The 70,460-nt window shown below is 43.0% G+C and overlaps 6 protein-coding genes and 1 pseudogene across 8 annotated transcripts; 1 reads left to right on the top strand and 6 right to left on the bottom strand.

Annotated features, from left to right (window-relative positions):
* Nucleotides 1-2,236: 2,236 nt before the first annotated feature.
* On the bottom strand, nt 2,237-7,451 carry LOC117857736 (zinc finger CCCH domain-containing protein 7). Of its 3 annotated transcripts, none has more exons than XM_034740568.2 (8): nt 6,182-7,451; nt 5,742-5,804; nt 5,513-5,635; nt 5,186-5,236; nt 4,606-4,746; nt 3,751-4,499; nt 3,138-3,282; nt 2,237-2,964 (listed from the first exon to the last, which is right to left on the bottom strand). In XM_034740568.2, the coding sequence occupies exons 1-6, from the start codon at nt 7,292-7,294 to the stop codon at nt 3,939-3,941; spliced, it is 2,052 nt and encodes a 683-aa protein (XP_034596459.1). In that variant the 5' UTR covers nt 7,295-7,451; the 3' UTR covers nt 2,237-2,964; nt 3,138-3,282; nt 3,751-3,938. The 3 variants fall into 3 exon arrangements, with proteins under 3 accessions (XP_034596459.1, XP_034596460.1, XP_034596458.1); XM_034740569.2 differs by having other exon boundaries at nt 3,862-4,499; XM_034740567.2 differs by having other exon boundaries at nt 3,915-4,499.
* A 792-nt stretch (nt 7,452-8,243) lies between these two features.
* On the bottom strand, nt 8,244-11,342 carry LOC117855550 (heat stress transcription factor A-6a). The gene is made up of 2 exons (XM_034737931.2): nt 10,671-11,342; nt 8,244-9,282 (listed from the first exon to the last, which is right to left on the bottom strand). The coding sequence occupies exons 1-2, from the start codon at nt 11,256-11,258 to the stop codon at nt 8,542-8,544; spliced, it is 1,329 nt and encodes a 442-aa protein (XP_034593822.2). The 5' UTR covers nt 11,259-11,342; the 3' UTR covers nt 8,244-8,541.
* Nucleotides 11,343-35,581: 24,239 nt separating this feature from the next.
* LOC117854702 (uncharacterized) lies at nt 35,582-38,200 on the bottom strand. Its single transcript, XM_034736927.2, has 4 exons — nt 38,066-38,200; nt 37,759-37,984; nt 36,263-36,648; nt 35,582-36,166 (listed from the first exon to the last, which is right to left on the bottom strand). Exons 1-4 carry the CDS (start codon nt 38,198-38,200, stop codon nt 35,609-35,611), a joined length of 1,305 nt encoding a protein of 434 aa, XP_034592818.2. The 3' UTR covers nt 35,582-35,608.
* Nucleotides 38,201-40,583: 2,383 nt separating this feature from the next.
* Nucleotides 40,584-44,702, bottom strand: LOC117858771 (uncharacterized). The gene is made up of 3 exons (XM_034741898.2): nt 44,350-44,702; nt 41,170-41,266; nt 40,584-40,918 (listed from the first exon to the last, which is right to left on the bottom strand). The coding sequence occupies exons 1-3, from the start codon at nt 44,600-44,602 to the stop codon at nt 40,846-40,848; spliced, it is 423 nt and encodes a 140-aa protein (XP_034597789.1). The 5' UTR covers nt 44,603-44,702; the 3' UTR covers nt 40,584-40,845.
* Nucleotides 44,703-46,276: 1,574 nt separating this feature from the next.
* Nucleotides 46,277-51,333, top strand: LOC117857094 (uncharacterized). The gene is made up of 5 exons (XM_034739587.2): nt 46,277-46,449; nt 47,075-47,248; nt 47,821-47,961; nt 50,338-50,481; nt 50,607-51,333. The coding sequence occupies exons 2-5, from the start codon at nt 47,098-47,100 to the stop codon at nt 50,960-50,962; spliced, it is 792 nt and encodes a 263-aa protein (XP_034595478.1). The 5' UTR covers nt 46,277-46,449; nt 47,075-47,097; the 3' UTR covers nt 50,963-51,333.
* Nucleotides 51,334-51,663: 330 nt separating this feature from the next.
* Nucleotides 51,664-55,067, bottom strand: LOC117857093 (mitochondrial carrier protein CoAc1). Its single transcript, XM_034739586.2, has 7 exons — nt 53,976-55,067; nt 53,791-53,876; nt 53,501-53,711; nt 53,160-53,289; nt 52,512-52,696; nt 52,284-52,415; nt 51,664-52,052 (listed from the first exon to the last, which is right to left on the bottom strand). Exons 1-7 carry the CDS (start codon nt 54,147-54,149, stop codon nt 51,945-51,947), a joined length of 1,026 nt encoding a protein of 341 aa, XP_034595477.1. The 5' UTR covers nt 54,150-55,067; the 3' UTR covers nt 51,664-51,944.
* An 8,299-nt stretch (nt 55,068-63,366) lies between these two features.
* LOC117856361 (uncharacterized) lies at nt 63,367-65,756 on the bottom strand (annotated as a pseudogene).
* Between the last annotated feature and the right edge of the window lie 4,704 nt (nt 65,757-70,460).

Raw genomic sequence — 70,460 nt, 5'->3', positions numbered from 1 at the left:
GATGTGACACGTGCTAAAAATAAGCAAAGGGAACCAAACACCCCTCAGGCAACAGGAGCCATGAAAGCTGGAATACAAATCTGATCGACAGCACAAGCACACGCTCCCCTGGGCGAAAGAATTGCACATTTTGTCATCATCCAAGCAAAACACAAAACTGCTGAGATACAAAAATAGTTTGTTACCTATCTCGTACGATTGGACAGAAAGATATCATGTGCCAAAACATGAGGAAAAAAAGGATAGGCATATACAACACCTTGGTGAGCAGAAGCACGAGTGTTTGCGCAGATTGTGAGATGAAGTATGGATGAGCATGAGGACAAGGCACAATCCAGGGTTCAAGGATCATGTTAGTCGCCTCCATCGACATCGTGTTCTGGAGATTCTTGGGTGATAAGCCTCCGTTCGTGCAGGAGCAGGAGGCCGACAGGTCTTCACCAAATACAGGATCAGGAAAGGGATGCACAGCACAGCACGAGCTAGATGGCACTGAAAAGGCCCAAGATCTGGAGGTCTCAAGCCCCATAATTAGCCGCCCAATTCTTCCTGCTCCTTACCTATAAGCCGCGACCGCGATGGCGATTAACCAGCTGCTGATCGTTGCTCTAACACTAACCTGAGCCCACATGTCCACATGAACAATCGGGACCCTGATTCAGGCATGCAATTAAGTAGGTAAAAAAAGGAAGATATCAAGCCTTTTGATTCTAGGAGTTTAAATATTTAGTTGAGTATCAACTGTGCTTACTACTGCTGCTGTCTGACAAGGCTGGGAAAGAGACGTTAAGTCATGAACAAACCTCATTCTCTAGCAACGGCCACTACAGATCCGATCTCAGCAGTCAAAGCACAAACAGCTAAGGAACAGTGAAGCACACAATACATACAATAGCCATCCTATTAGGGATTCAACTGCAGCAGAGGCGTCCCAGAGGCTTGTTCAAGCTGAATCCGAATTTAGAGGGTGCCTGGTCTTCAGACATTAGCTGAACGAATGCAGAAGTTTTCCCTGTTAGCCAGCTGAGGAGTTGTGTTTGTCAGCCTGAATGACGCCGGCGAAGGATGCCAGAAAAGACGAGGAACAAAACGGCGTCCAACAGCAAGTCCAGATTGAGGAGTGTGAACGGGATGCGCGGTCAGGCTAAGGTTATCGGGAAAGGGGAATGTAAGCATGGCATTCTGCTCACTTTGCGGCTATGGAACAAACGCAGCCGAGCCCTTGTTTACTTCACTCCCAACTCCCAATTTTGACATAGAACTAAATGTAGACGAAATCAAAAAACTAATTGCATAGTTTTATTGTACTTTGCGAGACGAATCTTTTGAGCCTAATTAGTCAATATTTAGACAATAATTCACAAATACAAACGAAACGCTACAGTATCGCATTTATGGCAAAATGCCAAATTTGCAACCCCCAACTTAGGAAGTAAACAAGGACCGAGTCCAATAGGAGGCAGCCAGAGCATCCACCTACTGGTTCAATCAACTTTTGACTGGAATGAGGAAAAAAACACAGAAAAGGATCGACCCTGCATCAACTGTTCAATATGTTGGCTGCGCAAGATTAAGAGCCCGTTCGGTTCTCTAGTCCGAACTAAATTCCTGTCACATCGAATATTCGAAGACTAATTAGAAAGATCAAACATGAGCTAATTATAAAACTAATTACACAGATGGAGGCTAATTCACAAGACGAATCTATTAAACCTAATTAATTCATCATTAGCACATGTTTACTGTGGCATCACATTGTCAAATCATAGACTAATTAGGTTTAATAGATTCATTTCGCAAATTAGCCTCCATCTGTCCAATTGGTTTTGTAATTAGTCTATATTTAATACTCTTAATTAGTATCTAAACATTCGATGGGACAAGAATCTTAGTCCAGTCCGGACTAAAGAACCAAACGGAGCCTAAACAAGCAACCGTCAAATATGATGAGATTTTGAAGAAGGCAGCTAGGTTTTTTCGTTTTCAAGATCTTGTAGAGGAACACCTTGTAGCTACATATGGAAATATTTTGTTCTGGAGCTCGGCGCAGGTGTGCCGGAGGTGACAAAATGGCCCCTTGGCCGACTTGTATACGAGTAATCTTTGCCAAATGAAAAAGGGAAAGCGACAGAGTAGCTGCTCAGTCTGCTCTCACTCTCAGATGCGAGGATTTCACGAGTCGCCCAGACCATAATGCCGGGTCAGTTGCTTTCAGGGGTGCAGTAATACTTTGCCATCAAGGGAACGAACCACGGCTTACCTCAGCTCAGATTCTTCGTAACAAATCAAGTGACAATTACTAGTACATTTTAACCACTCCTTCCACGCACACGAGGCAGCAGCGACGCTGCGAAACAGCATGCGAGATGCAGATTGGCTGCTGATGGCAACTTGTTCCAAGAGAGATGACACCATCATATGATCCATGGAACAGACCTGACTGTTCCGGTGAGATATAGCATCATAGTCACCTGGTCATGTGACAGTGCCCAGCAGGACGGCACAACTCACATGCCTGCTTGCATGGCAAGCTGCAGTGATGAATCAGCATGTGAGTCCTCTCAGTGACCATGAATCAATTGATGCAACATCAGCAGAGATTTCGACAGCAGGTAGCCACGGGACACTCCCAAACCGGATTTGAGACTAAGCAACAGCCACAGTCCAGCTCATACCTGGGCCCTCCAGCATCTGACGTGGCATACCACAGTCTCCAGCTAGTTCACAAGTAATTCTGAACACAGAGAGATAGGATCAGAGATCCTGGGAGTACCGTGTGCATGCAAGTCCAGACCATGCACTGCACCAGGCTAATATTGGTCGCCACAAAAGGACCCATAAGTCTGCCACAGATGTGCCCGGAATCATGATGATGATCCAAGACTAAATGGCAGCCCTGCTAGGTGCCTGCCATTCTCATGTGGCAACCGAGGTAAAGCTCTTGCATGGTGGAATCTGGGCTTCCTGGCATGAAAAAAGTTGACAAGATCACTTTTCTTTCCTCAAACTCTTTCTAAGGGCAAGGCAGAAGCTTGATAGCAAAGCAGCAGGAGAAAATTGGCCCACGCACAGTATGTTCTCATGGGGAAGAATCTTTCAATCGACAACTCAAACAGAAAGAAATGTACGAAACCCACCTGACAGGAGAGGTGCCTCACAAAACAGTCCTCGTTAGGAATCAAATAATGACACCTCAAGCCCCATTGCGCTATCTCGTGAATTGGAATTCAACTTCTCCATGACATCTAAACAAATGAATCACGCCAGGTTTCTGTGCCAAACCTGCAGATAAATTCACCATTAAACCAATATTCACAAGGAATCAACTACAAAGTCCTATTGTCGTTCATGGGATAGCCACCATGAATAAAAAAAACATTTGATCAGAAGAGTTATGCACGAGTCAATATAATATATATCAACCAAAATGAAGGCAAGAACATGGAGATAGTTGATTCATGAATCAATATTATGTTCAAATTCATATAAATTGCATGATGGGCAAAGTATAAAGTCCACGTCTTAACTGAGGAATGACTTGGAAAGTGCAGTTCACTACAATTGAAGTCAAAGTTAATTCAGGCAAGTACCAACTCAAGGAGGCTCATCAACCAGTAACCACATCCACTGTGAGAAACTATGTGCTCCATATAACTAGCACCAGCGCCTGGGGCACGCCTACCTCAATAGCCCCTTTCGTGAACTAATTTTCGTACTAGAATGAAATGTATCTGTGTAGAATAAACTTACAATGTGCAGTTGTGATAAGGAAAATGGAGGCACAGTATCAGAAGAGTCGCATAATCATGGGCATGAACTCAATCCATGTAAACTAAAACCGGAAAATTTGTATCGACTTACTATATAACACAAACATGTGTAAAATAGAGGTATCAAAAGGCAGAATAGCGCACACTGAGAATTCAGGCTATTTTCCGCTAACTGCCAGCACCAAACAAGAACTCCTGCAAAATCCTAGAGGCCTCTGAGACTTCAGGCTGAGTATGTACTGATGTTGCAGTAGAACTAATAGGTAAAGTAGCTTTTTTTGGGTCTGAAAATGGATGCACAGTTGCTTCGTTTGATGAATTCTTCTCATCAAGCAGTGATTCCTGGCCATTTTGCTTGGCGATCTTTTGCCTTTCTGCTTCATGTTCTCTAAGGTACTGATGTTGAGTGGCATTTGCATTCCTAGGCTTCTCAATAGACAAAGCACCCAGGCGGAGGCTGCTCAAATTTGATCCACTTTTATCAATCGGAAGAAACTGTACACCCTTTGGAATACGATTAGACACATTTTGAGAATTGATCGAGAAGCCAGCCAGATTTTTTAGGATGGAACACTGTTGTTTGGTAGGAGCAGATGTCACAGGTTCACCATTGTGAACTGTTGAGGTTTTCTGGCTGCTTGTATGCTCTCTGAGGTTTGTTTTCTCATATGCCAGTGAAGCATCAGATGGCTTTGCATCTTGTGTGGGAGTACCTTCTGTAGTTTGCATCTGATAAAGAATGAAATTTGTATATAAATATTTAATGGCAGTAAAAATATCCCAGGCGATACTTAAATAAGTAAAATGGCAGAAAAACATTAGGTCAATTACGTACCACATGAGAGAATTTGCATCTATCACCTCTGATGCACATGCCATTGTTCTTATAGTTATGGCATTCATACTTTGACAACTCATGATCATATGGACAATCATCTCCTTTCAAACAAGAACCACACGCAAAATGCTTGCAGGGCTGCAAGAATGAAAAAGGTGTAAGAAAAACATGACATGCATCAAAACCAAGAGTAGTTAGATGCATTTTGATGTATCATGCGAGCTCAGAGAACTCATAATTTTGTGTAAAACCTTAATTGTAAGCATCAGTAGGGACATTCTGTTTTTACTATCTTGCTCAAGTTTGAAATGGAGCCTTGCTGAAATATAGAGTATGCGTAAGTATGAACGAAATGTGCTCATGTTTTTCTTTTCCTTTTTTAAGTGGGTGGAATTGGTATCCTATTCCTACATCCTACATATAGGACCGTAACTCAGTACGGATTGAGGGATGGCTTTGGAGAATAGGTTTAGCTTGAAGGAGAAACCCCCATACAAAACTCACTACACATATAACAGTATAATTGTAGTGCACAAGAAACACTACAACCAAATGATATATTTGATAACATAAATACCTTAGATTTTGTTGAAGGTGTAAAATCATGGGAGAACTTGCACTTATTTCCCTGCAAAAGAGAAAAAGAAAATCAGATTCTCTAACTATCGACAAAAAATTATCCACTGAGCATGAAATAGAAATTTATACACATCAAACAACTTAGGTTTATTTCTTTCTCATTTGATATGACTCAACCACTAGCAATCTATGACTACAAAGGAATCAACCATAGATGAACTTTCAGCCTAAAGGAAGGCAGAAAATGTAAAAAGTGAAGCAGCACTAGATGAAAAACACAATATGCTCTAAGTGAAATAAGTTAGGTTGGTTAGATAAAACTTACCTGTTGGCACTTCCCATGGTCATAGAAGTGGCAAGGTTTTTTTGGCTTCATAACATGTTGAATTTTTGGTCTATTGACTCCATCAGCTATCCGTTGCTGTGCTCGCTTCTTTCTTTTATTTTCCTGCACATCAATTGTCAATAACATTAGAAAACAAATTTTACACTTTACAAGACACAGTTCATACAATAGCGATTGGAATTCAAATGGTGCCAAAACCATAACATACTGTCTTTTTAGCCTTCCTCTCTTCTGTCATAGAGCGTTTTCTTTTCTTCCCAGGGTTGGGAGCCTGTAATAGATTTGAAGAGCAGATGTTGAAAATCAGTATATCCAGCCAAAAAAAAAATCAGCAGAGAAGAACGTAATGTAATCATGGCACAAAGACGGCCATGTGCAGCATGAAGTTTTGTGCTCCTATTACAGAGTGCAATGTTGTATCGTTGTAACTTGTAAGGTGTGGGATTTAAAATCAAGACATGTATGATTTGTAAAAAATAAGCTACTGAATTCAATATGGGTAAACATTGGCATCACATGAAACATTGAAAACCTCACTAGGTAAACGAACTGGAAAATACGTTATTAATTCATTACACAGAAGAAGCAACAAATAAGTAATGCTTGAAACCAATATTGGTTTATAAAAAAGAGCGATGTATTCAATACCATATTATCAGGAAGTGGAGTCCCATTCCAATCCACAATTTCATCATAACTGACAGCTGGAGCCCTGGTAACAGATATTTGTGCACCACCCCTGACACCATCATTGTTCAGTGTAAGATGACCATTTCCTATAATTTCAGGTGTTGAGTGCAAATTCCCAAACTGTGTGCCATGATCAGAAGATTTGTTCGCCCCTGAGCCTCTGCTAACAGAATCACCACCCAATTTCTCTTCAGAGTCATCATTGTCTCCGAGCTCGGAATCTCCGGATTCTTCTGAATCCAAAGCCTGAAACTCCCCCTCAATTTCTCCTTCCTCAAAACCACCATCACCATTCAGCTCATGATCTAAATTGGTCACGGGTTCTCCGTCTTCAATCCGACCTACTGATTGGTTTAAATCCTCAGATGCCTTGCTATTCTGCAGCTCGCCTCCAGAAACCACACAAGGCTGCGCTGGTACCACGCCAGCACCAACATCATCAATCAGCCCCGTGAAGTTGGTCATCATTGCATCAAGCAGTAGCTGCCCATCTTCATTACCCAATGCTCCCTCTACGGATTCGTCAACCTCAGTCATCTCCAAGCAAGCCTTCACCGACTTCAGAGCATCGTCCCCCACATCCACCAGTTCAGCTCCAATCCCCGACTCGTCGACCCCAGCTCCGGTGTTAACACAGGTGCTTTCTACAGCAACTACCTCGTTCGCATCATCATGTGAGCGTTGCGGAGCCCCAGCCTCACAAGGGTTGCCGGTAGGGTTCGCCGCGGCCGGTTGCTCCCTTGCTGGCGAGACGGTCCCGTAGAGCGGAGGGCCTCCCGCATCCGCCGCCTCCTTCTCCACATTCTTCAGAGGATCAAAATCGGCGCCTCTGGGCACCTGTAGGGAATCGCCGGAGTCCCCGCCGGTAGGGTTCGCGGCGGCGGGCTCGGCCTCGGGCAGCGCGGTGCCCTCGCGGGGAGACGGGTGGAGGTGGAGGCAGTGGGAGAAGAGGCGGGAGAGCGTGCGGTAAGAGGCGCTGTCAAGGTGCGACCGCCGCCGAGTGAGGACGGCAGCGGCGGCGAGGGGGGCAGGAGGAGGCGCCAGAGGCGATGTAGCGAGGGCGTCCTCCATGGTTAAGGGAGTAGGTGTGTCGGAAATAGGTTTTAGGGTCCGAGACGGCGGCTCGCCTCACCGGCAGAAGCTCGCCGTCGGCGGCGGCGGCGGCTCGACGAGAAGAGGGGGGAAAAAGGCATCGCGAAGGGAGGCGGAGGCGGCAACTAGCATGGGCCAGAGGTACAAGCAGTTGCCCCCCCCCCCCCCCCCCCCCCCCCCACCGAAAAAAAACGCAATTCGTCTTACTGGGCCTATTGTTAGAGTAGCCCACTAGGCCCATTTGTTGCTTTTCCAAATTTCTATGAGATCATAATCTGAAAAAAAAAGTTGTATTTTTCATCCATTATGTTTCAATAAGTGAAAATCAATCTGTTTCGGTTTAACAACGTTTTAGTATCATATGATAGCATTTTAGACCATACAATCATTTGACTAATCACTGCTAAGACATGTGACGATGAGGCTGCACGAAGAAATATAAGCTCATAAGGAAATCTTATAGACTCGAAGCCAAGCAAGGTTTGACGACTGTTTATCATGCCCCCCACTGGTAAACGCTTGCAAGGGTTAGGGAGGCATGAATAATTTTAAATAGTGTCCAAAATATTTAAGTTATTTAGAATGTATTCTTTTGTTCTTATTCGTACCACAGCTCCCAAGCCACAAGCCGTCGGTTCTGGTAGGTTGTTGCCGTCCATCTAGGCAGGTCGAGCCAAATTTTCCTACTGGGTTGTACCTGCAGTGCGCCGGTAGATGAATCGACGATTCATTCGCGCCAGTTTGACAAATCATTTGCCAGCGAAGCTAAAACGATAGCCCCTTCATAAACTTGCAAGGAAAAATCCAAATTGCATGAGCATGAGAAACCGACAGACAGCCGTTCTCGCAGTCTCGCTTGACAAAAAGGCTGAACAGATTCAGTTCCCTATAGAGTGGTTCTTTCCTCGGCGGCATTGAACAGGTAACAGAACAACAACACGATACTATACTTCATTCAACAAACAAGTTCTGAAAAGAAAAAAAGAAACTGTCACCAAACTTTTTACAAACTACTGCCTTGCAGAGCCAGAGAGCTGGCACTATATTCGAGCTAGATGTTCTCAGAGCTGACGCTATGGACAGTAAAGTGAGCGAGTCAACACTCAACAGTAGACATGCCACTTGAATTGGGCTCGTTGGCTGATGTACACACGAAATTTCAGGTGGCAGAGTCCTAATATGAACAATCCACTATCCCTCTCAAGATCAAGCTATTTTTGCATCCTCTAGTGCTCCACAAATTGCATTTGCTCCACCAGATATGGGCAGTCATCAACCCAACCACAAGGCCGTCCAGTGAACTCCTCGACTTCGAACCCAGCTGCGGCCTTGTCTTCTTGGTCCATTTCAGCGCCAGGTATCGCGTCCAGCTCGTCCCATACATCCTCCCAAATGTTGTCCATCTCCTGATAATTCCACTCGGGCATGGGCTCGTGTTTTGCGACCGCGCTACCATCACTGCTAGCAGCAGAAGCACTTGCCTCCGTCGCCAATGTAGGTTCTAAACCATTCTTCAGTGTACCGACACGCTGCTCTTCATTTTCCATCAGCCGCTTCCTTTTCGCAGTGCTATACAGCTCTTTGTTCGCGGCATAGTTGAGCAGGACCTGCTGCACGAAAGTTGGGTTGCTGAGCACCTTTGCGAAGAACGCGATGGCCTTCTGCTGATTCCTCTCGTTGTTCAGGATCCTCTCCTCCAAGGCAACGAGCTGAGATTTGCAGCTGCTGTACTGCTGCTTCAGCGTGAGGACTTCTGCCCTGAGAGCTGCACGGTCTCTCTTCAAACTCTCTACCTCACCGGAATCCTTGGGTTGCTTGAAACAAATGCTTGCTCCGTTTCTTGGATGCGCTTCCATCTGAGGCTTGGGAGCGCGCCGCCTCTTGATCTTTCTCAGCAAATGCTTTTGGCCTGCTAAGAAGGATTCGTGTGCAAACTCCCAACGATCTGGATTCACCTTCCGGAATCCCTGCACAACAGGAACAGAGTCATTAGCATTTGGACAAATGGTTACACAATCAACCTTTCTCTACCCCACATCAGCATCAGGCCACTATGGCCAGGAAGCCAAAAGTTTTATGGATAGGGATTGTAATACAATGTTTTTCAACTTTTTCTAAAATATATCTGCTATGAGCCCAAATCACCAATTACATATTGTGTGATATCTAACTGTGATTAAAAAAAACAAAAGAAAAATAAGTTAAAATGGCATTGCAATTTAGCACATAAATAAACCAAACACACAGCAATTTGTAATTAGTTGCCATAAAAACAAAGGAATTGTCATAGATCATGAAACAGAAGGCCAGATACATACTAAAAAATAATGGAGCTCCATATCATCAAAAGGACAAACAGAAAAACAAATTTCAGTTAGATCATGTTCCATCATCACCTTTCGCTTTTTAACTGCTTAAAGTCAGACAGGTCATGAGGTTCACTACTTCTGAGCAGCGGAATAGAATTTGATTACAACATGCCAACTGCTTGGACACTTGTTGTGCCCAGCAAAAAGCATATTATCATCTTTATTTTAGGGAATATATAGCATGAGTACCTTAGATCGCAACGTGAGAAACTGGACATAAGTGAAACACAGTCATAGTGGAGGAGATGAAATCTAAGCACATTTGACTTGTCACAAAAGATTAATCCCTCGTCTAGGTTCTAGGTGAACATAACTGAGTGGCATGATTAAACATGTTCTCTGTATACACAAATGCAGCTACATCACCATTGGATTTCGGTTATATATATTGCTGACCACTTCAATTTTCAGGATGACGCTGAAATCCTGCTACAGCCAACAGCCCAAATTAAGAAAAATGGATCAAAATGACAATGGGGATGGTTCTAAATCATTCAATTGTTACCTCTGAAAACTACCCATGGTTCCATTCAGAATATGCACAAACCAGAAAAGGCACCCCAGTGCACCCTCCCCCATATTGGTACTGCCACCAATTCAGACTAAAAAGAAATAGACAATGTTCAATTACCAGCGTTCCAAGATGTGCACGCACTTGCTAACACGATCCAGCCACAAAATTCAGGCAGCTTATACATGTTATGTATTCATTTCAACAAGATTTCAATCTCTTGCCTTTTCAGACTACTATGATCAACATCGATCAGACAACAACGTGTAACGGCGAAAGCAACTGGGCCGATGAATCGCTAGAAATCTTTCAAGGGAGACAAAGCATACGAGATAACCAAAACCTGTCGCCGCAAGAGCGCCCGCTCACAGCACGGAGCACAGCAACAATATAATAACTAAATCATATACCAAGCAATTCGAAGAACGAACGAGTCTCCTAAGTCGGAAATTAGGGTGGGGGGAGAGATACGTACGTAGATGTTGAGCTGCCTGATGAAGGAGGCGAAGTTGGCGTGCTTGAAGAAGCGGGGGAGGAGGCCGACGGCGAGCGCCTGCGGGTCCCACACCACGAAGCTGTTCCCCGCGCCGCCGGGCGCCCACGACACCACCGCGTCCGTGGCCGCGTCCGCCACCATCTCGTACGTCTTCGCCACGAACGGCGCCGGCATCGGCGGCTCCTCCACCGGCCGCGGCAGCACCGCCACCGACCCCGCCGCCTCCGCTTCCCCCGCCCACGGCTCCGGCTCCGGCTCCCGCTTCACCGCCGCAGCACACCGCGCCATTGCTTCGCCTCCGAGACCGAGCCCGCCACCGCTGGCGCGCGTCGTCGTGCGCTGGGAGCCGCCGCTTGGCCTGGGGGCGAGCGGGCACGAGGAGGAGGAAGAGGAGGAGGCCATCTGTCTGGCTGCGCGGCGGGGCGGTGCGGTGCGAGTGAGGTGTCGGGGTTTCAGCATTTTAAACAAGCGGCAGCGGCTAGGGGCATCTTTGTAATTGTAACTAATGGGAATAGAACAAGTTTGAAAAGAATTGGACCACTTTAAAAAGAACTTGTGGTGAAGCATTTTAAATGCCTGTTTAACATTGTTGGAGAATCGCTTATTTATATGAATTATGGATTAATTGCAACATACAAGGTCTAAATTTCATGAAACATTCGCTTGGGCATTTCCTTTCCTCCCCCGAGTGTAGTGTTTTTCAATTCAATATAAACCGTTATTCGTACACATATTTTGCGTTTGCATCTGTATTCTACCGAGCTTAAGCTTTCCCCTTTCTCCACATTATTGCATTTTGAAGAGCCTCTAAATTCTAAATTGTTGTTGCCCTTCAAATCTTAATATTCGGATAGCAGTTTTTAAATGTTTCAGGAGAAAATACCATGCAAAAACCGCAAAACTAATGAATCACAAGAAGGGAAACGCGATTAATTTCCATGATCAATTAGAGACCTCCAGTCGCGAAAAGCCAAAACACAAATATTGTGGTCATGCTTCTAGTTGGATTTATAAAAAAGGGTGAAAAAGCATGCATCGAAATGCACTTGTATGATATCATAAATTCATTGGATGTTGTAACCATATTCCAACAAATCAACAGTGGACAGGGGTCAAAGCTATGCTTTGGCACCTTGCGTTATCTAAAATGTACCAGGTGCTTTTAGCCTTAGGGAGCAGTGCATTCGATACCGATTTCTTTTTCTACTAAAATTCCCTTTCTTCCCATGAACCAGCTGAAAACTTGGGCCGTGTTCAAGGACAATGCCGACATGCCGTTTCCTACAACATCAATGAAGTAGCTGCACACGCATATTCAGCTAATATTCCCACGCAGCAGACGGAAGCCCCTGAGCACCAACGAGTTGGGACCTAACCGCAACACGTGTGAGCTCAGGGTCCTCAGCTCCAGCGCTGGGTGCCAAGTGCCAACCCTGTTGGAAAGCATGGAGCCGCATGCGTCCAAAGGCATACACGACCGATGAGGCGATGAGCGCGTCGCCTCCTTTCCTCGAGCATAGTTTAAGGTATCCCAAGGCTCCCCAGCTTCAAAGCCGTGGTTGCCAGGGGAGAGCTCAGGCGTCCACGTACACGTAGACGTAGGCTCGGGCACCACGTCGCGCAAGGTAGGAGCGTGACCCGATGAGCGGCCGCCACCGCAGCGCGCCGGGCAGGGCCAGCAAGGGCAACGCGTCCAGCCCTATCATGGTAGCATCATCACCGCATCGCAAAAGAAAAATGCTAACAGGTCCATCTACTTCACTAATCACTAGGACCAGTGGACCACTCAAACTCAACCAGGAACTGAAACAAGCCCAAGTGGCGACCACAAGCACCGGCACGGCGCGCTCAGAGCTGGTACGGCAACAAACAAATGCAGCAACAGCAGGGGTGGAAACAAACAGTTTATTTCGCGGAACAGTTGTTTCATAAGAAGAAAAATTCCATACATGGTCTGCTGATTTTTCTGGGGGCTCGCCTTCAGCAGAGGGTTGGTAATCGACTTTTGAAGCTCTAAGGTTTCATACAAAGAACAGTACAAATCTGCTGTGAAAAAAACGTCCAGAGCTGCTACGGGGGCCTCGCTACACGGAAAGTCTGTGCCTGCCTTTGGCGATTCTCCGTGCGATCACCTTGCGCCCACCCTTGGTCGACTTACTGCAGGAGCAGCGTAATAATAAGTTCTCTTTATTAGCAGAAGGGGTTCATTAGCAGCAGGATTCTCAACTGCAAATAGGAAAAGGTATGCAGCAGATTAGTAGACACGGAAGGTGGTCCAACTCATCACGGAAATAAAAGCAACAATAATTTGATCTGCTCCCAGATCGCAAGTCACCTAACACTACAACACAATTTCAGGAGCAGAAGAAACAAGGAACAGTCACAGTTTCGCACCATGTAAGTAAACAATCCAGCATAGCAAAAGGAATGCTTGTGTACTGATCAGTATCAGTCAGGCACTTTCTACCCAATTTCAGGAAATCAGTAGCAGATAACAAGGGGCAATCACCATTTGGCACCGTGTAAGTAAACAATCCAGAATAACAAAAGGGAAACGGTGCACTTGAGTATTTCTCAACCACTTTCTACCAAACTCTAGGGTTCAATTCAACATAACCATATCTCTATGAGCTGTGAGAAGTTCTAAAGCTCCACCCAGTCTCAATTTAAGGCTTCCAAATGATTCCACATACAATTGCGCACTGTACCAACCTTTGTTGTTCTACTACCGAAGTACCGATTGATATTCAAGAAACAAAAAGGCATAACGGAAAATTCAAATGGTACATATATAAGCTATGCTTGCTCCTATACACAAGAGTTATCAAACTAGAAGCACCACGTTTTCTCGATGAGCGCTGCCTTAGCCCTTTTACAAGTATCACATTCAGACACATACCTTACTATTTCTCGTTTCATCCTTATCCACCAGAATATTTGCTTTAAATCTTAGTACATCTTGTTATTCCCTGGATGAATAGAAAATCTTGATAGATGGGCTTCATCAAGGATTGTTTTTCTCAAATCCATGTCCTTGGGTACCACTATTCTATTCTTGAAATAGAGTACCCCATTCTCATCTTGGGTGAAACAAGAAACTACACCTTTGCTTACCCGATCTCGAAGAATTCTCATTCCTTTGTCTTCTTTCTAAGTTTTTACTATCTACTCCTTTAAAGTATCATGCAAAGTAATATTTTAAAGAGTACCTTGCATTACTATTTTCAAATTCAAATCTTCCAATTCTTTGCATAAGGTCTTGAGGCTTGGTTGTAATGCAGTGGCATTGAACTTTCCTACTTAGAGCATCGCCCACTACATTAGCTTTACCCGGATGGTAATGGATTTCCAACTTGTAATCTTTAATAAGTTCCAACCATCTTCTTTGCCTCATTCAAATCTGATTGAATGAAGATATACTTCAAACTCTTGTGGTCCGTACAAATATGACATTCACTTCCGAGAAGGTAATGTCGCCATATCTTTAAGGCATGAACCACGACAACAAGCTCAAGATCATGAGTAGGGTAATGCTCTTCATGTCGCTTCAATTGTCGAGAAGTATAAGCAATAACCCTTCCTTCTTGCATAAGCACACAACCTAGTTTGAAATGCTTCTCAAGGTTAGGTTGAGCTAGCACTAGGGTTGTGGTCAATAACTTCTTCAGCATTTGAAATGCTTCTTCACATTCTAGATTCCATCCAAATCTAATTCTTTCTTCAATAATTCAGTTATTGGTATGGAAATCTTGGAAAAGTTTGCAATGAACCTTCTGTAATACTTGGCCATTCCAAGAAAACTTCTCACTTCATGGACAAATGTTGGCAGTTTCCAATCCAATATATCCTCAACTTTCCCTGGCTCAACTTCAATGCCTTTTTCTAACAAAACATGTCCAAGGAAAGGTACCTTTTTTATCCAAAATTCACACTTGCTAAACTTAGCATAAAGTTGATGTTCCCGAAGCCTGTTCAGAACTATGCTGCATGTTCTTCCTCATTCTTTGAAAACACCAAAATGTCATCAATGAATACCATAACGAACTTGTCCGGCTCCGGCATGAACACTGAGTTCATGAGATACATAAAATGCGCTGGGGCATTTGTCAATCCAAAGGACATGACCAAGTACTCATATAACCTATACCTGGTAGAAAATGTTGTCATTGGAATATCTTCAGGTTTGATTTTGATTTGATGATAACCAGACCGGAGGTCAATCTTATAGAAAACTTTAGCTCTAGCCAATTGGTCAAACAACAAATCAATCCGTGGCAACGGATACTTGTTTTTGATGGTTACTGCATTTAAAGGGCTGTAATCCACACATAACCTCAAAGTGTGATATTTCTTCTTGACAAAGATTGCTGGACAACCCCAAGGTGATGTACTAGGTTGAATAAACCCTTTATCTAGCAATTCTTGAAACTGAACCTTCAATTTTGCCAACTCTTTAGGTGGCATCCGATATGGCCTTCTTGAGATAGGAGTAGTATCAGGCTCTAACTCAATAGTAAACTCTATCGCTCTGTCCGGCGGTAGACTAGGAAGTTCTTCAGGGAAAACACTTCAAACTCATTTACTACTGGGATAGATTCTAAAGTCACTGTTCTCGTTTTCTTTACCATTTGGTCAAAACATTGACAGGTAGGTAATTGGAGTTGGAAAGGATGTCCTTGCATATCCTTTAAACTAAGTGTCCGATTGTCCACATCAATCAGAACCTTATATTGTTTCATCCAATTTACCCCCAAAATGATATCTATGCCTTGGACTTCTAGAATCAAAGGAACTGCACCCACTTTCTTGCCATCTAGGTTCAGGATCACATTGCAAGCTATTTGGTTGGTGTTTTGGGTGGCTCCAGTGGCTTGAATGGTGTATTTGGTATTCAAGGTGTGCACTTCTAATTGATTTCATTTCACAAAACTTCTACTTATGAAAGTATATGAGGCACCATAATCAAATAAAACCATGGCAGGATGATCGTTGATAAAGAACATACCGGGCATAATTGGTTCGCCTTCTGGAATCTCCTCAACATTCATGTAATGAACCCATCCGGTCTTGGTGTTAAGTAACTTGTTCCTGACGAACTTTTGACCAGATCTTTAGCCTGAGGTTTGAGCCTTCACATTCATATTTCCCCAGGCTTGGGGAAACAACAAACCTAAGCAAAGTGTTCGGTCCTTCCACAATTATAAAACGGTTGCGAATTTCCAGGAGTAGGGGTGTTTTGAATCCCCGAAAACTGTGGGTTTGCTGGACGAGGAGCATTATATGGGTTTCTAGCAACCCACTGCTGCTGTGGCCGCTGCTGAAACTAGGCCTGTAGGCAGGTCGAGGAGGTCCTCGATAGACGACTCTCATCCTTTGAGGAGCGCTACCTGATGCCCCAAAAGAAATGCTCTTCCTTTTTAAGGACTCCTCCTTTTTAAGAGATTCGTCCAAAGCTCTCATCTTTTCCTTAGCAAAGGTGCATGTGGATAACTTGTCCCGCATCTTCTCATTAAGTCCTCAAAGATAGCAATCCCTCTTCTTAGACTTAGTGCTCACGTGCTTAGGAGCATACTGGGCTAGATGGTTGAATTCATTTGTATACTCCAGAACACTCTTGTTCCCCTGTCGAAGTTTCAAAAATTGCTCCAGCTTCATCCTCATAATGCCCTCTGACACAAACTGGGCACAGAATGCCATCTTGAAACCATCCCAAGTTATTATCCTCCCAGCAGGCTGCCTAGCCAAATAACTGGTCCACCATGTACCGGCAGGACCTTGGAGCTAAAGCCCTGCAAACTCATCCTTCTGAGTCTCCATGCATTATGGAATCACATGGAATTTCCACTCCATGGTCCGAAGCCATTCATTTGCTTCAATAGGATGTTCTGCTTTCAAGAAGATAGAGGGACGGGTCTCCAAAATGTTGGTATAGTTAACACCTTGCTCCGATTCCTGGCAGCCCCACTGATTTCTAGTGTTCTGAACAATCATGTTTAGAAGTCGAGCTTGCTCTGCCCCAAATTCATGAGATTGGCAATAGCATCTGCCAAAGTGGAGGCTAGTGGTGGAGCTTCATCGTGAGCTCCTGACCTAGAGGGTTGATGTCCTTTCGGAGCCGATATTCTACAAAATTTTTAACATGGTATTAACTTCCATCCAGTAATTTGATAGCATCTTACTTAAGTAGGCATACATTCCATGCATGTCAACCATAAAACATCACATCCAAACATATGCTATCCAAAAGTCCTACTTATATTACAACCCTTATTTATGTTACATCAGCAGTGGTTCAACAACCCAAAAACAACCACAAATATTTTACATCCTCTCCAGCAAGCCATATAATACAACTAGCATTGCTATCCACACAACATGGTACACCACCATGTTCTTCAGTCTTATTCCAAACCCCGTTGCACCTATACTACATATGTACAAAACATTGTCCTTTCAACCACACACATCTTCTAACCACCATAGGGATAAATACCCAACTCCGTGGTATTGATCCCTAAGTGAGCCATAGCAGCTTGCAGCGCATTCTGATCAACTGTCATAAGAACATGTCCCGATGGAACGATGGGTCCCTGGTTGACTTCATTACCAACTTCAGGAGCTGGGGGTTGGTTGATGGAATTCTCATTCTCGGATTCAACATTCTGCTCACTGGACGAAGATGATGAGGATGAAGTAGACACACTTTTCATTCCAGAACTTCCCTGGATCTCAGTAGGTTCTTCCTCCTCCTCACTATCGTTACCTTGCGCTTCCCATTGTTCCTCGGGTCCATGTCCCTCAGGATCAAATCCATCAGCATTAGCATTAGCCCAAGCAAACTGGTTTGGCTCCATATGAACTCCCCCTAGATTTTCTTCCATCTTCACATCAAAGCCATCAAGGTTCTCATAAGCATGCATGTCTATCTCCTGAGCTGCCGGTTCAGCCATACCCATATCACCACCAACAATATCCACCTCTTCTTCGGCTACTACAGGAGCTGGCGGAGGCTGCTGTATTGGTGGTGGAGGTGGTGCATTTACCCAATTATGCGCAGGCATCTGAGCTTACATTTCCTCCATGGCCAGTCGAAGAGAAAAATCCTCATCCCACTTAAATGACTTTTCAGCCTCCAGTCGGCTCACATTCACCTCTACGGCTTCCCGGTACATCACTGAAGTGTTCTTACTAATATCAATATAATCCTAGGCTTCCTTCAATTCTGCTTCATATTGTCCCAGCTTCCTCGACTGTTCCCTCATAGCCCTCTCCATACTATGCTCACGTGCAAGAGCTACCTTCTTGCTTAATTCAAGATCATGTTTAAAACCAAACTCCTTCATCCTTGAATCTTCATTTCTCTTCCTCTAATTCTGATACTCGGACTGGCATGCTTGATGAAGATTGTACATAGAGGTCATATAATCTGCTGAAACAGCCGCTACAACATTGTGCTCCACCCGGGAAGAATTTTTCAAAGCTTTTATACGCCGCTTCCATGTACCATCATCTTGATTTTTAATAGGATAATACTTCGCTGGACTGGATCCAATCTCTAGCTTGTTTTTCTCACATAAGTCAGTCAGAGCTGTCATAGCGGCCTTCTCAATAGTATCAGCAAACTCGAAGCATGTTTCCCATACTTCCTCCAGGTGCCAATCTGGATGGGATTCAACATCAAGAGTATGCACATATACTGTGCAGCAAGTCTTATAACAAGTACCCTCCTTCCAATAATACTATGGTGGATTTTTTGAAACCCAAATCTTTTAGAGTCTCCATAATAGTTGTGTAAAACCAGGTTTGTCCAGATAATACCCCTGGTCCAACCATCCTGATCTGTGTATCCTTCCTTCATCATCTGCCAAAGAAACTGGTTTAGCTCTAACAGCACTCACTAAACCCAAAATTTTTGAAAGATATGCAATGCAACTATGATGCAACGATTCCTACGCGCTTTCAGACACATAATACTCACTCGTATAAAAAGTGGTGGCATCATAGAACTCTGCCTAATAAATTGCTACCGGTACTAGCGACACGCAACAAACAGTTAGCATATGCAAAAACAGTCACACAATTAATACTACTGCCACCTATGACTCACATTTTCTACAAGTAAAATAGAGTCTCAAGTTTCAAACAGTAATATCTATTGGTTATCCCAACCTATGGATCTGATACCAGCTGTGGTGGAACCGTCCGACTTAAACTGGCTTATGTGCGCCTAATCACTATTGGAATAGCAATTATTCATAACGCACTAAAAACAGTTTAAATCCGGTAGTCCGTCGAGTGTCCCCGGGATAACCTGAATCATCCACGACTTGAATCTTAGCCATACATCAGGATCGCTTCCACGAAGGGAAAGCATCAACAAACATTACCTTTTTACATAAATACTGATGGTGCGAATTATTACGAATCGTAGATTGAAACAAACTTAAAGTGCAAGTTAAACCATTCTAAGAGTTTCAAATTAAACAAGCCTAGGAAGTAAAGTAATTAAACAACTAAGTCCAACACTAGGGAATTTATGAGACTCGTAAAATATCCTAGTTCTTTGGGCCTTCCTCTTCGGCAGACTGCTACTGCACGTTTGAAAACAACAACAGATGATCCCCTGAGTACGACCGTACTCAGCAAGACCAACCCGTCTAACCAGTATAGATAGATTAAGATAAAAATTTTAAGGAGTATGATAACCTTATAGTGTACTGGCCGACTCAACATTTTGTGAAAAGCTTACTACTTGTGGAATCTTAGTTTTATTATTTTAACCACAGTTAGTTCTTACCTAACCAGTCTAGGTGAATAAAATATTTTGTTCAATCAAGCGGAACTAAACATCATACAACAATATTGATTCAAGAAAAATATTATATTGAACTTGTTTACTTTACAATGCTTAAGCTATGATCAAGTGCATTCATAACTGAGAATTGCGGCGATCCGGACCGATTTACATCCTGCAGGAGATACCTAATCACCAACCATGCACAACTGATCGGGTTGCACACAATGACCTTTTGATTAGCCATACCCAAAGATCAAAGATATAATTACCCGAACCCAAGGACGCACCCCTACATGGGACCCCACGTCTGGCCTGATCTCCGTGTGAGTTTCAAGCTACGCCCCTACCTTTCTCCCACATGCCAAGCATGGGTAAGAACATTTTCAATCAGAGAGCCAACTAACCTACCGGGCTTGCTAGTTTCCAAAGGCAGTAAGAAACCATATAATATCACTTGATCAGTGGTTAAAACAACGAATGTTCCTTAAATAATTTAATCTCAGAAGACAGAACTACCATATCTAGCTTATCTCCACTTCTTTCAAAAATCAAAGCCATTTCCTTGATTTAAATGTATGGCAATATTATCCGTAAGTTGTTGAGCGACAAAAGTTACTCCAAGGTGAATCTAAGCATTACTAAGAATAGGATAATTACTAATTATTTTGAACAGGTGGCAAAGATATCCTACAAACAAGGTTGGATTACGCATAAAAGTAAGGTTTCAATTAACTCCTAGACTTAATGCATAAATAGGGAAATAACCAATAATTTGGACACATGAATAGGAATTTCTGAAATTAATAGGTGTAGATGCTCCGGGGCTTGCCTTGGGTCACAAAAATGTTAGTTCCTTTGAGAGATCCTTTTACAAAAGGAACAATTTAAACAACCTCCTCGAATTCCTGGGGTTCTTCAGATAATTCCACGAAATCCACTTCAGGAGCTTCAGGTTCTATGATATGATGCAAGTCACCGTTAGAATATGCAAAACCTTTTGAAACTAACTATACAACTCATCTTCATGATAAAGTTGCAAGCTAACACTAATCTATAAAAGATTAAACCTCAAATTATTTTCTTAACTAACCTAACTTAAGCCTTTTGTTTTATTTAGAAAAGCATTATAAATAATTTCTAATTTTAAAACCTAATTCCTATGGATTAATAAGCATTTGTGAATAATAAAACATTATTCAAAATTTTATACATTTTATAAAGGTTAAGTATTTATTTAAATACCTTAAATAAAGGCACTAAATAAATACTTAATTTTTATTATCTTTTCCTTGGGTTTAAGAATTTTTAATGCATAAAGGAAAATAAAACACACCGAATAAAATTGGTTTCACTAATTTTGGTCATTTCTACAATTTAAAATGAATTAAATATGAAAACAGAATTTAAATCTAATTTCTAGAACTCTAAATCAACTTTTTACCCAAAAACCCCCTGGAACTCTGTCCTCACTCACCCCCGCTCTACCCTTTCTCACAGACACGCGGGCCCAGCCCTGTGCAAAGTGTACCCGGCTCAAACCGCGGGTACACCAGCGGGCAACCGCGAGAACTCGCCGCCGGTGAGCTCTCCGGTGACGGCAACTACACAGCCTGGCTCACCTCGACTACGCACACACACTGGGGGTGTTGTTGGTCTGGTTTGGCTAGCGACGGCGATGAACAGCGACGTGGCGGCGAGCGACGACGCTAGGGTTCGTGGCGGCGCGCGGCTCAACGACGGCGACTCGACGACCACAAGCTAGCTCAGAAGCTTCACCTCAACCTAAAACACCCGGCACTCTCCCAAACTAGAGCTCCCCGCAGTCGGAGCAAGGAGCTCGACTACAGCGGCCATGGCGGTGGTGCAAGAGCTCCGGCCAACCCGACCGTGCTGCAGGCCAACAAGCGACACCTACACCATCTACGGATCATGCGTGACACGCTCTAATTCTCAGACATCGACCATAACCCCAGCAACATGGAGCTCCACAGCGGCGGCCTTACAAAAAATAGAGGGGCGGCCGGACTTGAGGAAGATGGTGGCGGGAAGGTGTTGTGATGGAAGGGGCTGGATGGTGAATTGTGCAACGGGTTCAGGACTTCAAGGCAACAGTTCTGGCAAAGGGAAACCGGCGGTGGTGGTCGAACGGTGGTGGAAATCGCTGGTGACTGAGGCGTGGTGAAAAACTAGGCAGCAACGGTGAATGGAATAACAACGGCCGGTGGTAGCGGTACTCATACAATTTTTACCGCCTCCTCGTTGGCCACCTCATGCTTGCTTGGCTACTTCACTTTGCATGCAGTGCCGGCACGTGGCACGGGCGGAACCGTCTCCAGCCATCGGTGGCAAGCAGTTGCGTGGCAGCACTGTTGCTCTACTTCTCCCCCTTTGCTCCATTTCTGCCTGAAGTTCAAACCAAAATTGCGCTCAACTTTCAATTCAAACTCTACCACCTCTTTTAACCAAACTTGTAGATGGTTCTATCTGCTACAAGTCCTAGATGGAGCTTTTGTTCCATAGAGCAACGGATTGAGCGATATGAATTTATGAATGTTGGCAAAACTTGAGCTTCTACTGAACTTGTATAACAGGTTTTTCAGTTAACCGAACAGGGCCAACACAGCATAGAGTTCAATCTTTTGAACTCAATTTAAATTTCCAAACCAACTTTTCCTTGTCCAAGAGCTACTGTCATTTGTTACCCATAGAGTATACATCCCATTTTGCATGTTATTGTCCAACCTCTACATATAGAAATCTTCAAAAACTTGATCCAAAGTTGGCCACTTATCACTGATTTCAAAGTACAATGGCATTAGCCATTCAGTTTCGATAGAGAGCTCCAACAGTGTGAACTTTCAAACTTTGAGCTCTTATTACAATTTGAATCCTTTGAATTCTCTGGTATATAGCCTACTCAAATTGGTCACTAGATATCCAAGTCCATTTGCTGTCAAAAAAGATCCAACGTTCTTATGTAAAAACCTTCAAAAATTGAGCTCAAAGTTGACCACTTATCTCTATTTCAAACTTGGAATTTTTCAGATGGTGAACAATTGATCTAAGTCAACAACTTTGACTATGCATTTGAGATGCTTATGACTTGAATTTAATCTCAAACTTGATTCCCTTGAATTATAAATGCCTTCAGCTCTTGATTCCAAATTTTTTTCAATTTTTTCTAAATTTGAATTTTTAGTCAAATTTGGCTCATATTTGAACTTAGCTCATAATGCTTCCTTTTAACCCAAATTTCATCATTAACCTCTTAATGACCTTCTTAGGATTTTAATAACACTAGGTGCTACAAAAATGCCGATACGTTGCCAAGAACATATTGTCTGGTCCCTGCTGGCGCTTCCTTCCCCGCCGTCCCCAAGGCTAGGGATAGTTTTTGTCGCAACTATTTCTATATATGTACTCTAGTTAACATTTCTCCCTGTCGCTGCCCGCCGCCGCCCTAGTTAAATCAAATAATAAATTTTAGATGAAATCAAATAACAAATTTTAGTTTTGATTTGATGTAAATGTATAGTGTACCAAATTTCAGATTGCATAAATCTTGTATTTCAATTGATGCTCTTATATGTGTTGAAGTCATGGCCATGTCAATGTTAGGCCATGTTAATTTTTTTAATTTCGATAATTTTTATTTTGATGCATTAAAGTGAAGTTCTATATAATTTGATGTTTTAAGGCGTATATATTATTGAAGTTGATGTTTGTGGAATAATCTATCTTATTACAATTTTATTTGGATAGTTTTGGCTAACTATGGCAAGTCGTCGTTCTTTTGGCCGTGGTGGCGGCGGCTGTGGAGGTGGCCATCGTGGAGGCAGCCGCGGACACTACATTTTCGAAGAGCCACCATTGGCTCATCCTCCAGGAATTTACTTCCCTAATGGCGTCATTGGCTTGCCTACCGACGATCAAAGCCGAGGAGCAAAACCCAATATAGTAACGTTCTTTCCTTCTTGTAATTAGTTTTTTTTGGAACTACACATGAATAATTCAAAAATTTACTTTCATACAATGCAGCTTATTGACCCTATTAGATGGCTCAAAAATGTTGTCGTAGCTCTAGGTGGTACCAATCCTGTAGTGCAATCCGAGGTTGTTGGTGTAATTAATTTTCTAAGAGTTAAGGGGGTGTTTGGATACCATGTGCTAAACTTTAGCAGTCTCACATTGGATGTTCGAATGCAAATTAGGAGGACTAAACATGAGATAATTACAAAACTAATTGCACAGATGGAGTCTAATTCGCGAGACGAATCTATTAAGCCTAATTAATCCATCATTAGCAAATGGTTACTGTAGCACCACATTGTCAAATCATGGACTAAACTTTAGCAGGTGGTATCGAAACACCCCCTAAGATCTCTTTTGGAGTGCATGTTCGAGGAGGACAGGCCAACTCGATGCGACCTAGACAGGCCATCCTGATGGTATCAATTGCTGCATGGGTAAAGAAGCACCAATTAGGTTGACTTTTGAAAAGTTCGCTGTGGAGGCCAGCCTACAACAACTTAAGGATAATGGGTACTTTGTGCCAGACTTCTCATATTTTCGAATAAATGCGCTCGAGGAGGGAGAAAGCAATGTGACTATGACTACCGAGAGGCTTTGTCAGCAGAATCAACATGACATGGTATGGATCATTCTTTTACTATTCTAATCATTCTTTTATCTTTAGTTATGTTACTTCATCACGTTATTCTCATCTTTTAGGATCTCTATGTTCAAACCATTGCAGCAATGAGCTTTCATGCGATTCTGACTCAAGTCTTGGATATGTTGAATTATAGTTACACCGATGGAAACCTAATACGCACCAGAGATTTCAAGCTCCAGACTCATCTCACTTTCTATAGGCCATATGAGTTTACCTATTCATTGTTTGAGATTTATGGTAGTGTATGTGACCGTCCATGTGAAGCGATAGAGAGTGCACTAATTCATACTCTAGTTTATATTGATGAAGTTCTAGGCTTTAAGCTTGGAGACTTAAACTATGTTGCATATCTAAGGAAACGAAGCAAAGCATGAAATATGTAGCATGCATGGATGTACCCCTATCCTTTTCATATGGTTTTGAACTTGTTCTCTCTAAGACCTTAAGTATTGATGTACGAACTTGTGAGACTAGTTATATATATTTTATTGTATATACAATCTTCTTTGAGTCTTAATGATTTGAATGGATTGATACTTGTGAGACTTGGATTTGAATGGGTTAATATATTAACATAATATTCTTAGTATACGCAAGCGGATATGAATACAAATTAAAACAGAAGGAAAACAAAATGGTAAAAAAAGAAAAGGAATAACCATTTAGTACCGGTTAGTAAAACTACCAGTACTAAACTGTTGTTCGCAACAGCGCGACGTGGCTCGCAGTTTAGTACTGGTTGGTGTTACCAAACGGTACTAATGTCACATTCACTACTAGTTATTTTTGCTGGTACTAAATGGCATGGTATTTACTATCGAAGAAGCGGTACTGGTTGAGCGTCCGGCATTAAGGGGGTTCCCGACTGATACTAGAAGTCGATCGTCCAGCAGTGACACCTAGCCCATCCAGATGATGGCGTCGTGCTCGGCACGGAGGTCCCTCATCTCCTTGCTCCATCGTGACATTGCCTTGCCAGAATCAAGCTTCCTTAGGATTAACTCCTTAACATCGCGGGGAAGGGACGCGAAGTTGGATGGGCTCCACGGGGACTCTGTTGATACGACACACGTCGAGGAAGAGCCCCCAGCAGACCTCATCAGCAAGCCACTTCCAGAGCAGCGGCTGGCCGGAGGAGTCTGTCGCCCTTAGCGCGCGGGCCATCTCGTCAAGCCCACCAGAATTGATGGCCATGCGCAGATGCGTCATTGTCCAGACGACGTCCATGCGGTACCCATGGCGAGATCTTTGGCACGATGTTGCTGTGGCAGAAAGAGAGTTGCCGCGGGATAGAGATGGGGAGGGAAGTGATGAGGACATCGCCATGCTGGACACACACAAGTCATGGTCTTCCCCAAGTCACAAGTCATCACCAACTCGGTCGTCGCGTTCGGTTCAGATTCCGCCGACACCCCTGCACGATTTCGACCATATCTCCCTCATAGGATATCGAAACGAGGCGTTCTTTGATGCGTTTGAAAGGGGACATCGATGACATTCTTTTAGTTCTGGTACTAGCTCTAAAAGGTTCGTGGATCATTCTGTGGGACCATGACAAGGTGCTGCATCACCTGTCTGGGCCAACTTAGCCTCGATCGTGTCGGGCCTTAAGCCCATGTTGTGGGCGCCTCCCCCTGGTCACCCCCAACCCTAGGACACCCCTTTGGGTATAAAACTAAGTAGTCACCACTTTTCGAACTCGGATTTTGTTTAGTTCTAGTTTTCCATCAAGAAACTGAGATTGATTCATTATAACTGTGGTGACAAATCCGTTTACAGTGATCCAGGGTCTGTGTTCTTGTTCTCCTCGCCTATGATGATTAGTCCATTTGAATCGAGAGCTTGAACCCCATATTGATCTTTGCTTCATCCATATTTGCAATTTCAGATTGCGTGTTTACCGTTCTCTTGCTTGTGTTCTTCGATTCGCTTGCAGGGAAAGCCTTTTCGGTGAGGTCAATCAAGTTGTGCTTGGTTGATAACCAACGGAGCAGTAGTGTAGTGGTTGTAGGGTTTGAATTGTGTCTGATTTGAAGCCAGATCGTCAACATCAAGTCTCTACCAATCGACTTTATCACAACCTTTCAGAAGATCAGGCTAGTGCTACATCAAGTGGTATCAGGAATCCAGGTTGGCCGTGAGGTATACTATCGTGTTTCCCCTTTAAATTCAGTTCGTATTCACCACCTATAGTCCACCAAAAAGCCCAAAAATATTTACACTTTCGCTGTCCTATCACCTTTTTAGCCTTTGCAATTTTTGTTTCAGACTTGCTTTGGGTTCGTATCCGTGGTCGAGTCTTGTTGCTGGTTTAGGTTGTGATTCGTGGTCGTAGTTCAATCGCGCCATTGCTATTTGTTTGTTTCTGCCGCTATCCCATCCAACATTACCGAAACAACAAGTTGAGCCACCACATTACTTGACTTACCCCGCTAGCTGCCTTGTGTGAACTCTCGCCGCGCAAACCCTAGATAGGTTGCAAGCCGCAATCTATCGTCGTTGCATCGCAACCCTTCTTATTTCATCTGGCGAATACCTATTGCTGCATACCAAGGAAGTTTTGCCCTTGGATTTGTTGCTGAGAAGCTTTGCTCAGCTGTGATCGGTGTTGCAAGGATAAGGAAGCTTTGCCCTAGCCGCCGCCGTCTTACAAGCCGAGTTGTGCCTTCTGAGAACCCTGCTTCGGACGACCTTCCTTAAAATAGGCATAACTTTTCGCTCGGAACTTCGATTGAGGTGAATTTTTTTCAAATTTTTAAAATGAAATTTTACACATACGATTCAACACCTTTGGCGTTTTTGCACTAGATCAGTGCATGTGCATTTTTCTATTGGATCATATATGACTATGCTAATTTTGATGTTGTTCCTATGCAAGCATGCTCTCTTTTGTTAGGCCGCCCATGGGAATTTGATATTGATGCTTTACACTATGGTAGAACTAATAAATATACTTTCATGCATCAGAACAAGAAGATTACTTTGCTTCCTTTATCTCCTGCGAATATTAGGAAATATCATAACGAGCTTACTGAAATTGTTAAGCATGATCCTGCATTAGATCCATCTCACGCTAAACATAATGGGATTAAGTTAAAAGAGGGTGTTTATCTTGCCACCACTGCTGCTACTGCTGCTTTATGTGATAATCATGATGCTCCTTGCTATACTATGCTTTTTGCTATACTATGCTTTGTCAAGGTATTTGTGTCACCGATAATTCTATGTCTCGTACTTTGCATCCTGCTGTCCCTAACCTTTTGCAGGAGATTGATGATGGGATGGAGTCTGAGGACGACTCCAATTCAAGAAGGGGAGGATGGTGAGGAAATCGCCATGGTAGACACACACGAGTCATGATCTTCCCCAAGTCACAAGTTGTCACCAACTCGGTCGTCGCGTTCGGTTCGGATTCCACCGACACCCCTACACAGTTTCTGCCATATCTCTTTCATACGACATCGAAACGAGGCGTTCTTTGATGCGTTGGAAAGCGGACGTTGACTCCGTTCTTTTGATTTTGGTCTTAGTTCCAGAAGGTTCGTGGATCATTCTGTGTGACCATGACAAGGTGTTGTGTTTCCTGTCTGGGCCAACTTAACCTTGTATCGTGTCGGGCCTTAAGCCCATGTTGTGGGCGCCTCCCCCCTGGTCGCCCCAACCCTAGGATGCCCCTTTGGGTATAAAACAGCCCCTTTGGGTATAAAACTCAGTAGTCGCCACCTTTAGAACTCGGGTTTTGTTTAGTTTTAGTTTTCCATCGAGAAACTAAGATTGATTCATTATAACTGTGGTGACAAATCCGTTTACAATGATCCAGGGCCCCTGTTCTTGTTCTCCTCGCCTGTGACGATTAGTCTGTTTGAATCAAGAGCTTGAACCCCATATTGATCTTTGCTTCAACCATATTTGCAATTTCAGATTGCGTGTTTACCGTTCTCTTGCTTGTGTTCTTCGACGCTTGCAGGGAAAACCTTTTCGGCGAGGTCAATCAAGTTGTGCTTGGTTGATAACCAACAGAGCAGTGGTGTAGTGGTTACAGGGTTCAAATCGTGTCTGATTTGAAGCTGGATTGTCAACATCGAGTCTCCACCAATCGAATTTATCACTACCTTTCGGAAGATCGGGCTAGTGCTACATCAGGAAGCCTTTTGTATTCGAAGGCCACGTGCACCATGATGTGCACAGCTGGCTGAAGATGCACTCAGTGTCCGAGATATTGTTGTCAGTGTTACCAATCGGGAATAAAATACCTAATGAGAATACGAAATTTAGACCTAGGACTAATGTTACGGTCCAATTCATTTCGAGATTTTTGTTGAGGATCGTTGTCCATATCTTTACTAGTGTAGTTGTCTACATCCAGAGCTGGTCCATCTAGGCTATCTAGGCATCCCATGCTGGAGAGTCCACGTCCAAGTCAACTTGATGCTGGCCCACATGTACGTCTGCGCCTTCATTTATTACCAGATTTCACACGACATGTGGTGCGCTTAGGCATCGTATAGCCACTGCGTCTTTGCGATCTAGATTGAGCAGGGGACTAGTTAGGACTCGATCGATTGAGAGTGCTCAAGGAGCCCTAAAGTCTAAGGACAAGGAGGAGGAGGAGGTGGTGGGCAACAACAGTGAGATGAGCAGCCTCCCCACTACCAAAAACAAGTGCCACATGGCCGAGAGCATATGGGCGGCGGCAGTGGCAGTGCCAGGGCCGAGGGTGAGACGGTCACAGACAATGGAGAGTTGGGAAGCATCTCCATCATTGGTCTCACAAAGATGGCCGGCCAAGGGCGGCAACCCAGAAGCTTCATCAAAGTAGATGGACAGTCGCTCCACAACGGCCAAGCCTGCGAAGAAGAGGAGGCGCTCATGGAGATGATTCAGAAGAGCCCTTCTAGGCCCATTAAGTGAAGGGAAATATGAACCAATGATGGTGGGCCAAGCCTAAATGACTGTAAACTTTACCACCATGCATGTCACTTTCATGTATCACCTTGTATGCATCGTTCCTTTTTTTTCTTATTCAATATACTGCAATATCTATTTTGTCAATGGTTGTCATGACTAAATTTTTGATATTTTTACACAATGTAAGAGCCGTTGTGGAATATATTATTTGAAATAATTTAATTTCTTAAATTTACACCTTGAATGCAATTTTTTCAAAATAAATTTTCACTACAATGACTTTATTAATGGTTATCACCGCTGTATTGCTGATATTTTTGTGGTTAATTGACTATCCATTGTGAATATATATTTTTTTGAAATACTTTATATCTTAAATGTAAGCCTCTAGATGTTTTTAAACGAACTGGTAGGAGAGCTGCACAAGAAAGGTCCAGACAGATCAAGTAAACCTCTAGATAGTTAGTTGGTCCAAGTGAATGTTTTCGAGAATAAAAATAACCCAAATAGATAGAAGGGAAGAGGGGAAATGGACAACATAATACAAACTGATAGAAAATAAGAAAAAATGTGCAATGCTGCTGAAGATATTCAAAAAATAAGTTTAGTGACGCAACGGAAGGATAGAAAAATCATTTGACCTCACATTATAGAAAAAACAGACTTAAAAATTCAATGCTCCATTATATCTGATCTGAAATTGGAGTATAGAAAGAACAAATACCACTACCTTTCAAATGATAGTTAGTTAGTTCAAGTGAATGTTTTCGAGTATAAAAATAACCCAAATAGATAGAAGAGGATACGGAAAATGGAAATTTTCTGATTGCTTCTTAAAAACCAACTACATGAACAAAACATAAAACATTCCTACTGGATCTTCATATTTTTAACTTTATTCAAAACCAATGGTACTTCAAAAATTAATTTCACACACAAGATTTATATGTGTACTCTTGTTTCAGAAACAAACGATTTCATGAGTCAATTTATTAACAGAACCAACTCAGTTTAGAGACGAAAAATGAATGACCTTAATATGAGTGCTTAGGTTTATACTTTATACTATCTAAATTAAATTGGCAACAAAATTTTAATTAGTTAGTTAGTTCAAGTGAACATTTTCAAGTATAAAAATAACTCAAATAGATACAGTGGGACAAGAAAAGAAGTTTTTATCGCTTTCTTCAAAACTGATTGTATAAACAAAATATGAAACATTCATATTGAATCGTCGTATATTCACCCTTTATTTAGAACTAATGTACTTCAAGAATCAATGACACAACAAGTTTTATGTCTACTCTTACTTAAGAAACAAAGGACTTCATGAGTCACACTTTTGCTAACCATATCAACTCGGTTCAGAGGTGAAAAATGAATAAATTAAATATGACTATCTAGTTTTATATTTTATAATATCTAATTTCAATTGGAAGTGGCATTTCAATTAATTTTATAGCTCAGTATTATGTCATGAATATGCATGGATGTGCATAGGCTCGTACAATCTAAATTCAATTTGCAACAATTTTTCAAATAATTTTACAGGATAATGCTCAATATGATGTTTCTTAGAGTACTCCTCCCTTGTGTACAAGAATGTAATTTTAACATATTCGTCATCTTCCCGTACAGTTTAGTAAGTGTTTGGTTCAGGGATATACAATTTTGAAGCAGAACAATAACAATGTAAATATCAATATGGATTAGACACAAATTTAACTTTGTGGATATAGTTTTATTCAAGAAATTTTCATATTATTCTCTCGAATCCATTTTATTAGATGATCAATTATACCTGGCATTATGGAGCCCTTAAAATGGTCCTCAATAGAGGCCAAAAAAGCTCTTTCATTCTCATCATTATGAAGAATGACTATCCTAACGTCTTCAGAATTGGAGTTCATCCTTCTTCTTAATATACTCCCTCTTGGTCATCCTCCTCCGTAATATACTCCCTCTGTTCATTTATATATGACGTTGATCAGCTTAATTTTGAGCAAGCCGGCGTCATATATAAACAAACTGAGGTAGTATCTTCTTAATAAGAATTTAGAAAAAGTTGGCCATTTCTATTTGTCTCATACCAATGGATGATCTTCTTGAATGGAAGATCTCCCACATGGAGTAGATGCGCAGCTCTCCCGCAAGGCACTAGGCGGCCAGATGTGCAGCCCCGTGAGGCGCCAGGCAGCTAGGAGCGCGGCCTTGCAGCCCCGCGAGCGCAGACGGCTAGGAGTGCAGGCGGCCAGGGCGCAAGATATAGTCCGGTAAATTCGAGTTCTTGTGATTGGACTGTCCGACTTGATTTCAATTAGACTTGGAGGACGAATTACCTTCGATTTTTAGGGTGATTTAGCTGACCATGCTGTGATTTGTATGCCAAATCACATGGATTTGAACCTTGTCATTAGGGTTTGGTCCTTTTTTAGTGTTCCTGATGGAGGACCAAAGTCATGGATGCAGGGTAAAACTCTAACAACTCAAATGGTTGTCATGAAGCAGGAACAACAGGTGCTGGGAGAGGAGGAGGAACAGGAAGGAGAGGGGGAAGGGCAAGTGCAAGTGAAACAGGAACAGAAGGTGCTGGAGGAGAAGGAAGAGGAGGGAGGTTGGCTACATTGTTAGGAATTGATGCATGAATGTGATGCATTGCCACTGGACATGTAATATTGCAATACTAGTTGCTTTTGTTGGACATGTATGTTGGGATGTGATCTGGTGGTGTATATCTCTGCTAGCTATTGCTTTTGTTGCTCACTTCCTGCATCTCCTTTCGTGTGTTCTGTTGCTCACTTTGTGCGGATTTGAACCTTGACAGCACTCAATATCCTCGAAACCTAGGTCTAGGAGGGGAGCATCGATCCGGCCACCGCCCGAGGAGCAGGTGCGCAGCGGCAATCGATAAGAGAGAGAAGGTCGGTTGGTACATGGTGGATAGTTAAGAGCTATGGAATAGTGCTTGTTGGATTTGATTCGTCTAATTGATCTGTATTTCGTTTCGAACATATTGGAGTAAGGAGGATGGGGCGGAGTAAGGAGTATGGGGTGGAAAGGTACTTCGGTCTCTTTCGATTCTCATAGTAAAATAAATCGTTCGCTGGCACTGTAACAAGATTGTCGCTGGAACCCAAGTGATTCACAGGTTAGTTCATCAGTATTTAGTCTTTGCATATAAAGATGGGAGTAGATCTATATAGTTTTTCTTACTTTATACAAACGGACACAAATATTCACCGTAAAGAAATGGAAAAGCAATTGACTAAGCAGGAAACACAATTATTTGAACTGAAGAGGTCATATATATATATGAAGTTCTCCCACAGAGTAGGTGATACTTAGTGGATTGTAAATTATGACCACATTTTTGGTGAGACTCAACGTGGTTATGGTAGGTGGATGTTGTCAACAAGGTCAGTTTGGTTTTTTTGCCCACGTTAGCTAGCTGAGCAAGGATTGCCTAACCTTGCGCCATGCGTTTGGTTTCTCAGACTGCTAGCTTCTTCCCTAATTAAAATATCAATGTGACACATGCAAGGGACCCACCATCAGTCAGCCATGCAGGAGCCCCATGCGCTGTACGCAGCTTTTTCGTGCCAGGCGCTCGCCGGTGCAGGAGAGCGAAATTGGCTCGCCTAGCTCGGCAAGGAAATCCTTGCTCAAGCAAGCTAGCTTGCCACGCATAGCTAGATTTTAAAGCTAGTACCAAACATATATTCTTGCCAAGCAAGGTGAGGCTAGTACCAAACATATATCCTTGCCTGGCAAGGTGAGGTTAGGCAAGGCAAAGGATCCAAGCGGATCCTAAATTGTTGATGTCAAATAATTATGTATTTACCATTACGTTGCTAAGTTAAATTGAATATGTAATTTCAGTTACGTTAGTAGCATTGCAGTGTGCAGCATAGCCGTGGTATGAGTATAATTTAGGTAATTATAAATTGTTGATGTCAAATAATTATGTATTTACTATTACGTTGCTAAGTTAAATTGAAGACGTAATTCCAGTTACGTTAGTAGCATTGCAGTGTGCAGCATAGCCGTGGTATGAGTATAATTTAGGTAACATAATTACAGGTCATATAATTTTTATTATGTCATGACTGTAGTATAAAAAAGATATATAGATTGGATGGTTATGTATACAGTGTTAGTGTTTGTACCCCATATTTTATACGACTATATTTGTTCATTGCAAACTCTAATTTGTACATGTTCAAATTGATTAGATTACGACTATGATTCATTCTTTTTATATTGACCCGTGTAGAATGGCAACAGAAGAATTGTGTCCTATGAGTGATATTGAAAAGATATTCCAATGGTACGATGATTGGTACAGAAAGATTAATACCAATATTACTGGGAAGGTACAATACTATTGGCTAAATATCGTTAATTGACAATACACTGATATCTGATTTTCCGAAACATGGGTTTTTCTATTTTAGGAAACAATTAATGGAGAGTTAGTAGTATGAGAGCTAGATCGCCTGCTAAACAGCACACAACCGTGCTTTAGCTGTACCTACATAGAGAGCAATAATTAATAAGTGTCTCTTTTCAGTTTCCAAGAAATGGCAACATGTTCGAGAGTATGATAAATGTGTATATTTGCAGTCATTTACATGACAATATTGAAGATGCGAAAGCATCTCTGTATAACAAAGTTGTGGAGCATCTGGTGCAAATTCACAGAATTGCTATTGCCGATTATAGCAGAAGAGAAAGAGACATCATCTATGTAGAATGGGAATCGGTGCATGAGAAGATGTGTCAACTATTCTATATTAACTCTGATATTCTATCTGGTTGGGAAGCTGGACTGGTTGAAGCAGAAAGACTATATTAGGAATATGGTTACAGTTTGATCGATTCTGATCTCAGTGGTATTGAAAATGCATCGACGAAGGTACGAACTCGGTTTATAAATGTACTCAGACAGCGTATTGATATTTAGAGATGATGTAGTTGAAAGCAAAGCGAGGCTAAAGAGTTTGAATGAGCGGAGTGATATCTATGTAAGCACAGTTAATGTCAATATGCATGAAGCTCTAAAGGTATGGGTCGTGGACACAATCGTTTCTAGGGCGCGTTTGGTTCGTTTCCGTCGCTAGCCTGGCTCGCATCTGGTATGCAGGCTAAGCTGGGCCAGGCTGATTGCATGCAGGTGATCATTGTTTGGTTACTAGGATGAAAGTAGACAGGATGAGCAGAGCACATGTTTGGTTGCATGTATGAGCTACGAACTGGCAAACAGAGAAGAAAAAGCAGTTGTTTGGTTGGCTGCATGTACCAGAGTTGGAATACCTCAATGTTGAAATTGGTGAGGTTACCACAGGTCAGTTTTTAGGCCAGCTACTCATACAATAGGTTCATACCAATGGAGCTCATACCACATCTCAATATTACAACAAAGGATTATACAAGCTTGTATAATAAAACTAGGATAATAATAAACTGAACAATGATAATGATATCTTTGGTTGGTGTGCTTGTTTTGTTCAGTTCTTTGTCGGCCTTGAACTCAGCAGGGGCTTGATCTACATGTTGGTTGTGATAGGCAGCCCAAGCTTCTTCTTCAGTCTTGTACCCTTTGAAACAGGCTCCCTTGAAGCCATTGACTTGTTGATGGCAATCCCTCCAGGTGGAGAAGACGCCAGTTTTGCGCCCATAGAATACAACATACCAAGTCATAATTGAAGTCCTAGATTAGTTACAATGCAGCAATACAATGTGAGTTGTAAAAAAAGAATCAAGTAAGAATGCAAACAAATGTTTGTGTGCTCAGATCATGCAGAAATGAATAAGGACATCATAACAGGCAATGGAGTTGTGCTCAGATCATGCAGAACTGAAAAAGGAAAACATAATAGGCAATGGAGTTGTACTCGGATCATGCACAACTGAAAAAGGAAAACATAATAGGCAATGGAGTTGTACTCAGATGAAGCACAAATGAATAAGGACATCATAATAGGCAATGAGTTGTGCTCAGATCATGCTCAAATGAATAAGGACATCATAATAGGCAATGAGTTGTGCTCAGATCATACATAAATGAATAAGGACCTCATCAAGGCAATGATTGTGCTCAGATCATGCACAAATGAATAAGGACCTCATAAAGGCAATGGATGTGTACTTCAGATCATGCATGAATGAATAAAGTAAGAAATAGGCAATGTAACAGACTGAATGAACAGAAGGTAATGGATGACAGGCACATGAAATAAATGCCATATGAATAACTACAACCATGACCAAGTGTCCATGACATCATAGGCAATGTAACTGACTGATCAAATACATCACAGAGGTAATGTCCATAGCCTACTGGCACCTTAACCCCCAACCACAGTCTGTGCCTCTCTCAGACCACAACCTAACCATACTAACCAGCCACAACCTAATCATGCTGTCTCAAACCCCCAAAAGAAATGGAGCAAAGTGTTGGAAGCTCCAGTCAGTCTATCCTGCACAAAAGAAGTCACTACACAAAAGATAGATCAGTTAGGAAGCATGTAGAGGGATCTACATGTAGGAATTCTTGGCAAGCCATGTCCTTAGCCAAAGGACACAGTGGTTCTCAGCCATGTTGACAAAAGCATCACCCTGGGCCTTGTTGTCAACCAGATGGGAGAAAGCACATATCAGAGCCTCCTCACTGAACCCTGGCATGTACATCACTGCACTATACAGATCAGGGTTCAACACCTCAACCTTGGTCTCACGGATAGCAGAAGCAACATCCCTCACTGCCTCAGTCATACTGCTCATCACCAGATGATCCTCCTCAGTGAGGACAGACCTCTTCCTCTTCTTGCTAGGACCAGAACCACTACTGACCTCCATTGTATCCTTGGGTGCTTCTCCAAAGACCTTAGCAACATCATCAATGCACTTGGCTGCCTTGTCCTCATCATATGGTTCAGTCTTCATTGAGGTATCTGTAAAGTCAGATGGGCTACCTAGAGCCTCATTAGAACCCATAGCATACTTGCCAGTGGCCAACCCATTTCCAAAAATGATCATCATCTCCTTGTAGTTCTCAATGTGTTTGTTCAGAAATTCAGCATCCTTAGGGTGTACCTAATTGTAGTGTGTATGATTAGTTAGAAATGTTAGAAATAAAACTAAAGGATCAGGATAAGAATAAGGTAAGGAAGATCTAGGCATCCCACACACCTTGATGTGTCCCTTATAGTGCTCCTCATCAAGGCTGATCATGCAAGTCTCCTCAACCCAGAGCGCACCACTTAGTTCCCTAAGCTTGGACACCCTCATCCATCTCTGTCTCCACTTCCTCAAGTGGTCATACACTTGAGTACCAGTCACTTCATTGCCACTAAACTCCTGCAGGTACGCAACTTGGTTCAGGTGGACCTCCTTGAAGCCCTTGTCTGTTCTAACACCACTCTCAATCAGCTGGCACATACGGCGCAGGACAAAGGAAGACATGGCACTAGTCCAGCGCATAGCACCCCTAGGGCGCTGCTCTGCACCAGCCCTAGCAATCTGGACAACCTCATCAGCCACCGCCAGATCAATCACCCCAACCTCCTCAGCCATCCCTAATGAAATGCATGCTTAACATCATTGCACAAACCCATTGCCAGATGATCAGACAAAATAGAATGTAATTGATGCATGCTTAACATCATTGCACAAACTCATTGCTATATGATCAGACAAAATAGAATGTAATTGATGCATGCTTAACATCATTGCACAAACCCATTGCCATATGATCATACAAAATAGAATGTAATTGATGCATGCTTAACATCATTGCACAAACCCATTGCCATATAATCAGACAAAATAGAATGTAATTGATGCATGTTCAACATCATTGCACATGTACTTAGCCTCAGGGAAGGTAAAAGAAATAGAGGAATAAATAATCATTGCACATGTACTTAGCCTCAGTGAAGGTAACAGAACAACAGTGGAATAAATAATCATTGCACATGTACTTAGCCTCAGTGAAGGTAAAAGAAATAGAGGATGAAATGATCATTGCACATGTCCATAGCCTCAGTCTAGTTGTTCATACAACATATTATTACATCATCATTGCACAAGTGCATTGGCTCAGCTAACAGAACAACAGTTGATCATTGCACACAAAATAGCAAGCTCTACACATGAGAGGTGCTCCTATTGTTCCACATATCATTTGCAATTTCATTCCTTCTAGTACCCCAAGCTACATTGTCATCTGTCTGAGTACCATCAGCAAGTGCAGTACTACTACAATTAGGTTCCCATGTTGCTTCATCAGGAAAAACCTCATCCTGACCATGGCCAATTATCCAATTATGAAGAATACAACATGCAAAAATTAATTTGACTTGTGTCTTGAATGGGTGGTAGGGCTTGTTGTCTAGAATACGGAATTGATTCTTTAAAGCCCCAAATGCCCTCTCAACTGTGACCCTTAGGCTTGAATGCCTCAAGGTGAACAACTCTTTCTTATTGGTAGGATAATTTCTTCCACCATATTCTTTCAAGTGGTATCTAGTGGCTCAGTAAGGGGGCATAAATCCAGGACGACATGCATAGCCAGTGTCCACTAGGTAGAACTTACCTAAACAATTAATTAGGTAGCCAAGAATCAGTTGTAGTGGTTATGTGAAATCCCAATTTGTGGTTTGTCTAAAAGTTTCTGTTACAAGTACCTGGAGGAACCCTTAACCCATCATCCCTCTCTAAAGCATCAGCTAGAATGAGTGCATCATGTGCAGATCCCTCCCATCCAGCTAGCACATAAGTGAACCTCAGATCAAAGTCAACTGCAGCAAGCACATTTTGAGTAGGATAGTGCTTCCTACCCCTGAATGCTGCAGATATCTTTGCTGGTACTCTAGCATGAACATGAGTACCATCTATTGCACCAATACAGTCCTACATTATAGCAAGACTTGTGATTAAAGTTTGGTCAGGACTGCAGTTAGGTAGAGGTAAACCTTAGATTCATTTAATTACCTTAAAATAAGGATACCACCTTGGGCTTGTTCTGATTTTAAGTGTTGTCTCAGTTGATGGTGGCCTTATCATCTCTCCCCTCAGCTCACCAATAGCATACAAGACCTCTCTGAAATACCTACTTACTGTTTCCATGGATCTCCTAAATGTTTGGTGGATTACTCTAAATCTCTGGTTGTGTCCCACAACATGGAGAAACATTGCTACTTGTTCCTCCACAGTAATGTTTATTATGTCTCTTAGCAAGTTTCTGTCCCTAAGCAGGTTACACAGGTTGAAAAAGGGAGCTCTACGCATACGCAACATGTTCACACATTCTATGTCATTACAATTAAAAATTTTGTTCAGGTTGGCTTGGCATTCCTCATCCATGGCACTCATTGGGGCATATGTGATCTGAGTCTGTGAATTATGGGCCACCCTCAGCCTACTCATGAAGTATGCATAGATGACAGACACAAAAGCAGCAGCTTTTATCACAAGCATGCATCTCTGCTCGACAGGGTTCATCTATTACAAAATGCAAAGCATGTCTCAGGAAAACAACAAATCATTTTTAGCATTCAACAAGTGGGTCAGGAAAAAAAACTGCATCATCGCCTAATGCACAAGTGCTCAGATATAGGTAAATCAGTGTAATAAGAATGCATCATTAGCTAAGGACATGCGCTCAGTTTTCATATTTATAAAGTAATATCATCGGCTAAGAACATGTGCTCACTGTTGAAAGTAAATAAGCATTCATCATCGGCTAAGAACATGTGCTCAGTTTTCAGAGTAAGTAAGCAACCATCATCGGCTAATGACAAAGGCTCACTGGAAAAATCGTTACCGCTAGCTCCTTGTAAAAAAAAAGTCGGAGGGCTTTCAAGAGTTCAACGGGTAAGGCAAGATAAAGGCAAATCTGCACATGAGGGAAAGGGATTAGTATCACAACATGCAAGATCCAATTGGGAGAAACAAGAACAGATCGAAACCCTAAAAGAAAAAACTTGCCTTTTTACCTCCAACGAAATCACCAGCACGGATCCGACCCTACAAATGCTCAAAACATTAGGACCCCAAAAAAACCGATGGGGAAAAGGGAGCAACACCAGATCTGCGAGGGATTACAGGTTACCTGCTCTCTTTGCCATGAAACCCCGACGAATCGAACCTCAAACCTGCGGAAAATGAAGAGAGGGAGAAGCGAAAGGTCAGCCATCGATTGAATCGAGCCTCAAACACCGTGGATCTGGAGCACAAGGAAGAGGAGATGCATCACCTGCTACCACCAGTCAGATCTGGACGAGCAGGAAGAGGAGGACACGAGGAAGCGGGAGAGCTCAGAGCGGAGAGCCAGAGGGCGAGTGCGAGGGAGAGAATGGGGAGAGGGGCGGCGGCGGTGAAGATATAACGCGGATGGATGGCGCGAAAGGGGCGGCGGTAACCGTAGCTTCCCGCGCGCGCCCTCACATCTCCCGCCTGCATCTGAAGAGCCATTTTTTCTGGGCACCGAGGGCGCGCTCGCGTCTCGCACGAGCCAGGCCGCCAAGAAACGGAATCCATTTTCGTTTCCCGGCAGCTAGGCTCGGCGAGCTATCTTGCACGCCGAGGGCCAGGCTCAGGACCCCATACAAGCATCCAATCACTGCATCCCGAGGGCCAGGCCAAGGCATATACGGGGAACCAAACGCGCCCTGCATGTTTCTCTTAAAATGACTGTAGCATGGTCAATCTACTGTTGTTAGTATAGCAGAAGTGGAGGACTGTTTGTGGACACAATGTTTCTTACATGTTCTTAGAATGACTGTAGCATGGTCAATCTACTGTTGTTAGTATAGCAGAAGTGGAGGATGTTTCTGTTTCAAATAAATTCATCTTTGATAGTATAATTAAATTCATCTTCGATGTTTCAAATAAATTCATCTTTGATGGTATAATTAAATTCATCTTCAATGGTATAATTGATGGATCTCGAAATGAAAAAAGGCAGAGGTGGAGATAATACAAATGGGAAATCATACGATTTGCTGGTGAAATGATACTGCGTGTAGTAGATCACTAGGAAGATTGGCGCGCTCCTGTATGCAGTGCACGGTCTTATATATTCAGCATTGTGTCGCCACGTAAGACATTAATGGAACAAAAGAGATAGAGCAAGTTACAGCAGCGGTTGACATAAGAAAAATAGGAATCATCAGCTTTTTTATACACTAAGAATTTCTAAGAGTAGCGCAACAGGCAGGTCATCTAAAAAAAGTTACATCATTCTTGCATGTGCCCAAGAAATGAGTTGACAGTAACTGAAAATGTTACATTAATTACAACAACAATCATGTCATAGGTACGCATCGGTTTTTGCCACCAAACAATTGCAATACAAAGAAACTGTTTCGACGTTATCTGCAAAAGTCTTTCATGGAAAAAAATAGATCTCATGGTGGTAAGTTACAGCATAGCACCTTACCCTTCATGTCATCTGAAAGGTTCTGCAAAAATGAGGAATTCCTCTAGAAATCATATAGCACGCTTAGTCTGAAGAGGGGAACAAACATATTATTTTAATTGTCAAAGAGCTCCCCTCCACGCATAAAGGTACAGTCATGACAACCAAATACAGATAATATGATATCAGACTTTGAAAGACTGCTGAAAAGTGCGAACTATCATCGAGTGAATAGGTGTGAAGTTTGTAAGCATAGAGAGGAGATTGCCTTTAGGGCTCTAAGAAGCTCCATTCTCCTGCCAATAGCTGACACAATTCTCCGTGCCTTGCCCCGCTGCACCCACAGGCCTCGCTACACGGAAAGTCTGTGCCTGCCTTTGGCGATTCTCCGTGCGATCACCTTGCGCCCACCCTTGGTCGACTTACTGCAGGAGCAGTGTAATAATAATGACATTAGTGCACCGAAACGCAAATGCATGAAAACAGAACTGTATATCATGCCCAAGCCAGCCACACTAAGACCCTTCTTGGATTCACATGTAGCAGAAATATGTAAAGTACAGTGGATCGTTTATCACTTGAGGAACAATCATCTTTTGCATGACGAAATATTCGCGAAATACTAGTAAGTAGCACACAGTCGAACTGGATCAGGGCGTGTAGAGAGGGACCCTACCGTGTAAGAAAACCATGGGTTCTTTTCCGCTTGATGGTACTGGGCTGGTAAGTTCTCTTTATTAGCAGAAGGGGTTCATTAGCAGCAGGATTCTCAACTGCAAATAGGAAAAGATATGCAACAGATTAGTAGACACGGAAGGTGGTCCAACTCATCACGGAAATAAAAGCAACAATAATTTGATCTGCTCCCAGATCACAAGTCACCTAACACTACAACACAATTTCAGGAGCAGAAGAAACAAGGAACAGTCACAGTTTAGCACCATGTAAGTAAACAATCCAGCATAGCAAAAGGAATGCTTGTGTACTTGAGTATCAGTCAGACACTTTCTACCCAATTTCAGGCAATCAGTAGCAGATAACAAGGGGCAATCACCATTTGGCACCGTGTAAGTAAACAATCCAGAATAGCAAAAGGAAATCCGTGCTCTTGAGTATTTCTCGACCACTTTCTACCAAACTCTAGGATTCAATTCAACATAACCATATCTTTATGAGCTGTGAGAAGTTCTAAAGCTACACCCAGTCTCAATTTTAGGCTTCCAAATGATTCCACATACAACTGCACACCGTACCAACCTTTGTTGTTCTACGACCGAAGTATCGATTGATATTCAACAAAACAAAAAGGCATAATAGAAAATTCAAATGGTACATATAAGCTATGCGTGCTCCTATACACAAGAGTTATCAAACTAGAAGCACCACTTTTTCTCGACGTACCGATGAGCTGCCTTAACCCTTTGACAAGTATCACATTCAGAACCTTTGTCCACCAGAATCTTTGCTATTTCTCATTACATCCTTTGTCCACCAGAATCTTTGCTTTAAATCTTGGTACATCTTGTTATTCCCAGGATGAATAGAAAATCTTGATAGATGGGCTTCATCCAGGATTGTTTTCCTCAAATCCATGTCCTTGGGTACCACTATTCTATTCTTGAAATAGAGTACCCCATTCTCATCTTGGGTGAAACAAGAAACTTCACCTTTGCTTACCCGATCTCGAAGAATTCTCGTTCCTTTGTCTTCTTTCTCAGCTTTTACTATATGCTCCTTTAAAGTATCATGCAAAGTAATATTCTGAAGAGTACCTTGCATTACTATTTCCAAATTCAAATCTTCCAATTCTTTGCATAAGGTCTTGAGGCTTGGTTGAACAGTAATGCAGTGGCATTCAGCTTTCCTACTTAGAGCATCTGCCACTACATTAGCCTTACCCAGATGGTAATGGATTTCCAACTTGTAATCTTTAATAAGTTCCAACCATCTTCTTTGCCTCATTCAAATCTGATTGAGTGAAGATATACTTCAAACTCTTGTGGTCCGTACAAATATGACATTCACTTCTGAGAAGGTAATGTCGCCATATCTTTAAGGCATGAACCACGGCAGCAAGCTCAAGATCATGAGTAGGGTAATGCTCTTCATGTCGCTTCAATTGTCGAGAAGCATAAGCAATAACCCTTCCTTCTTGCATAAGCACACAACCTAGTTTGAAATGCTTCTCAAGGTTAGGTTGAGCTAGCACTGGGGCTGTGGTCAATAACTTCTTCAGCATTTGAAATGCTTCTTCACATTCTAGATTCCATCCAAATTTAACTTCTTTCTTCAAATTCAGTTATTGGTTTGGAAATCTTGGAAAAGTTTGGAATGAACCTTCTGTAATACCCGGCCATTCCAAGAAAACTTCTCACTTCATGGACAAATGTTGGCGGTTTCCAGTCCAATATATCATTAACTTTCCCCAGATCAACTTCAATGCCTTTTTCTGACAAAACATGTCCAAGGAAAGGTACCTTCTTTAGCCAAAATTCACACTTGCTAAACTTGGCATAAAGTTGATGTTCCCGGAGCCTGTTCAGAACTGTGCTTATAGGAGTTCACAGGATTCATCAATCCAGTGTTCATAGGAGTTCTTGAGAGTTGAGAGGAAGGGTTGGGGCCTGGGGGAGCTATGCAAAAGGAGGACGAGAGGGAAGATGGGGTGGACAGCACTGGACTCCGGGAAGGAAGCAGCGATGGTAAAGGAGGGAATGGGAGATCGCTAGATAGAGAATTGATACACAATACCAAGCGCAAAGAAACGGACGAAGTTAACGGGATGGTAAAATTCTTTAACGGAGCAACCTTTCGATGGTAGTTTTCTAGAACTCAAACTTTTAGTGGTATTTTTCTAGAGTGTGAATCTTTTGGTGGTACAGATCTAATTTAAAACAAATTTTTAGAAGCCCTACTGCTTGCGAATCATAAAGACACAGCAAAAGCATTAAACATTTGTTTGTCCAGCACATTCAACATAACATATCTTTATAAGCTGCGAGAAGTTCTCAACTTGCACCCAATCCCAATTTTTGGTTTTCGATGATTCCACATCCAACTGTGCACTGTACCAATCTTTGCTTTCTACTACCGAACAAAATTCATGGTACAAAGGTCATACCATAAAATCCAAATGGTGAATACAAACTATATGCACTTCAATGCACACGAATGACCAAACTACAAGCACAACTTTTCTTGAGAAAAAGATGATCAGCCACTGATCTTACTTTTGACATAAACAGAATAACACAGATTTAGAAGCGCTACCGCTTGTGAATCACACAGACAAAAGCACGGGCACTAAACACTCATTTGTCCAGCACATACTCATTAGTGAACCTGAGGCACGCACAAATCATTCACCTTGGTGGTAACATATTCAAAATATTGCACCAAGGTATAGGACAAACAAGTCAGGTGGTATCTGCTGAAAGACTCAAGCTACAAACAAGCACCATCACCTAAGGCAAGTAATATTAGCATATCACCATTCACCAAGAATATAATGGGATTCTATAAAACAAGCTTGCAGGGACGAGAAATGAAGCGCATAATGTCAGAAACCATGCCAATTCTTCCCAAGCACGCAATAACCCAACTACCCAAGGCTTAATGCATCTGTAATCGGCTAATGGCAAATTGGTAAAACTGCAAATCACAGACATAGTGCACCACAACGGAAACCATGCGAGTATGAGTACTTACGCGCCACAATCTGTATAAACAACGAATTGTAAGGCACCGCAACATTTCCCCCTATTTCTACATCCAGCAATCGTCACTGATCCGAGCCCAACTGTAGAACTTAATCACGGGCCAATTCATGAGCGAGCGCGCGAGAGAGAAGCGGTACCGTCGTCGATGAAGAATCGGAGCGAGGGGAGGCCGCAGGGGAACGAGATCTCGCAGGGGACCGAGGTCAGCCTCGCGACCGCCTCCGCCTCGTAGGCATCCACCGCCGCCGCCGGCGGAGGCGGGACGTGCGGCTGCAGCCTAGCGAGCGGCGGCAGCCCGGCGCGGAGGAGGGGCTGTGATGGGGACGCGAGGAGGCGGCCGAGGAGGGACGATCCCGCCCGCGCCACCAGGGACTTGGCCGCCGACGCCATCGCCGAGCACCTTAAACCCTAGCCTTCTTCTCCGCACTCCCTGCCTCTTCTGTTCTCTCCCTCGCGGTGAATGGTGTGTGTGGGTCTCGAGTGGGCCGAACGATGATGTTGGTAAGGCCCAATAATTAAGGGCCGTGTTAAGCGACGCTTCTTCTTTTTCTTTTTGGTGCTTTGCTGAAACAGCAGCCTCGAGCTGAAGTAAAATTCGTCGCCAGGGCACAGAGATTGTTGGTGGCACGCTGCTGCTGACTTGCGGTGTCAACGGTCAACGTGGGTGGAGCCAGCTGGCACGGCATATTCCGGAACTTAGATGGAATGGATCAAATGCTCATCCAAGAAGCTGATGAAATTTTCTCCCTGATGATTATCCGATTAACTCGAAATCGATTACCCTTTCTTGCACGGCCGGCTCGCCAAACGGTCGTGACTATCAACTTCATGTGCAAGGGCTACACATGCTCGATCGTCATCTCTTCACGGAATGAATTACCATGCGTCATCATCTTCAACTAGCCTCATGTGCAGCAGCGTCCTAGCTAATCATGTCTGCTGAGTTCGAGGTCACTTCAGGTGCAAAATTGAAATCCCATGGGTTTTTCTTCCCACGCAGGCTTTGCTCCTTCCTGTCGTTGGCGTCAGCTGCCACGGCAAATCCACGGCCGGAAAGCGGAGCGATCATGTGCCTTGAGGTCAGGTCATCAGGGGGGCAGAGATAACCACATGCCCTCGATGGCCTGCAACTGCTGATTGAATTCGATGCCTGAAAGAGAGCCGGTGAAGACGCCTCCGGTTGGGCTTTAAGTGATGCTGTCATGCCGTGAAGGGAGATGGATCAGCTAACTCCTATTCATGGTCGTGTTCATGTAACCATCGATCCACGTGGTCAAGCAACGTCGTCACTAGGCAGCTAGCACCAGCTAATTGATCGATGATCCAAGCGAAAAGTCTCACCCCTTAACGCTTCATTGTATATGACATAAAAGAAATGTTAAAATATAAAATAGTTTATCCATCGTATAATTAAGCTTTGAACATAAAACCAAGCTTGTAAAAAGATAAACAAATTTCATTAAGGATTCAGTTGATCCAGTTTATCTTCTTCTCTCATACTCCTAGATCTCAAGAAAATCTCTCATCTCAAAGATAAAGTGCTGATTTTAAATACCCTGGCATGTCTGAGCATCATTAGTTCATTTAGTTGTGTGATGTAAGGAGACTGAAAAATTAAGGTAGATCAAACTTCCAGAAACATGCATGGTAGTGCCAGGATATCTGTCACGACCAAGCTAGTTAATTGTGTGCTGATGCAAGAAGCAAAAGAAAGCGTACAAGATAGGCCAAAGAATATCCTTGTGTAACACTTCAGATCCAGTATAACAGTATAAAACTAGTTACTCAATTCTAGTAGTATACATGCCTGCCATGTGTTCACCTTTCTTTTCTGCAACAACCTCCTCTCCGGGAAGCATGATTGCGCTGGTTAAGGTCAAACCCAAGAATGAAGATATGTCTAGTTGTCTACTGCCGTATCAGAAGGACAGAAACCGATAGTTTTGTTTCCATGTTGTTCGGTCAATAAAGAAATCAAATGCCTAGTTAAAAACACAAGCAAAATCGAATAAGAATCAGATTATCAGAGGCTAATGGTTGCGGGCTGGGCTTACCGGAGGCCGACTTGACATGCTTAATTTTAATTGTGGCAGCGACTAATAGATGGTTCCATAAAAGGAGGACCACGACGTTACACACGTCCCCCCTGAGATCCTGAATACGCCTGTCCTCTTCTTCTTCTCTTCTTCTGTCCTTTGCAACAACTCTCCATTTCCTGATCAGTTCAAGGAAGATCGGTAAGACGCGTGCATATCCGATGCTTTACACGCTTATGCTTTTCTTTTACTCGAATGGTGATGTCGGGTGCTGTCAATAGTTTCTTAAAGGAGGTTGTTCTTGTTAATCAGAAGTTAGTTGGCATAGGTTGTTCTTGTTCACTGCGTTAGATCTCCTCACCTACTGCTATTTTGCCTAAGTATGGTCTTTTCTCTTCACTGCCAACAAGCTTCGTCACATTTTGTTTGGATTTTTTCTCTTGGATTTCTGTAGCAATGAGCTGGTTGATATCCCGAGGGTTGGACAATCAGTACCATGCTCTAGAAAGCCATGCATGATTCACCATGTCCCTTTGTGCCAAACACCATGAATTACAAGTTCAGAACTCCGAAGTTATTTTACATAGAAACAGCCGTGTTTGATTGCCGTCCCAGAATAACTTCTGTGTTATTCTGTGCTGATTGCTGAAGCAAACAATTACTGGATGTCTGGATCATGCGTGCTTTTCAGAATAACTTCTGAGGCAGAAGATGCTGACATCGCAGATTGCTTCCTCAAAATTAGCTGAAGTTTGCATTTAGGTTCCTTGAATCTTCTATGGTAGATTGCTTAAGCTTCTTCCTTGCATGTATATGATTATCGCAGTGTAAGAGGAGGAACAGAACAAGATGTTCTTTCAGCGGAAGAACTCAAAGAAAGTCAAGGACTCTGAAGGATCGCAGAAGAAGGGAAAAGATAGCCGCGGGAAGAATGACCTTTTTGATCGTGCCAAGGGAGGGCTTGATGCCCTTGCAGGAAGCCTCCAGTCAGCCAAGAACGGTTAGTTATTTGCCTTCATGTTTTGCCTAAGTTTTGTGTGCAGAAATGCCATTTAGTTTCATAGGTAGCTATTCCTCCTTGCGTTCTTCAGCCTCTCTCTAAGTACTTGACAAGATAGGATGATACTGGTAGCATGCCCACTTCTGATCACAACAAAAGCAGCCAATGGTTTGGAGTTCATGTTGTCATTGTTAGATAATAACACGGCAAATACTGTAGATGATTGATAGCTGCAGATAAACTTTTAATTTTCTAAATAGATGGTTTTGAAATTGCCTTGATATGGACCTGAAAGGCTACATTTTTATGTTGCACGTTTTTCGGTCAAGGTCAACATAATAGAACTGCTGGTTCTGATAATTGATAGATATACTACATTATGGAAATTCAAAGAAACGTCTAATTCCCAGAAGCTTTCAAGCTGAATTCAAAATGTGATACCAGATCGTGCCTTGCATATTACTTCCACATTAGCTGTCCTAAATCCTAATAGGTAGTAGCTAATAAACAGGTAACCACGATGTACTTTTAATATTATTTCCTGCTCCCTGACCTTTGGGGTTGATGGACAGATGCCGAGACGGCGACGGAGAAGCTTCAAGGAGATGTGAAGTCAGGCATCGAAACGATCTTGCACAAGGGCTCAGGCCTTATTGAGAAAGCGAAAGAAGAACTCGGAGGTCACTCCGAGGCCAGCCGTTCAAAGGAACTAGGTAAGCTGCACTCATTTAGAGTGTCTTTCAAGGGAAAAAAGGGTTGCAGCTTGCAACATTTCATGAATCTTGCATCCAGTTGATATGGTCCTTGTCGATGTTTTTCAGAAAACAAAAAAGTAGCACTTTGTGTACATTTGTGTAGTGCAGTTCAACTTCCACGTTAGATGTTTTTCTTGCAGTACAAATTAAATTAAGATCATAAAAGATTTGAAGTGAAACCAATCCTTAGATAAATCTTCAGCATATGGCACATAAATAATAATTCTGAAGTAAACTACGTTTACAATGTATCTAATGGGAAAACAAAGGCCCAGCCCAGGTTTATCGTAACGTGATACTTATTAGGATGTGACTCTAAATGTCATTGGAACATGGATGCGTCCGGCCTTTTTTTTTTTCGAAACGAATGTGGATGCATCTGGAAATGTGAAGCAATTGAAACTTTTTTCCTGATTAGGTGAACTATCTTCTCAGATATGACCCTTTTGAAGGAAATACTCATATACTACGAGCTATGTGATTAATAAAGCAGTGATGTTACACATGGCTCATGGAGCAAAGGTTGATTTGATTTCAGTCATGATCGTGGATTAGGTCGGCTTGGATCATGATAGCGAAACAGATCATTTGGACATACGCAACGAAAATATCACACAAGATGTTGAAAACAAACTAAGTTTTCTCTAATGATGTCAAGACAAATTGTAGATGATGCACTCAACAATGCAATTATCGGGGTAAAATAAAGCTGGAAATTGTTAAAGAAAAAATGCCTTGTGTTTAATGAACATTTCATAGCTTCAAAGAACTGCATTTTATTTATTTTTTGCAAATTAGAACTGCATTTCTTTAGCGGCCTACCTTAATCGGATTTGGTCTCCTGGCCTATAAGCTTGCTTAGCTTTCCTTCCAAGTAAAAGCAGCTTTATGCACACAATGATTGTCTAGGATGTTGGCCATGTGTGATTGAAGGAGTACCTGATACTTCGCAAAGAAAAAAAAAGGAGTACCTGATACCATTTTCCAGATTGTTTTTCTCCATGATCCAATCCAAATCTGAAAAAAAAAATCCAAGCAAATAAACTGTCCTTCAGACATCATCGGTGAGCTGAATACAGCAATTATCTGAATTTTTTTTGGTGAGAAAGTTACAGCTCAAGCACCACGTTCCTTTGTCTTCTTAGTGGGCCTGCATCTGCTAGATGGTCATTAGTTGACCCTAATACATGCGTACCACACAAACAAAATCCCATAATTCATCTCCATTTGTACAGACAGGAATTCACAAACAATAATAACAATAAACATCAACAACAAAGAATCCAACTGCTATCTCCCATATATTCTTCTGGGATCAATGCAGCTATAGCAAATACAGTACTGTTTCAAGATAAACAAAGCAACCTTTGATTGACCCAGCTGGAGCAGAGACACTCTGTATGACAAAAGCTGCGCCGTGCAAGCCACGATGCAGGATCATATCCTCCTCGACCAACCACCATGAATGCCTGCAGCTTGCCAGCGTCCATTTTCGCTGTCACTCTCCTGCACTGTCCTACCATGCAGTATCATTATGCATGCCAGGGGTGCTTGTGTGTATATAATACATTAAACATTAGCTTCGCATTAGTAATTTAGTCCATATCAAGGGGCTCAGTTAGAGCCGTAACCCAGAAAGCCAGAATTCTTCAGCTTCGCATAGTACACATCAAAAAGTCTGCGCTTTTCGGTTTTCTTCAGTTCAGCTTTCCCCATTCATTGCAAACTTCGACGCCCTTCGAATCTGCAGTTTTTTCAATTGGTAAGGGTCTCTTCTTTTCACTGCAAAAGTTTGATTCAGCCGATACCTAACCTAGGATGACAGATCCTTGTTTTCTCGGCTCTTGCAAGCTCGTGTGCGATTGCTTTCTCGCTCTATCTGCTCTTTTGATTTTGGTGTATGTTTCTGTTTTGGGATTTGGCATCTTTACTGTTGTCTTGAAGAATCCTTTTCCTGTCGAATTGATCAGTAAGAAGATAGTTTCTTTCCCCTGCTTTGTGTTTTACTGATAATTCACTGATTGGGGTGTGATGATTGCGTTCAGTAACTAGGGATTTATTTAAAGGGAAAAATGGAGAACGTGTAATTAACCCATGGATCTCATCAGTATTTCTTATGGTGAGGCTTGAATTAGGGAAAGTGTAATTAACTAACGAACACTTCGGTTCTTGTTCATCTCGTCGTTACTCGCTTGTAAGGAGCTATTTTGACCCAAACTTCAGATGATGCATGTGATTGAAAAATGCTAAATTAGGTCCCCCTTTTTTTCTTTATTTCTTTCTCTCTTCAGACCATACCATTTTCTCTAATAAGCATTCGTGTCGATTTTGCAGAGCAAGGAAGCGAAGAACAAGGAAACAAGGACATGGATGCTTTAAGTGCAGTTATGGACAAGGTGAAGAGCCACCCGGAAGTGGTGGAGAAGGTCAAGGACGAGGTTAAGAGCCTTGCTCATGCTCTTCATCTGCGGAGGCATGGTAAGGCATCTGATCTTCCATTGTTTTTGGGATTGTCTCTGGCAATTTACCTGACTAAATTGGTGAATTTGTTTTCATCCACAGCCTGATTGTTGAACATTTGCAATCATCCTTTCCTTGAACAGGATCTAAAGATAAAGAACCTGAGGCTGAAGAGAAAGCAGAGGAAGGCGAAGCTGCCCAGAACGCTGACGTCGCCGCCTCTGCTGACAAGACTGAAGAATCGAATGTGGAGCAAGCAGTAGAAGAAATTCAGGCTGTCGTCGCAGCGGTGCAGCAGGAACAGACAGCCCCCACAACTGAAACGGAAACTCCAACTAAGACTGATGCTACTGCTGAAACTTCAGCTGAAGGAGAGAAGCCTGAAGAAACAAACAGGGAGGTGGAGAAAGATGACCCGAAGAAGCGGCTCGATTTCTTAGGGTTCTTCGCCATGCTGTTTGAGAGGTTCTGCTCCCCTGCCAACAAGAAGAAAGATTAAGTGATATGCAGGTCAGGTGTGGATTTCTCGTTTTGTGATCATGGACTTGGAAACTACATGGAGATGGAATTGCATTGGGATTGCGGGTGGTGTACAGTTTGCAGTTATATGCTTCTCTTCAGACAAATCTGCTGTTGGTTTTTACTCTCTTCTATGGTGATGGATGCATGGATATGGTTTATTTGGTGTAGTTCTTGTCAACCTTGTGGAATTGATTTTATTTATATGAACAAATGATTTATTTTCAAGAGCTTTCTGTGCCTCAAGTGCTGTAGACATTCTTTTTTGTTAAGATAATGTAGTGTATGTGTGGGAAGCACGAACATGTAAGGACCCGTTTTTGCCAATTGTGAAGTAAAATGTTTGCTCAACTCAAGTAGCAATCTCCATTCCTTGGAGTTGTTTCCTATGTGTAATCAAGCTGAAATAAAAGAGTTGGTTGTAACTATGAAAGGGGCCGATCAGTAGTTTCAAACAGGAAAAACAGAACTGAATATATCACCAAATGAACTTCAGGGAAGAAGAAATAAATCTTCCGGTGCTTCTGGCAGAACAAACAGACCAATCAAATCAGGCTTTGCAGCAGCTCAAATCAAATCAAGCTTTGCAGATTCTACTGACGGAACCCATCAAGACTTCATCCTCGTCTTTGCTATCCTTTGCTCCAAAAACATCATTCAGTCACAGTTGGTAATACTAGGTTAAAAAATTCAGATCAGAATCTCCAATCATGGTACTAATCTTGTATAGTTAATGTACAGCAATCTCATGTAGCCATTATATTTACGGTTACAGATCACAAGTAGCATAATTGATTTTATGAGCAACTCAACAGAAAGTTACAGGCACAGATCCAATTGACCTATATACAATAATTTGCATCCTGTTCAACACAAGGATAGGATTCTTAACAAGAACCACAATGCCACAGACTAGAGTTTCTCAATTTCATTGGCCCTAACATAAGGAGGCAAACATTGCTTCATTTGTTAGCACCTGATGATGCATGAACTCTCTCTCGGGGAGGAACTCCTAGCAATGTCTTCATCATGTCATATGTTGTGAAACCGATTGCTACGGAAGGAACAACCTGACAAATTATAGACAAAACTTGACATTTATGACAGTGCAAGATGAACATCCATGTTGTCGCTGTCACTCATAAGTCATAATTGCAAACAAGTAAAATAAAACAAGGAGCAACTAAATATGAGTGTTTGCATAAACAGATCTGTCATTTTTCACCTTGCAAAATTTGCAATTAGTTACTCATTTTTCAAATTTTGGCTTTTGGAAAGAAAATGTTGGTCTGGCTTATTACCTTGACATAGTTAAGGCTCAAGCCAGCAAAGAGCTGTCTCCACCCTTGGCACCTAATGATGAGCAAGAGACCCTGGAAAGTTCCTCTTATACGGAACCCATCACTTGAATTTTGAGGCTGCTTGCTTTGAACCTGAAGACAGAAAGTCTTGTGAGTAGTGACCAAACAGATAATGCAATCAAAACTGCAGTTTGCATATTATCTATTGATAGAATATAGGAATCTTACCTGCATTTGCCTCCGGACAACATCCAACGGATAAGTGAGGGTTTGCCCAAATAGACCAGCTAAAGCTCCACAAGAGAGCTTCAGTATAACAGATTTCTTGTAATCTTCTGGAACTCGAGATTTCAGATCTTCATATATGTAAAATTTTAAGCCAGCGTATGGAAGAATACCAATCAGAGTTGGGCCTGTAATCGATTAAAATAATTTTGAAACCTCCTCACACGCATTGCATTGGATGGCCTAAATACGTAGCTCAAATAATGTAATGAGAAGTTTCAGGATATTCATGTGGTAGCTCAATAGCTCATCCTAACTAATATGTTTAGCCCTGACAACTGTGAGAAAAGTCAATTGTATTTCAGATCACCTGCAAAACCAGTGTTCGATATTTCTAAAGCAACAAAATAGTGATGCCCCTTTCATTGACACCAAAAAATAGAACTGAAGAAAGCCTATTTGGCACCAAACTACCTTGACACATAGCATCTTGTTACAACGTAAACAAAGACGTGCAAGCGTGCAGCATTAACAGACATGGAAGTGCGGAAAAAGATTTTATATGATAGCTTGTTGCCCACACACTAACGAAGCAACAAACACTGTTACTTCTAATCATAGCAAGGAAATGAGACCGAGAGGATGACATACCTACTCCACGATATAAAGATCGTGCACCTCCTTCCTTGTAAACAGTCTTGAAGACATCTTTTATACCGTTATACGTTTGTTGTCGACCAGAATTTCCCAAAGCATTGCCAGATTGGCCCACATTTGAAACCTTGGAGCAAACGTGAAGAAATTAGTATAAACAGCCTTGAAGCAATCATTGGTAGCAACAATATACCAACAGCCAACATGGCATGAACAAGTAATATTGCTCAGAGGATTGTTCCAGCAATACTACTATCAATGGAGACCCTTCATACCTTCACTACAATCAAAGGAACGAATGAAAAAAAAATGTATCAGTGGGCATGCTAATGCAATACCTGGTATGCCAGCTTGGTCCTAGCCAAGTCTAATGGGTATGTACACAAAACTGCAGTCCCACCAGCAGCTGAGCCAGCTAAAAGATCAACGATGGGCCCTGTACCTACTGATGGAGCAAAATTGTTCAATATCCAGCACCTATACTGCTCGTATGTCATGTAATGCAATGCCGCGTAAGGAACAATCCGAAGCACACTTGCACCGTTCCCTCTGCATGGGCAATAACAGAGCATCAGAATCATTAATTCAGTATATACTTAATTCAACAGCAAAAGGCCAAAGCACTCACTTGTAGAAGCCTCGGACTCCCTCATACTGCCACAGCTTCCTCAAGGACTGGAGGATCCCAAGGGACTGGAAACCTTCAGTTCTTGTCTGCAGAGCAAACAGCAGATGTGCAGCAAGTGAGCTAAATATCCACACAATCACCCTAACATTGAAATAGAGAGTACGAGCACTTCAGAAGTACTGAACCTGTAATAAGATCTTGACCCTCTCCAGTGGCGCCACCGCAGTCTTTGCAAATGCACCAGCAGCGCCGCCAGCGGTAAGCTCCTTGGCATAGACTGGGAGCAAGTCCAGAGTGGAAGCATTCACTTGCGCAGCCCCCGAGGCCGACGAGAAGGTGGACTCCTGCGAGGAACCCATCTCCCCAACTGCCCGGGATAATCAGGATGAGTAATACGTGCCCTCCCCACCACCACCACTATGAACATGAAACTAAACTCGGAGCAGGGTATATCTCTGTACAGGGCGGAATGTCCCAAGAATATTTCCCCAAAACCGGCAACACAATCTCTACTTTGCCTCCCCACCACTTGCATTAAACAGCACGGAAATGGAGATCAGAAGATAAGGTGGAATAGAATCCTGCACAGTGATCGGGCGTTAATCGCCCGCCGAACCCAATCTTTACCCTCTTAAGTGACTAAGTGAGCGAAAAGTGAAAGGCAAAAGCGGGGTTAAAATCTAGCGCGAGCTGGATCCCCACCCGGGACAGCTTTCACATCCCAAGGAGCAAAACTGTACACTCCCAAGGAGCCAAAAAAAATCACAGTACTCTCGCATCAGCAGGAACCGATCCACAAGCAGGCGAAACTCTCCGACCGATCAAGGAGTCGTCCCCGGGTTCTTCCTAGAGCGCGAGGAGAAGACGGGCGGATCCCGCGAGCCGCCCCTCCGCTCGCGATCGCAGGAGGGCGAGCGGGGACCCCCTAGCCCATGGGCCTGCGGCTAGCTCCGGGGACGGGAGGCGAGAGCAGGGGATAGTAGCAGCAGCCTCCCCGCCGCGGGCGGCGCGGCGGCGGCGGAGGCAAGATCGGGGTGAAGGCGGGTCGAGGCCGGGCAGGTCCCTCGCATCCACCGGATCGCGCCAAGGGACGGGGAGAAAAATACTCATCAAATGCGCGGGCTGTGCAGTGGGCGGGGGCGCAGGGGAGGAGGAACCGGCGGTGGTGGTGGTGGTGGCTGGGCGGCAGCGGATTCGATCCGGCCGGATCCCGTAGAAGAATCGCGAGGCGTTTGGGGAGGGAGGGATATGCCCCGGGCCGCTGCTTCGTGGAAGAAGAGGAAGGGGTGGTGGCGTCACATATATGATTTGTTGGTGCTGCTCGTCAAGGACAGCAGAGACAGGTGGCAGCTCCCACGTGGGAAACGGGGATGAGCTTCTAGTAGTCTACGAAGATATACGTGCCCCAAGCTCCACTCTGCTTTGGTGGATGCACACGGGGTAAGTGGGTGATGCCGTCTGGTGCCACAAGTGTCAACGAGATACGGGGACGTCCGTGAGAATCTCGCGGTTTCGGGGCCCTGTGCGATTTTTGGAACTGATCTCTCTCTTGCAAAATATAAGATTCCCTATAAAAACAATTCCTTTGCAAATGGAGTATCTTTTTTCTTACAATACCATATATGCAACGTACATGTACTATCTATCTATACGCATAGTATCAAGATTTAAACTTTACAATATTTAACTAATAATTTAACTATTATTTTTCTATTTTTATAATGTAATGTAAACTCTATAGGGTTGGATTCATAATCAAATATACTCTACGATGCTCTTAAGTTTAGAACTATAAACAATATAATATAAAATAAATAAATAGTCGAAGTGTTATTTGGAAAACCATGCCAAGTTATACTCTCTCCGTCCCACAATGAATACAATTTTAGTTATATGTCTAGATAAATTCTTATCCAGATACATAGTTAAAATTGTAAGGAAGTACCTTTTTGTGAGGGAGTATTTTTTTTAAGGGGAAAAGATGCTATGAGAACTTGGCAGAGGCATTTATCTGCTACTGTTCTAGGTGCTTGTCCAGTCATATTGACAGTATCATCAGGAATAAGATGAATAATGGGGTGTTTGGATCTTTAGTCCCAACTAAAATTAAGGTCACATCCAATATTTGGAGGTTAATTAGAAGGATCAAACATGAGCTAATTATAAAACTAATTACACAGATGGAGGCTAATTCCCGAGATGAATCTATTGAGCCTAATTAATTCATCATTAGCACATGTTTACTGTAGCATCACATTGTCAAATCATGGACTAATTAGGTTTAATAGTTTCGTCTCGCAAATTAACCTCCATCTGTGCAATTAGTTTTGTAATTAGTCAATGTTTCTAATTAGTATCTAAACATTTGATGTGATTAGGAGGTCGTAAAGAAACAAACGGGGCCTAATACACGTCTATCTTTTTCTCTCTCCTTTTACTATTCTTAAAGGGCCAACACGATGTTTACCTTTACGAAATTTGTCATTGGACTCGACGAGACTCTTCTGCGGTACTCCTGTTCTGCTATAGTTGAGTCGCTAATGCGTGGATTAGACCCACATGTTAGTGGGCTCAACCACAACTACGGAGAGATGTGCTGCAGGGATCTACTCCTCATTAGATTATTGTAGCCGAGTCTTACACACATAGCCAACTAGTAGAGAACTAACCTTCCATCCAGGTGCTTTTATCCCAGTTAACTTTGGATCCGGAACTAAAGTGCCTTAGTTTCGGGTCAAAAATCCACCACCAATAGTCACCGACGGGGGCTCTTTAGCCCCGGTTGTAATAACTAGTGGGACGAGGAGGCTTTTTATCCAGGTTGAAAACACCAACTGGGACTAAAGGACCCCCTTGAGTCCCGGTTGGAATTACCAACCGGGATTAAATCTTTAGTTCCGGTTGGTAATTCCAACCAGGACTAAATGGGGCCTTTTAGTCCTGGTTGTGTTTTTAACCAGGACTAAATATCTCCTCGAGCTTTATCTCCCCCTCTCTTTCTTTCCACCTTATCTTTTCCTCTCCCCTCCCTTATCGTCTCTCCTCCTCTCCCATCCCTTATCTTCTCTTCTCTTCCATGCCGAGCGGCGTGCGAGGGGCACGAGCAGCTGGTCGACGGGTGCGGAGCATTTTTTTATTTTTTTTAACCTTTTAGTTCCTGTTGGGAATACCAACCGGGACTAAAGTGGTCTTTAGTTTTGGGTGAATGATCCGGGACTAAAAGGACTCCCTTGTCTCAAAAATTTAGTTTCGGTTAGATTTTCAGGATCTATGGTCCTGTTCAACCAAACTAATGCCACGTGCCATGTTTTTCCCTCCCAAATTCTCCCAAGTTTGTGAACTTACTTCGCCAGCTAGTAGATTGAGAGGCATTGAGCACGTTGGCTACGTATTTATTGCATATAAAAGGAAAATTTTATGGGATCCCATCATCGCCACGATGGTAATTTTCCCCGCGTGACACGCTCGTACGCAAGCAACGCAATCCCCTGTGCACATCAACCGTGAACGCAAGTTTATCACAACAAACTAGAAACGAGAAATACGGATACACCTGTTGCAAAATGGGATCCAAGCCACCGAGACTTGACTGCAGAGGATCTCAATGCGTTGCGGAGCTTACTCAAACAGAGACCACACGTTTTTTCTCCTACCGATCCAAAGATAAACATTTGCCGCAACACAAGGTAGCTGGACGGTAAGTGTCTCTCAATTCGGGCCGGGCCGGATTAAGCAGTTCGCTTGCTGGGTCGTACGCAGTTCCGGAAATTGACCATAGCAGCTCGCGACCTCGCGTTAGTTAAACTTCTACTATAACAGCAGAATCTGAAATCAGAGGCATATAAATATAATCTAGTCTAGTCTAGTCTAGTATCATATCGCTGGAAGGAAAGGGGTACTGTTCACGAACACTGTTTTGTGTACTGTTCACGAATATTTTACCTCCGTGTACTGTTCACGAACACTGTTTATGTGCTGTTCACGAATATTTAATTAATTCCTATTCATATGGCTGAGGCCTTGTTTACTTCCCAATTTGGGAGTGACAAAATTGGCATTTTGCCATAAATGCGACACTGTAGCGTTTCGTTTGTATTTGTGAATTATTATCCAAATATTGACTAATTAGGCTCAAAAGATTCGTCTCGCAAAGTACAACAAAACTGTGCAATTAGTTTTTGATTTCGTCTACATTTAGTACTCCATGCAAGTTTGATGTGATGTGAAATCTTCTTTTTGCATAGTGCCAAAGTTGGGAGTTTGGAAGGAAGTAAACAAGGGCTGAAGAAAAACCGAGCGATGGGAGCCCGGCGCCGAGTTACTGTTACCGTGTTAGGGGCTCTTTTGGAAACCTCAGAACCCCGAGGGGATCCCGCTATTTTCCATGGGTCGGAAGCCCACGCGGGCAACTCACCATGGGCCGAATCAACTCCTCATTTGGGAGTTCATTGGACGGGGAGGTCAGACCGCATCCACGACTTTTCTTTGGGGCGAGCCGTCCTCACCTTGAGGGTCCTGACGGCGGATCCCCCTCTGCGTTGCGCATCGTCACCCAGGCACCCCCCCTCCGTGTCCCCGTCCCTGCCCGTGCTCGCCCCCCGCCGCCACCGCCGTGCTCGCCCCTCGCCGGCTTCTTCCTCATCTTCGTCATCGGCCTCGTGACCGCCACCACCTCCGTCCGAGCTTCAAGATCTACTCCAGGTTAGCTCCAAGAACCCATCCAAGTTCCTCTCCTAGGTGACCCTGTGGAACTAAATCCGGTGTGCATTATTTGACCCTGTGGCGTGAGAATTAGAAGTGCCAGATTTAGTTTGTGCAAACATTTTTGGATGATGAATTGACAATTATCGTTTTCTTCATACTAATTGTTGCTTCTTGCTTACTGCTATTCTATGTTTGCCCTTAATCTAAGGTAACTCAAGAAAATTTTTGTAGTTAATGTTTTGCAAATAACTGCAGTCCATATAGTTATGGGTCTGTCCAAAGGGTTATGATGTTTTTGCATTCTGCTTTCTTCTTTCATTTCATTTGAAAGTAGAGTGACTAAACTAAAATTATTGTGGGCGTGCAGTTATTGGTGCATCATGACCATTGACAATTTCATTGCAAGTTTTCTGGAGGTGGCCAAATCCGCCTTTTCTGGGCATATAAAAGTAGAGTGACTAAACTAAAATTATTTGGACGTGCTTTGTTTGCTTAGTGATTTTTGTGTACAGTTGTGTTGTTATAAAGCTGGCAATTCCCTTTGAAACTTGCATGAAGTTCCCTGCTGTGTGCTTATTATTTCTTATTGCTTTCAACTTGCAAGCAACAACCAGCAATTGGCGTTCAAGTAACATAGAACACATGGGGACTGTGGTCAAGAGTACATACATAGTATGTACTGGGATGATTTCAAGAACTAGTTGCTTATCAGGGCATTATCTATGATAAATGACAACATTTACATTACTCCTAGTCTGTTTGTCATGTCAGTATTTTGAATTTCTTTGCATAAAGATATTTTAATTGACAAGATCCTTCTAAAATTCCTTTTGAGATTGATTTTTTGTTAACCGTATTAAATCGAAACCATAGTCTTGTCTTTGAAATTTATGTATTTGCTATGTCAAAGCAAAGTTTATATCTATTTCTTTTTTGTTATTATTACTTTAGCAGGAACAAGGACATCTAGTAAAACAGGCTTTTATTTATATATTTGCTATATCAAACCATAGTCTTGTCTTTGAAACTTATGCATTGATTTGGGATTATAAGCCTGGTAAACTTATGCTGAACCCATCCATGCTTGCAGTAATTCATTTGCAGCATGTAGTGCTTGTTTTCATTAATTTGGGCTGTCATTTGTAGAAATCATCAATCATTTGCTCTGTCCAGGTCCCTGTCCAGTTCACTTAACTGTTTGAGGTTAAAGCCTGAGCCTTACCATATACATACATATAGATAATGGAATCTTGGGAGGATGAAGTTAGGAGATTCATGCTAGAGGAGGAAGAAGAGGATGACGAGCTATTCCTAGTTATGGTTCCCGCTCTTCAGCGGTGTTTATATGAGGAGAAAAGGCCGGAGCACACCTCAACTCTATCTGGCGCTGAAAAGGTCATACAAATCTTGGAAGGCCACGAGAATTCGTGCAAAGTGTAGTTCAGGATGGAACCTGAGATATTTAGAGTTAGCAAATTATCTTAGAGTGGAGAACTTATTACGTGACACCCGTGGTGTTAGAGTTGAGGAGCAACTGGGAATGTTTATGTTCATGCTCTCTCATAATGCAAGCACCGATAGGCTAAAAAAGGAATTCCAACATAGTGGTGAGACAATTCATAGGAAAATAATAGAGTTCTTCGAAATAATTCCAGCATTGACTCATAGATTCTTGAAGCTCCCAAATACGAACCATACACATGTGAAGATTGCATCAGATGGCTGCAAAACTTGGGGATTACATTAACTTTAGAAAGGATTAGATTGGAAAAACTCTAGAAAAGTTAGAAGAGAAGAAAAGACATGAAGAAGACTACTCAATAGAGAAATGTATTGACATTGTGGATGCCATGGAAGAGCTATCGGATGAACAAAAGGCAGATGCAATTGAAGTTTTCCAAAGTGAAACGAACAAAAAAATATTGGTGGGCACAAAAAACTCAAGTGTCCGGCTGATTTGGTTGAAGAAAAAGATTGCAATGGTATGTTTCCTTTCTTAGTATAAAGCCTCATCTACCAGCACACATTCATCCAAGTTAGCATGCATTCATTCAGGGAAACAACAAGCTTTAGATGATAACAACCTTGGCTGAATAGTAACTTGGCTGTGTTTGCATCCGTTCCTATCTATTACATGTCTAATGTCACTGATGTTACATGTTTTTTGCTGCAGCTGTCTGCCTCAAATGCAGCTTGTGCCCACTTCACATGATGAACATAACTTCTGTTTCATCTGTGAGTTATCATGGCTCATGTATATTCTTATATTCTTGCAAGTATTGTACCTCATGTATAGTACTACCTCTTGTCTGACTCACTTGTCATTTAGGTCACCAATAGTCTCCAGGACACACCACTGAACTGATCAATGATCATTGCTTTTCTTTAGCATATGCTATATAAAGTTTTGTTTAAAGTGACATGTTGTTGTAATTACTTTTCTTTAGTAAATTTTGAATGACATGCTGTTGTAATTACTTGATAATATGCTGAAGAACAATAGTTTAAAGTGACAGTATAGCACATTGTGAATTAGACCAGTCCTGACATTGTAGGAATACAAATTTGTGAAGAAAAAATTGAACTGAATAGCAGCGGCAGTCTTGATGTTGTTCTCAAAATTTTGAAAATGGCTCAACAAGCACCAACCTGTCTTCATATCCTTGCCAGATGTGTACAGAACCCTCATTTTATCCCTTGCTGATGTCATTGATTTTACATTTTTTTTGCTGCAGCTTGATAACTCCAGTAATGCAGCTTTCTATATCAAATGTTGAAGAGAACCAAGAGGCGCACAGAGAATGGTCGGGGGAAGGTCCTTGCCTTCGTTTACTAAAAAAAACTTGTGTTACGTGTCGATAAGCTGTGTTACGTACCTTGCTATGTACCTTGTACGTGTTAGCGCTGGCCGCAAAGGGATTTTTAAATGTCCACGAGTAATTCTTAAAGCGCAGCAACTTGGTACCAGATTAAAGCACAGCAACAGTATGATTGTAGAGTGACCCTGTCTCTGAAATAATCATGTGTTTGCTGGGATATGTTTTAAATTCTGCTGAGCCTGTTTATGCATGCCACCGTAATTTGTAAACTGGTTTGTTTGTGTCTTAGTTGATATCAATTTCTGAATCATCGGATTAAGTTTTTGCTGTGTATAATCTATGTTTTTGAACCATCAATTTTGATCAATGTCTGAGTAAGGATCGTGGCTTCTGTTCTGTTCTTTTCGAGCACTGCTGCTCGAAATTTCTGTTGCTCAATTTCAGTTCTTGGTTGGTGATCATGTTTCTGTTCTGTTCTTTTCGAGCAGCATGGGTTGTTTGATTTTTTGCAGTAGAAGTGGGTTGCTAGATTGCTCAGCCAGCAATCCCCTGGAGTTGTGCTCCAAACGGGGTAGGGTGGGGTGTATGGGTGGGGGTGGGGGGAGAGGGGTGTGTTCTCCCTGTCTCGGTAGGGATGCCCAGCTCCAGGTTAATTTATTGGAGGGGGTTGTGCTGCCTAGGGAAGTTCTGGCCTGAGCTGCCAAAGGAGACCTTGTTGTTCCTATACGGCAGGAGTAGTGTGCCAGGCACCCCTCTCTTTCGTTCCCAGATCGATTCCCTGGGCCGTCACGTCCTCCTCCTCTTCCCTCTCACCGGGCTTCTTCATCCGTGTGCTGGTGCCTTCCTCCGCCGCTCCAGCTGCTTGGGCCAAGGAATCGTCGGTCTCCCTCGAACAAATCGACTCCTTTACTTCTTTCACCACGCCACCCGCGCCGCCCCTACGCCGCCTTTGCCTGACAGAGGCGCCTCACCCGCACACCTTTGCGGCCTTGACCGACGGCACCGGCATCTCCCGCTACCCATGGCTGAGGTCACAGAGGTCGTCGATGGATCAATGACATGCGTATGCGACCGGAAACATGAGCAAGACGACACACCATGCGGGCGGTGCCGTCCTTGCCGCCGCTGCCGCAGGCGGTGGCCGTTCCGATGTTCTCCTCCCTAGATGTACCTCTAAGAGCAAGTTTAATAACGCAGCTAGCAAGCGGGCTGCAAGGTTTCTCTCAGCCTTTTTCTAGCCCACTCGTACAATGGTTAGCTCTTCACCATTAATACATGGCTCACAAGTCATTCTCACAAAGTTTCTTGGTTCCTGTGCCGAAGTCAGCTGTAAGCTTGTAGCCCGCTTCTCCTCTCTCATCTCTTCTCTCTCCTCCACGTCAGCATTCAGCCAGCTTACAGCCCCTTATTATACTTGCTCTAAGGCCCTAACCAACCTGGATCGATTTCACAGATGCAGCGATTGGGCGTCATCTGCAGCTAAAGTTACGTCCATGCTGCCCACATGTGCCTTTCAGTGATGCAAGCCCCCTACCATTTGCCACTGCTTGGAGGTCCTGCAGATGAAGCAATCTTGCCTAAACAAGGACGTGTTGCTACCATCGGCATAAATGTTGTTTCCAATTCGTTTGCATTATGTGACAGATTAGCTGCAAACTCTGATTATGAGCCCGCATATTGTGTTGACTAGCCATCTTCTCCATTTGCTTATATGCCGCTAAACTGTTGGAGGAAATGTCAATGTACCATATGGCATCATATTCGACTAAATTTGAGTTGTAGTTGCAACAAAAGACATACGCCTGATCTTTCCTCCTGGTAAGATCCTTTTGTTGAATTTGGATTCTATGCTATAAAAGTAGAGAAGCCTTGGACCTAAGTGACATTATCTCCTTTCGCCTTTCAAAGAGGAATACAACTATGCAAGGATCAGCAGTACAATACATGACCTTGCTTGCGGACATTCAGCTACATAAAGATCATTGCAATCGATATGACAGTAACAATTCGTACTCTTTGCTAAGATAAGCAAGTATGTGTGTCTATGTCTCTATGATGCTGCTCCTCCGACCCATAGTCGTTGGAAACTTAAAATTCATCCTGTATTTTGTAGTCCAGAAAAATGGTGTCCTTCGATGAAGTACCGGTTGTATTTGCACACCTATAAGTACATTGTCATTGTAACAATGGCATGCGCGAGCGCTCTACGGGCACGGCGTAGCGCGCCTGCCGTCCTAGTTAGATACATCTCCCAGCACTGTTTCGGGTAGTAGTAGTATGTTCGAAGCGGTAATCTGCATACCCCGCACCCAAGAGGGATCTGGACTTCAAGGACTTGTCCAAGATGCTGTTCACTCGTCTCTCCAGTTCCCGCGCTTTCTCCTCCAACACCTTCTTCGCCTCCAGAAACTGCAGGTTCAGCTTTCCACCAGGCCCTCTGGCTGTCGCGATCCCGCTGAATGGCACGGGCTCTTTCTTCCGCGCTGCCGTAGGGAGCTTGGAACCGGACGGCGGGCTCGTCGTGAGTGGGGTACTCACCGAACTGCGCAGCAAGAAAAACCAGAATGGAAATTTCAAATTCCTTACACGCGCATGCAATTCAGAAAGAAATTAAAGAGTAAATGGAGATCAAGAACATTAGGTTATTAGGTTACCCGAGATGTTTGCAGGTATTGGTAGATCCCTTGGTTCCTCTCGTTTTCCGGCGGGCCGCGGTGCGGGAGGCTGGCGTCGGGGGTGGAGAGCTTCTCCTTCACGGTGGAGATGAGCAGATCCACGCGGTCGATCTCCCGGCTGCACTCCTCCATCCAGCCTCGGAGCATCGCGTCGAAGGCCCTGTCCAGCTTGTGCCTGGCGATGCACTTACTTGCAGTCCATGAGTTCCGGGTTCATCACCCGGATCCCCCGGATCCCCGCGTGGGTGTTCACCTTGATGCCGTCCGTGTTCTTCAGCGGAATCTCCACGTCGACGAGGAGACCCACCTCATCGACCGGGAGGTTCTCGGTCACCTGCTCGGCTTGAGCGAGGCTGGAGATAGTCAGGACTTGCTGGGGCTGGGCTATGGAGAGGAAATTGGAGGAGAACGCGCGGGGCAGGATCGGCGGCGGCGGCGGCGGCAGCTTACGCGACGGCGGTGAGCAGTTTCCCGGTTTATGCTAGAAACACATGCGCGCGGCGTTGCCGCGCGGTCCATGGAGCGAGCCAGCATATATTTGTAGGTTGCGCAGGAGCTGCTCTGACTACGATCGAAGATATCTTTCTTAGCTGACATCATAACAGTGAGGAAATATATACAACAAAAGCTGTATCCTAGGTGCCGTTTTCTTTGTTTAGCTTTGTGAACGGGCTCAGGTAGCTGATGGAGAGGTCTGCGCATATATATAGCAAATGAGTAACCTCTTGCATTCAAATAATCAGATATAGAATAATCTGTGCGTTGTATCGATGGTACATAGTGAACTCAGGACCAGGCTAAGGCAGGTTAAGGTAAATTGAAACTATGACAGCCTCATTCCCACCATAAATGTGCACTATCCAACCTCATTGTGTGGCCTTGGGGCAGTTTATAGTGAAGGTAGGCAGTATCACAGAGGTATACTTTAACTCATGATAATTTAAGAAAAGCATTGAAGTTGCAAACACTAATCTGAAGAGACAAAACTCTAGTATCACTTTTGAATTATTGACAGCAACTTAGCCTCATGAACCTTTGTTTGCTATTCGATTTATACACAAAGAATCGTATTAATTGCACTGTGTTTCAGGGTCTCCATTAGGTTCAATCGAAGATTAGAAGGCATGCTACTCAGTAAATACTTAACTGGATTAGACATACATTGGATTGGACAAGACTTTGTATAAGGTACCTCTGTTTTGACAGAAGTAAAGCAATTAGCATGGTATGATTAGCACTACAGTTCAACACTTCATAAACACTAAAACCTTGCACCTATAGTCGACACTATGAAGGCCAAATCAAAATTCAGATTTCCAATTGTTTCATTAGTGTTGGTGGATAGGGAGGGTGTCCACATGTGAGAGACATACCACAAGGAAGCCTGCCCATGGGTCGGCAAGGCATTTGGTCGAGCAACTTATAGGCACGACAGCAGGTATCGCTGCAGGAGCTACTGCAACCGCTTCTCTTCCCTGTGCTCTTGAACAGCACGAGCGACGTTGGCTGCCTGCTCCGCTGCTCGTTCTGGTATCTACTGTCCGCGTTGATACACATGCCGACCACGGCGACACAACCTGTGCGGGCGCAAGTCGCTATAGCCCGTGCACGCGGCCAAGCGCCGGTGAGTACGCGAGTAACGCGACCACTCAGGCTGGGCAGAGCCATGATAGTCCTCACGGTCCTCGTCGATGTGGTGGACTTACCCCAGTTCTCTTCTTCCGGCTACCGTTTTCACTGGTGCTGGATGAGTCGCGCTTGTCCTCATCGCCGCTGCCTGCCTGCCGCAGTCGCCGACCCGGGCTGGCACCACCTCGTCACCATTGACAAATTCGTGCGACCCCGGGATGGCGCAACGGATGCCGCACCAGAAGCGTGGCCTCAGTAGCCCTTGCGGCCGGATGTGGCAGAGGCGAGCCGCGCGAGAATCCGAGAGGGAGGGAGGGACGGCGAGGAAGAACGAGGTCAGCGACGGCGAACGCGAAACGTCGAGAGGCTGCGACTCGAGCTCTGATTTGAGCCGCAGATGGAGATCCAAAGGTCGAGAATTGACAATGACGTGGCCCAATGACGTGGCTGATCTTGGAGCGATCGCTTGGGCTGGGCCGTCGGCCAACCTCTGCCTTGCAGTTTGCGTATTTTTTCTAGCTAACAAATAAGCCCATTTGAATCATCTTTTGAATCATCGGCCCAGGTAGGTACCAGCAGGGCAGAGATATGGTTCAAGGATGGGCTGCAACTGTTTCTTAATTTAGGTCGGGCCGGATTGACCAGCTCGATTGATGGACCATATGCTTATCTTTTGAGTGAGAGAGAGGTCGCAAACCGTATACACTGTTAGCTCGATCGAGTGGAAACACAAGGACTAAACTAATCGCATGTGAGCCATAGCATCAGTAGCAAATACTCTGGACAGCCTGTCATCAGTGGCTTGTATACATACATAACATACACAAACTTGTCAAGATGGAATACGAAAATAATAGTCTGTCTAAAAAAACTATAGCAAGATGATGATATCAGAAAATGGAGAATATTAGTCAACGCAAATCGGTGTACTAGACATGTAATCAAGATTATCAAAAGTACAAGGTGGTACTTGACGGGAAATATAAAATAAAATTTATAGTACTATAAAGTAGCTAGGAAGTAGGTGGGGGCAAAAAAAGAGTATTTTTTTTAAAAAGGAAGCAAAGTGATTTCAGAATCTAGCCAAGATTAGTCAAGGCAAATGTGATGTACCAACCCGTGTATGATTATAGAAAGTACAAGATGGCACTTGAGTGAGGAATAAAATTAGCATAAAGGACATGATTGGCCGTTGTTGAATACTGAACTGCAGCTTGAAAAGCGTGCGTCGTCTCATCCTCCTTTCGTCCGTTCAACCAAATCGGCAAGGGCCAACCGCACGCACGCACGCACGCACGCAAGCACACGCGGCCTTGACTGGACCGGTCGTCGTCGATATCCCGTTCCGTCCCCACGCACGGCTACGCGCGGCATCGCATCGCGCCGCACCCCCGCGGTTTCGGCTACCGGCCAAACAAAGCTGCCGGACTATTTGCATCCTCCGCTTGCTTGCTCCTCCAGCTAGTCCTCTGTCTGGTACGCTTCTTTGCTTGGAGTCTCATGAGTTGGGGGAAAAGGAAAAGGATCGGCACATCAGGTCAAGATCGCCTCAGTTCTGAAAAATCCAATCCAAACTGCTTCGAGATATTGTTGCAGGGAACACCTGTTGCTGCATAGCCTGGTAGGTTGATATATGTTGCTAGATACATTATCGCAACAAGGCACTTCCAGTCACAGATAAGTGACGTTTGAAGATATCAACACTTACCATCTTCAAAACAGAAATTGAACTTTAATTTTGTTATTATTTGTAACACACATTAAAAGTACAGAAATAAAACAAACTTTTAGATGCGAAATTAGTCTTGTCATTTTTAAATGCCAAAACTTATTTCTCATTCCATCCCAAAATATAAGGCGTCCATACATTGCAATCTTCAAACTTTGTGATTTTTGACTAATAGAAACTAGCCAAATAATATGAAAGCGACAAAAAAGATTAATATATTGGATTTATATTAGAAATATTTTCTAATAATCAACCTTTTATGGCTACTATAATGGGAATTAACAGTTAAAGTTTGATATTAGACAACGTTTAAAGTCAAACCGTTCATTATAGCTCCGGCGGTGTGGCCGGTAGGGAGATACGTCATACGTGCCTTCCCGGCCATGCATGCACGTTCGTACGAAGGTCGATATGATGTTCAAGTCCTAACTTTGTCCGGCAGGCGTGCATATATCCACCTCTCTGATTTTGGTAACTTCATAAAGCTCTCTCTGTTTTCCCCCTCTCCTTTTAATAGAGGAAAAACTTTCCACAAAAATTCCAGGTCTTTTTCCACGTTGACTGGAAAATGGTCGATTGATTCATACTCTCGCAGGTTGCTGCAGCTGTTCAATGTTCTTCGTTGATCAACTTTGGATTCCAGCTTACGGTCAGACGACTTAATGAGTGGTAGCAGCACCAGCACATGCAGGCCAGAAAGAGGGAACAAAGAACCAATGCACGAAACCATGCCGATTCCATCGCATCCAATATCTCACTATTTCTCTTTCTGCCGTGTTTCTTTCTTTCAATCCTTGGAGAAAATAAAAAGGCGTGATCAGATTGGGTGTAGAAAAAGGACTATAGTTTTGTGGTATCAGACAGTCGATCTCACAGTGCTGTGGAATTACATAACTAACACTGCTCAAACCCACTTTAAGACAGGTTGTGCAATCGGTATTGCTAAGTCGGTACTAGGGAGTCCTTTAACCGGTACCGTTGGTCTCCTTAGCCGGCGGTATTTTTTCTTTTCTCATTTTCTTTTTTATTTATTTATTCTATATTAGTATTTCGTATTTCTTTCCTTTACATCTAATAGTTCTAATACGCATATAAATTTATATTTGATCTATAATACTACATTTGAGATAATATTATAAATAGACATATTGTGCATACACATATATGAATAATATTACATTGCATCAACTCTCCAAGTTCAACATTTTGGATCAACCATTTTGAATTCGAGTCCTAACGATGATGTAGATTTGATCCATCATTATGGAACTCTCCTGCTGGATGTACTACCTCGTCTAGAAGAAATCCATTGAGTTGTTTCTTGAATTGCCATGATTTTTCCCGTCTCGAGGAGTTCTTCCTTCATGTGCATAATCTATGTAAAGGTTATTATATTAGATCAATAGATCTGCACAATTAGAACTAATTTATTGTTAAGAAATTTGTATACATACTCTAAATTCGTGGTCGGTTATATGCTTGGGACCTACAAAGCCATCGATGAACTCACATACGTAGTATCCGCATAAATTATTTCTCGAATTTGTCTCAAACATTATATATATGGTAAAAAAGTTATGAAATATTTGTTGTGTTCAAGGAAGCAACACGATATGTGCAAATTCAATACATACCTGAAATTCAGAGTGGATATGAAGTTGCTCACCTGAGTGATGTTGACGGAAGCGAGCCCATGCTCTCTTAAGAATGTCTATGAGGTTAGTGTATTGATTTATTAGTCTCCTCAGAGAGTCCAAGATATAGACCATACTTCGATCAACCACAATAACAAGGAGTATCCAATGGAAGCTGCACATATATGCATAGTGAAAAGCTATTTAGTCTTATTTTTAATTGCTAGTTCAAAAAATAAAAGAGATGGGAAACACACTCACTTGAAGTTGTACGGCAAAAGTATGTACTGGCAAAAGTATGTACTTCTTATAATGTTGCTTGTCCAAGAAATTATATATATTCTTCAAGGTCCGATTTGGTTTATCTCTTATAGTTGCCTCGTTTATAACATCCTGGTCCATGAAAGTCCATGTCATACAATCATTTCCTCCGGCAAGCTTGAATCTCCATCCTGCATGGTACAAAATAGAATGGGAGATAAGACATCGCACAATGTCTAGAATGAGGATTTTAAAGTTAGAGCAAATTAAACACTTACAGAACCCAGGAACTGATGAGTGATTTGTCAAGTGCATCTTGATTGTAAAGGAAATAAATTTCCTCAAGCGGCACATTTATAATGGCATCACCACAAAAATAATGGTGATCTCCAATTCGAACTTCTAGCATGAGTAAACTGGTGGCTGAAGTCTCCATGTACCATTGGTGCAATTTGTACATCTTCGTTGGAAGACGGTCCACCAACTGCGGCCACACAAGCTCTTTCCCTAACTCAAATTTCCATTTACCAGCCCCAACGTGCTTTGGGATGTGATCTTCCCCTTGAAGTTGAGCTGCGGTGAGATTTGTATCTTTGGCGAATAGAAGTAGGTTTTTATCAAACTCCGAAAGCACTTGGAGCGGGGCAATCGATTGGTTGGATTGGGTTCCGAGCTGTGGAATACGTGATCCACTTTTCTTCTTGTTTTGAAAAGTCTTTGTTATTGTGCGGTCGTAGGCAGATAGCGGTGGTTTCTTTAGCTTTTCCTTTTTCTCCAACTCCATGCCTCTAATGAAAGCCTAAAATTTAACCTTATCAAGTGGTGGATCTTTCTTCACGGGAGGCTTTGGTGCGAGTGAGGTTTAACATCAGCATCCACAGTCGCGTGGAGCTTCTCATCAGTCTTCTCGTAAGCTTTCTTGGGCTCTGGTTGCTTCTCCTTTGGCTTCTTCTACTTCTTCTTTGTAGGTGGAATTGAGGGCGTCTTTCGCGGTGTAGACTTGATCATAACAGGGGGAGGTGGACTCATGCTAGGATCCCTATTAGCTGGTGGAGAGCATGAACTCATGCTAGGATCCTTGTCAGCTAGTGGACTCATGCTAGAATCCCTGTCAGCTAGTGGAGAGGGTGCCCTAGCAGATGGTGTAGGTGATCTTGCCCTTGAGCCCTGAGGAGATGATCCCAAGGTCGGGGGATTCGGTTGTGGAATCCTTATGTAG

This window comes from Setaria viridis, chromosome 5, assembly GCF_005286985.2.
Source record: "Setaria viridis chromosome 5, Setaria_viridis_v4.0, whole genome shotgun sequence".
NCBI lineage: Eukaryota > Viridiplantae > Streptophyta > Magnoliopsida > Poales > Poaceae > Setaria > Setaria viridis.
This window is presented reverse-complemented; position numbering and strand designations above follow the sequence as displayed.

Bases quoted from the DNA above. Each gene is read 5' to 3' on its own strand.
- LOC117857094 (XM_034739587.2), top strand. From the start codon at position 47,098: ATGTTCTTTCAGCGGAAGAACTCAAAGAAAGTCAAGGACTCTGAAGGA. The intron at 47,249-47,820 runs GTTAGTTATTTG...GTTGATGGACAG, and splicing joins CCTCCAGTCAGCCAAGAACG to ATGCCGAGACGGCGACGGAG. The intron at 47,962-50,337 runs GTAAGCTGCACT...TCGATTTTGCAG, and splicing joins CAGCCGTTCAAAGGAACTAG to AGCAAGGAAGCGAAGAACAA.
- LOC117857093 (XM_034739586.2), bottom strand. From the start codon at position 54,149: ATGGGTTCCTCGCAGGAGTCCACCTTCTCGTCGGCCTCGGGGGCTGCG. The intron at 53,712-53,790 runs GTGAGTGCTTTG...TTGCCCATGCAG, and splicing joins GGAGTCCGAGGCTTCTACAA to AGGGAACGGTGCAAGTGTGC. The intron at 52,416-52,511 runs GTAAGATTCCTA...TTCTGTCTTCAG, and splicing joins TTGTCCGGAGGCAAATGCAG to GTTCAAAGCAAGCAGCCTCA.
- LOC117858771 (XM_034741898.2), bottom strand. From the start codon at position 44,602: ATGGCGTCGGCGGCCAAGTCCCTGGTGGCGCGGGCGGGATCGTCCCTC. The intron at 41,267-44,349 runs GTACCGCTTCTC...TCCTATTTGCAG, and splicing joins CCGATTCTTCATCGACGACG to TTGAGAATCCTGCTGCTAAT. The intron at 40,919-41,169 runs GTAGGGTCCCTC...CTGCTCCTGCAG, and splicing joins ACCCATGGTTTTCTTACACG to TAAGTCGACCAAGGGTGGGC.
- LOC117857736 (XM_034740568.2), bottom strand. From the start codon at position 7,294: ATGGAGGACGCCCTCGCTACATCGCCTCTGGCGCCTCCTCCTGCCCCC. The intron at 5,805-6,181 runs GTATTGAATACA...AATCTATTACAG, and splicing joins CTCCACTTCCTGATAATATG to GCTCCCAACCCTGGGAAGAA. The intron at 5,237-5,512 runs GTAAGTTTTATC...TCTCTTTTGCAG, and splicing joins ACCATGGGAAGTGCCAACAG to GGAAATAAGTGCAAGTTCTC.
- LOC117854702 (XM_034736927.2), bottom strand. From the start codon at position 38,200: ATGGAAACAGTAAGTAGGTATTTCAGAGAGGTCTTGTATGCTATTGGT. The intron at 37,985-38,065 runs GTAATTAAATGA...GCTATAATGTAG, and splicing joins GGTGGTATCCTTATTTTAAG to GACTGTATTGGTGCAATAGA. The intron at 36,649-37,758 runs GTACTTGTAACA...GCATTTCATTAG, and splicing joins TGGGTTAAGGGTTCCTCCAG to GGATGGCTGAGGAGGTTGGG.
- LOC117855550 (XM_034737931.2), bottom strand. From the start codon at position 11,258: ATGCTTCACCACAAGTTCTTTTTAAAGTGGTCCAATTCTTTTCAAACT. The intron at 9,283-10,670 runs GTACGTATCTCT...CCTGTTGTGCAG, and splicing joins TCAGGCAGCTCAACATCTAC to GGATTCCGGAAGGTGAATCC.